Below are 72,089 nucleotides of genomic sequence, written 5' to 3'. Positions count from 1 at the left end.
CCCAACGTATAATCTATGAGGCATAATGAGTCTTTTGAATGGTTAATTTTTTCCCCAAAGTTTTTGGAAAATGTGGAAAAAAAAGAAAATGCTTTTTTTTTTACAAAAAGTTGTCCATTTATAAGATATTTCCAACACATAGCATGTACATAGCAAAAATTACACCCCAAAATATATTCTGCTACTCCTCCTGAGTATGGCGATACCACATGTGTGAGACTTTTACACAGCCTGGCCACATAGAGGCCCAACATCTAAGAAGCATCATCAGGTGTTCTAGGAATATAAATTGCACATCCAATTTCCTTACAATCTATCACATTTATGAAGGCCCTTCATATTTCTAACATAGTACGTACATACCAAGAATTACACCCTAAAATACATTCTGCTGAGTAAGGGGTAAACAAAAAATTACCTGTGGTTTTAGTAGTCCAATTGTCCACAGGAGGAGAGCCCTGATCCAGGCAGCAGGCAGGGACGTGGTCAGCGACAGTGAATGGAATTGTCCAGGCAGCAGGCAGAAATATTGTCCATCCTGGTAGTAAGCAGGAACATGGTCCAAGTAGCAGGCTATGAAATAATGGGGAAAGGGGTAGAGGCTTCTCCCGCCCAAATCTCTTTGAAGCCTCTGAGTCTCCAGACCCTAATTCGGGAATAAGAAAACTAAAAAATTAGTTTTCTTCATCCAGAAAAACTATTCTGGAGCCCCTCACATATGTGAGACCCCTTTGTTCCCACTAGCATAGCAGGGTAAAAGATCAATCCAAGAGGCAGGCAAAAAACGTGGTCAAACAGTCCATGGTCAGTTCCAGAGAAGGCAGAGGCAGGTACAGTTTAGCGTTAGGCAGAAGCGTGGTCGTATAACAGGCCAGGGTCAGTTCGGGAGAAGGCTCGGTCACAAACTTTGTACATTTTAACCCCATATCGGGCCCTTTTGCTGGGGATAAACTGATGCCAAGCCTGCCTGAGAATTTTACAAGGGACTCATTTACAGAAATATTCTGTTTCGGGGGTATATAATTGGGGAAATTTTTCAGAGAAATAATTTAGGAGTGGCCGAATTTTAATAGTTTGTCAAAAGCTGGGTCATTTCGGGGAGGGCACTGGGTGTTGTCATTGTAGTGGAGGAACCGCATAATCATTAGGTATCGTGATCTTGGCATAAGGGATGAGAAGAGTGGCATGTGGTGGACAGGTTTGGTAGACCAATAGGAGTACAATTGTTTTTTTTTTTTTGAAAGTCCCATAGAAAAAGTTAGGCCTAAAAATTTTTTGAATTCCTCTACGATTAGTTTTCTCCACTGAAAGGGACGGGCATAACTAGAGCCAGGGTTGCTTACTATGTGCTGTTGTGCGTAGAGGTTGCACTGGGCCACAATGGTCGATAGTAAGTCTTCGGTGAAAGCCAAATGAAAAAAATCAAGCATGGAAAAATCATCGGTGTTCACCTGGACACCTGGCTGGGCGGTGAAGGGGGGGGGATATTTGCTTCTCCGGAATAAGAGGGCAGCCACAGGGTGTTTTGAAGGGCATAGGGAAGGCTGGCATGGCCCCTATTCGAGGTGGACGGCACTGCTCTCGAGGTGGACGGCACTGCTCTCGAGGTGGACGGCACTGCTCTCGGGGTGGACGGCACTGCTCTCGGGGTGGACGGCACTGCTCTCGGGGTGGACGGCACTGCTCTCGAGGTGGACGGCACTGCTCTTGAGGTGGACGGCACTGCTCTTGAGGTGGACGGCACTGCTCTCGAGGTTGACAGCACTGCTCTAGAGGTGGACGGCACTGCTCTAGAGGTGGACAGCTCTGCTGTAGAGGTGGACGGCTCTGCGCTGCTGGTAGTAGGCTGCTGCTCCACGCAAGAACGCCTTCTTTTCACGGGCACATATTCCTCTTCTGATTCTGTATCAGACCCGCTGCTTGTAACTGGCTCATAGGCAGAATCCGAATCGGACTGAGAATCAGAGAGCTCTCAGCTGCTCTCATCGGTCATACTTAGAAGCTGGTAGGCCTCCTCGCTAGTAAAATATTTTTTGCCATACTGGTGGCTGGTGAGGCTGCACTGCATAGCAATGTGGTGGCACTGGTGGACACAGGTGGCACTGATGGACACAGGTGGCACTGATGGGGCACTGCAGTGGTGCAGGTGGCACTGATGGGCACAGGTGGCACTGGGCACTATAGTGGCTTTGCTTGCACTGGTGTGGCTCTGGTGGCACTGATTAGCACACAGATGGCACCGGTGGGCACAGGCGGCACTGGTGGGCACAGGCGGCACTGATGTCACTATAGTGGCTTTGGTTGCACTGGTGTGGCTCTGGTGGCACTGATTAGCACACAGATGGCACTGGTGGGCATGCAGATGGCACTGGTGGGGCACAGGCGGCACTGGTGGGGCACAGGCGGCACTGATGTGGCACAGACGCCACTGATGTGGCACAGGTGGCACTGATGTGGCACAGGTGGCATTGGTGTGGCTCTGGTGGCTCTGGTGTGGCACAGAGGTGGCACAGAGGTGACAGATGGCACTGTTGTGGCACTCGTGGGCACACAGATGGCACTGGTGGGGCACAGGTGGCACTGGTGGGGCACAGGCAGCTCTGGTGGGGCACTGATGGGCACAGGTGGCACTGGTGTGCACTGTAGTGGCACTGGTGTGGCACAGAGGTGGCACAGGTGTAGCACAGGTGTGGCACAGAGGTGACAGATGGCACTGCTGGGCACTGTGGTGGCACTGCTGGGCACTGTTGTGGCACTCTGCATCAGTGTGAGGAAAGGAGAGAGATGAACTTCTGATGACCCCATTTGATGCATTTGTTTACATTTGTGATCGCTCCGTCATTTGACGGAGCGATCATGTGGTAAAGGGCCGCTGCCATTGGCCCTTTACCGCGATCCGTGTTGCGCCGGGTCCCGTGAACCCGGCGAGCGCGGATGTTCCGGTGTGTGCGAGGGGGCGCGCAGGAACGATTCTCCGGGAGGACGTCATATGACGGCCTCCCAGAGATAACAAATCGACCTGTAGCCGTCATTTGGCTATAGGCCGGTTATTAAGTGGTTAAACGGTGTTATGCTATGGATATCATTTGCTTTTTCTTTATGCCCTGTCTGAGCCTATGAGGAAGAAGGTGTTTTCCATAGAGACCCATCACATTTCATGTGAGCAGGTTTATACCTGCACAAGCTCGGCTGACTATCTTTTTAACCACTACAGCCCCGGACCAATAAACACCTTAAGGACCAGAGGTCTTTTTCCAATTTCGCACTGCGCTGCTTTAACTGGTAATTGCGCGGTCATGCAATATTGCACCCAAACGAAATTTGCGTCCTTTTCTTCCCACAAATAGAGCTTTCTTTTGATGGTATTTGATTGCCTCTGCGATTTTTATTTTTTGCGATATAAATGGAAAAAGAGCGAAAATTTTGAAAAAAAAAGATATTTTCTTCTTTTTGTTATAAGAAAAATCTAATAAACTAAATTTTAGTCATACATTGAGGGCAAAATTTATTCAGCCACATGTCTTTAGTAAAAAAAAATTCAATAAGCGTATATTTTTTGGTTTGCGCAAAAGTTATAGCGTCTACAAACTAGAGTACATTTTCTGGAATTTACACAGCTTTTAATTTATGACTGCCTATCTCATTTCTTGAGGTGCTAAAATGGCAGGGCAGTACAAACCCCCCCCAAATGACCCCATTTTGGAAAGTAGACACCCCAAGGAAATTGCTGATGGGTATGTTGAGCCCATTGAATATTTATTTTTTTTGTCCTAAGGGATTAAATAATGACAAAAAACTTTTTTTTACAAAAAGTTGTCACTAAATGATATATTGCTCACACATGCCATGGTTATATGTGGAATTGCACCCCAAAATATATTTCGCTACTTCTCCCGAGTATGGGGATACCACATGTGTGGGACTTTTTGGGAGTCTAGTCGCGCACGGCACCCCGAAAACCGATCACCACCTTCAGGATTTCTAAGGGTGCAAATTTTTGATTTCACTCCTCACTACCTATCACAGTTTCAAAGGCCATAAAATGCCAAAATAGCACAAATCCCCCCAAAATGACCCCATTTTGGAAAGTAGACACCCCAAGCTATTTACTGAGAGGCATGTTGAGTCCATGGAATATTTTATATTTTGCCACAAGTTGCGGGAATATTACAAACTTTTTTTTTTTTTTGCACAAAGTTGTCACTAAATGATATATTGCTCACACATGCTATGGGCATAAGTCAAATTACACCCCAAAATAAATTCTGCTGCTTCTCCCGAGTACGGGGATACCACATGTGGGGGACTTTTTGGGAGCCTAGCCACGTACGGGACCCCGAAAACCAAGCACTGCCTTCCGGATTTAAATTTAAAATGCTACCAAAAAAACTGTTAGCGATCGCAGGGATCAGGCCTGACTCTGCGATCGCTGCAGTTATGTGTTTAGTGTTTTGTAAGTGACAGTGATCGATCGATACTGCACTTGGGTGGGCTGGGCAGAGGGGCAAAACGCAGGTGCCAGCAGGTATCTGGGCTGATCCCGCTAACAATGCGTTTTTTTGGAACCCTGAACTGCTGGGGACGCTAGTATAGATCTGATCAGATCAGATATTGATCTGTTCAGATTCTATACCACTACGGGAGGTTTATGCTTTGCGTGTGGGTGTTAGCGGTACTGGCACTAACCTAGCGCTGCCTGGGGCGACGCAGACCCTGACCCTAAAACCTAATTGATATCACCCGCCGGGTGATCAGGGGGTTAAACCTTTATTGGGTAATAAATGGTGGGTGCCCTGATGCTATAAAAAGCAAACTAACCAGAGTCACCCGTAACACTTATACGGTGATCAGTGGTGAAAGGTTTAACTAGGGGCAATCAGGGGGTTCAAATTTTTATTAGGTAGTATATGGGGGTCCCTGGCGCTATATAAAAACCTGATGGGGAACCTAAATAACTAACTGGCTAACCAGCGTCACCAGTGACACTTATACTGTGATTGCTGGTGAAAGGGTTAACTAGGGGCAATCAGGGGGTTAAAACCATTATTGGGTAGTATATCGGGGTACCTAGCGATATAAAAACCTGGCGGTGAACCTAAAAAAATAACTAGCTACCTAGTGACAGTAGCGACACTGATGCAGCGATCAGAAAAATGATTGCTTAGTGACACTGGCAAAAGGGGGTGAAAGGGTTAACTAGGGGCAATCAGGGGGTTAAAACCATTATTGGGTAGTATATCGGGGTACCTAGCGATATAAAAACCTGGCGGTGAACCTAAAAAAATAACTAGCTACCTAGCGACAGTAGCGACACTGATGCAGCGATCAGAAAAATGATCGCTTAGTGACACTGGCAAAAGGGGGTGAAAGGGTTAACTAGGGGCAATCAGGGGGTTAAAACCATTATTGGGTAGTATATCGGGGTACCTAGCGATATAAAAACCTGGCGGTGAACCTAAAAAAATAACTAGCTACCTAGCGACAGTAGCGACACTGATGCAGCGATCAGAAAAATTATCGCTTAGTGACACTGGCAAAAGGGGGTGAAAGGGTTAACTCTAGGGGCAATCAGGGGGTTAAATCTTTATTGGGGGGTGATAGGGGGCTACCCTGGACCTAACACTAACTGCCCTGACAGTTTTAACTGTTACAACTGACACTGAATGCATTGATCAGTAAAGAAATGATCAATGCAATCAGTGACACTGTGACTGGGGGGGGGGAGGGGGGATCGGGGGGGGGGTTGTGTGCCTGTGTGTACCTACATGTCAGTGTAGTGTTGGTGCACTTACTTTTAGTCTTCTCCTCGTAGTCCGGTCAAAAAGACCGCCCGAGGAGAATGACATCACTTCCTCCTTCCTGTGTAAACAATACACAGTGGGAGGAAGTTCGTCATTGGCCAGGAGCGATCCAGAGGGGGTGGCCAGAAACCAACGGCCATCCCCTCATCACGGGTCGCTCCTGGAGGGAACCAGACCGCCGTATCCAGCGGGAGGGGGTCCGATCGGACCCCCACCCGCTGGAAGGCAGGCACGTACATCTACGTGCTTGTGCCTGCCTGTGCCATTGTGATGACGTACAATGGCAATACGGCGGTCCTTAAGTGGTTAATTAAAGTAGTCAACATATTTCTGGTAAGAAGACAACTGTATCATTATTAGTGCATGCTCAGGGGGTACATATTTGTTGCTGTGCTGCTTTGCTAATTTCTTTTTTGTAGTGGCCATTTCGTGTTTTTTTTAAAGGTTTCACATTCACAAGGCACTTTTTGCACTGCAGCCCTCGGTGTCTTGCTGATCTGGGGATCCCTCAGGGCATGGTTGACAATGACATTGAATTTGACAACTTCTTGCAATGTATGACCTGAGAGAAGAGATGCCATGCTTTTCTTCCAATACACAGAGCAGCAACAATATAATATTAATTTATTTAATTGCAGACAAACATTTACTACCCTACCCGTACCCTCTTTTAAATACACAGTACTAGTACATTATTAGCATTGAGCATTCATGTTGGTTAAACTTGGTTCAGGTTCCTAAATGTTAATTATTATTGTGTGTGTTTTTTTGTTTGTTTTTCTCAGGAAGAGGCTAAGCTGTGTAAAGGAGTTCTTCTTCCATAAAAAGGATATCACTGTTTGCACACCCCAAATGGCCGTTGCATATACCAATAGCATACTCAACATGATTGTAAAAGATATGAGACCTCTTTCCATTGTAGACGGTCAAGGATTTCGTGAGATGATCAACACGTTTTACCCAGAATACACGCTTCCCTCCAGGTCCCATTTCACTAAGCTAATGGAGAAGAAATATGAGGAGAATTTTGAAAGATTGAAAGCGTCACTCAAAGATGTGAAATCAAAAATAGCTCTCACCACAGACGTATGAACCAGCATTGCCACAGAGGCATACTTGGGTGTCACATGCCACTTCATCAATGAAGACTGGAATCTTACATCATACAATCTGACCACTATGCCACTTGAAGATTGGCACACAGCTGAAAACATTGCTAACTGGGTGTAAAAAGCAGCTGAAAAGTTTGAGATATCCATGGCCAATGTAATTGTAGTTGTTCATGATAACGCTGCAAATGTTGTCGCTGCTCTGTGTATTTTGGAAGAAAAGAATGGAATCTCTTCTCTCAGGTGTGCTGGTCATACATTGCAGTTAGTTGTCAACCATGCCCTGAGGGACCCCCAGATCAGCAAGATCCTGAGGGCTGCAAAGTGCCTTGTGGAACATTTAAAAAAAAAGTGAGCTGGCCCCTACAAAGCTTAAAGCAAAGCAGCAACAAATGGGTACCCCTGAGCATGCACTAATAAATGATGTATCCGTAAGATGGAACAGTACTTTACACATGATCAGCCGCCTGCTTGAACAGAGGTGGCCTGTGACTGCAACTCTTTCCGATCCTGATGTCACACCACGAGGGAAGCGCTTCCTGGATTTAAAACATGATCAGTGGAGCTTACTTGAGGAAGTGGAACAAGTCCTGAAGCCATTTGAGTGTGCTACTGTTTTCTTGAGTGGAGAGTCCTATGTGACTGCTTCCGCTCTACCTCCTCTGGTAAAGGGCCTCCAGAAATCCATACAGAGCACAATTTGCGAGACAGCAGCAGTCAAAGCTTTCCAAAGTGTTGCTGCACAGGAGATGACATCAAGATGGGAGCAGGAAACTAAATTCAGAGATTATGGTGGAGAAAATATATGTCTTATTGCAGCAGCCCTGGACCCCAGATTCCGCAAACTAAAATTCCTGCCAGCAGAGGACAGTTTAAAAGTTCACCTCAAGGTCCAAGCTCTTGCTCTTGAAGTGAAAAGATGATATGAGGAAGAGCAAATGCAACATCGATGTGAGGAACAACGGTCAGCCAATGCAGACATGACATTTTCTGAGAAGAGGCAAGTGTCTCTGTTAGACACTTTGCTCAGTTCTTCAGATTCAGATGACCACCACAGTAATGGCGAGGATGACACATCCAAGATCAAGAAACCCACAGTGAAGTTGTGCGTAATGAGATACACATGTATTTCAGTGAGCAGGCTATTCCAAAGGAAGAAAATCCGCTGAAATGGTGGAGGGAAAATGAAAAGAGGTTTCCCATCTTGGCCATGCTGGCAAAGAGTTACTTGTCTGTGCCTGCAACATCAACCCCATCTGAAAGGCTTTTCTCAGTTGCTGGCAACATTGTGACTAAAAAAAGAGCAAGCCTAACATCAGAGCATGTCGATATGCTAACCTTCCTCCATTGCAATGCTAAAATATAGCATTGCAATGGAGGAAGTAACACAGGCCCTCAACCTTTTGCATTCATGACTGTGTTCTTGTTGGGCTGTATTAGTGTATTTATGTTGAGCTGGCTCATGGCTGCCTTCAGTGTATTGGCCATATTTTTGCACAGCCACAGTGTTGAGCAGTGCTTTTGGTGGGCTTGGTTCCTCCTTGCTTCCTTCCTTGAAAACTGTTACCTCCTCAGGTATGTTTTACATTACAATTACACACCACAAAAATACTGCTCAATCAACTCTACAATAACACTATGTAAGTAATAATGATTACAATTATTACATAGTGTTATTGTATGTTGACCAGCATTTTTGTGGTGTTAAACAACAACACTTTAGGTCAAGAAGCATAATGCCATATAAATTCTGCCTAACACTTTGCGAAAGATGCATTCTGAAGGCATTATGTGTGGTTGAGTAGTAAGGTTACCACACAGCACAATGCCTTCTGAATTCATCTTTTGCAAAGTGTTAGGCAGAATTTATATGGCATTTTCATGCCTCATGCCCTAAAGCGTTACATTTTATTTTTGGGAACTTGTGTTTTTGCACACACAGTGTTGAGCAGCAGTTCAGACTCAGAGCAGCAGTGCTTTTGTGGATATGGCTCTGCCTCCTTCTTGAAAACTATGTTACCTCCTCAGGTATGTTTTACATTACAATTACACACCACAAAAATACTGCTCAATCAACTCCACAATAACACTATGTAAGTAATAATGATTACAATTACATAGTGTTATTGTATGTTGACCAGCATTTTTGTGGTGTTAAACAACAACACTTTAGGTCAAGAGGCATAATGCCATATAAATTCTGCCTAACACTTTGCAAAAGATGCATTCTGAAGGCATTATGTGTGGTTGAGTAGTAAGGTTAAAAACACACAATGCCTTCTGAATGCATCTTTTGCAAAGTGTTAGGCAGAATTTATATGGCATTTTCATGCCTCATGCCCTAAAGCGTTAGCTTTTATTTTTGGGCACTTTATTTTTGTATATTATGTCTTTCATGTGTTTTGTGCACAGTGTTGAGCAGCAGTGCATTATTCGTGCCTGATGCTAAAGTGTTTACATTTTACTTTTAGCACTTTTTTATACTGTAAAAACTTTACCACATTGAAGTACTTTTTGGAAAAAATTTAATAGAAGTTGAAATATTATATTAGAAGTTGTACGTATCATTTTTTTTTTGTAAAGTTATCCAAAGGATTATTATCTAATCACAAAAAGAACACACTAGATTCATTTAAAAATAAAAAAATAATCGGATAGTCGTTGACTAATCGAAAAAATAATCAATAGATTAGTCGACAGACAAATTAATCGTTAGTTGCAGCTCTACATGAGATGGCCACTACAAAAAAGAAATTAGCAAAGCAGCACAGCAACAAATATGTACCCCCTGAGCATGCACTAATAATGATGTATCTTACTTACTAGCAGTAGCAGCATGAGCATATAATATATTAATAAATATTGACAAATTACTCCCATTGTCTCCCAAAACAAACAAAATACTAGTAAGTAGTACTTACAAAGATGGCTCGTCCGTTTGAGGCCGTAGTGCGCCAGGATGTTTTCTTCAGAGGTGCTCGTGCATCGCAGTAGTGCTGCCGTGGTTCGCCATTTCGATTTTGCAGAGGGAACAAAGGACCATTTTATCTGGCCTCTGTTTAAAGAATTCCCATACCTTTGAAAGTCGTGGTCTGGCTTTTCGTGCTGCACCGGAACTTTTTTCCCCATTCCCGGGAGCAGGGGGGGCAGGAGCAGCAGCTGCCGCCGCCGTTACCGTCATTTACCCGCGAGATGACACGTGCGTGACGCGTCAACGCCATTGACGCACGTCGACGAATTTTCTTAGTCGACGTAGTCGATTACATCGACGCATCGTGGCAGCTCTAGTAAGAACCTCAAATATTTATGGTTGATGTGTCCTCAATTGGAAGATTTATGCTCACAAACAAATTTTAAAGCCCTTTAAAAAGTAAAAAAAATCAATATCCAAATGTTTTTTTCCAGGCGTCTTCAGTCCAGTTGTATGCTGACTCCTCTTCAGCCTCTTCTTCCTTCAGGTGGATCCTGCAGAGAGCAGCATCATGTATTGTATTGATGTGATGCTTCTCTCTGAAGCATTCTCCTGTGAGTTTAGGGAAGGGGAGGAAATTTGATACCTTTGGCTCACAGGAAGCAGGTTGAATGACGGTGGACATCATTGCACACAGTGCTGCTTTTTATTATTTTTAAGAGCTCGTAGAGACTAACATTTTGTATTTAATGCCTAAGCTGAATTTTAATGCCCAAATATGCCACCCCCCCCCCCCCCCAACTGGGCAGAGTTCTAAGAAGAATTAAGTATACAACATCTTTTTTACAGGGTGGGCTTAGTTTAATTTGGAATATAACCAAAAAGTGATACTGCGCTATTCCAAAAAGCAGCTAACACGCTAAACATGAATGATTTAGCTCAAACCAAGTAAAAAACTTTGAAGTGAAGCGCTATATAAAATAAATTGAATTGATTCAACGTGTACATGAAATACTCGTGCAATTTACATTAATCTACCCCTCAAGGGTTTGTCAGGTCACCTTGAGGCCAGGTGACAGATGCACAGCGCAGGGATTAGGAGTGCACCGCAAGGTTGTGGACCCTACGGCTGACTGCTGCGGACGGGGGTCAAGGTGATAGGAAGGCAGGGCCGCCAGAACACCAAGATGGATCCCACCGGGGTTAGAGCGTAAGATTCCCTGGGGCGCGGAGTCTAAGAGCCAGCAGGTGTTCACCAGAGCCTCGAGTGGTGAGGATGGACTTGGCTGCAACTGGCTCCAGGTTGCGACCCCCAGGGTCCCCCAGCTCACACCCACAGTAGGCAACAGGAGGATAGGGATGGTGAGGGACAAAGCCAAGGTCGGGGCCACAAGCAGACAGGAAAAGTCGGGGACACGCCAAAAGGTCAGGATCACAGGCAAACAGGGATAGTCAAGGACACGCCAAAGTCGGTAATGGAAAACAATAGAAGAGCACACGGCAGGTAACAGGAAGCTAACACACAAAGGTTGATCAGCAGGGTTGGCTAGCAGTGCAAAGGTTAATATAGAGTTCTCTGATAGGAGCTAGGGTGGAGCCATGCCAGAGGATGGATTATAAAAGCAGTCAGGTGAGGGTCGGCTGGTCTCTAGAAATGAACACATGGAGACAGGTAAGCAGACGAACTCTATTGCATAACCATGACAGTACCCCCCCCCACCCTCTTACGAGGCCTCCCCCTTCCCCGCCTGGGACCAGGTTTAGAGGGGAACTTCAAATGAAACTTCCTCAACAAACGAGGTGCAAAGACCTCGGAAGCCGAAATCCATGACCCCTCCTCAGGACCAAAACCTTTCCAGTGCACAAGGTACTGGAGAATGCCTCTACAGAGTCGGGAATCCAAAATTTGGCTAACCTCGTACTCCTGATCATCCTCAGAGACCGGTGCTATGGTAGAGAGAGGACGAGAGAACTTATTGAGGACTAAAGGCTTCAGAAGGGCAACATGGAAGGAGTTAGAGATTTTGAGGCTTTTGGGAATCTGGAGCTTGAAACAAACTGGATTCAGTTTAGAAATTATGGTGTACGGACCAATGAATCTTGGGGCAAATTTGAGAGAAGGAACCCAGAGTTTGATGTTCCTGGTGGAGAGCCAGACTTTGTCTCCTGGCTGAAGAGAAGGTGGCTTACGCCTGCGACGGTCAGCAAAACTCTTGAATTTGTTGGCAGCTTTCTGGAGGGAATCATGAACGTCAGCCCACATGGAATTGAATGATTCCTGAATAGTAGCCAAAGCTGGAATGTCAGAAGAACAAGTCATAGGAAGAGGAAGCTGAGGATGTCTTCCATAAACAGTGACAAAGGGTGTTTTCTGAGAACTAACGTTGACATGATTATTGTGGGAGAACTCAGCCCACGGTAATAGTGATGCCCAATCATCATGATGGGCAGTGACCAAGGTACGGAGAAAGACCTCCAACTCCTGATTAACTCTCTCAAGTCTGGCCTGTGGATTGAGGATGATAAGAAGAGGTGAAATCCAAGGTAATGTCGAGGGATTTGCAAAAGGCTCTCCAAAAACGAGAAGTAAACTGCACACCCCTGTCCGAAATGACATGAGAAGGAACACCATGAAGGCGGAAAATCTCTCGTACAAAAATGGGAACCAAGGCAGGGGCAGAAGGGAGACCAGGAAGAGGAACAAAATGAGCCATCTTAGAGAACCGATCGATTACTACCCAAATGGCCGTATTATTCTCCGACAGTGGAAGATCAGTAATAAAATCCATGGCGATATGAGACCAGGGCTTCTTAGGAATGGGCAAGGGCATGAGAAGACCAGCAGGGGCTTGAGTGGAAGATTTAGACTGAGTACAGACGTGACAAGCCTTAACATAGTCTTTAACATCCGAGCAGAGATTAGGCCACCAGTAGTGACGACTGATGAGCAGGAAGGATCGGAGGAACCCAGCATGACCTGCCTCCTTGGAATCATGTCCCCAATGAAGGATCTTAGTTCTTAGCTCCATGGGAACAAAGGTCTTACCAGGAGGAATTTTTGATTCCAGGGTGGTAGAGTGGGCAATAATGCATGAGGTAGGAATGATTGGCTCAGGATCAGGGTTGGACTCCTCATCCAAAGTGTCAAATGACCTAGAGAGCGCATCAGCTCGACCGTTGCAGGAACCAGGTTTGTACGTAATCGTGAATTTAAAACGGGAAAAGAAGAGACTCCACCTGGCCTGTCTGGGGTTCAGACGGTTAGCATTCTGTAGGTACTGTAAATTCTTATGATCAGTAAAGATCGTTATGGAGTGAGGGGAACCTTCCAAGAGATGACGCCACTCCTCCAACGCCAATTTAATTGTGAGAAGTTCCCGATCACCAATGGCATAATTTCTCTCTGCCTGGGAATTTTTTTTGGAGAAGAACGCACATGGTTGACGTTTCTTCTCAAAGTCCTGAAGAAGCACAGCTCCCACCCCCATCGAAGAACCATCTACTTCAATAAAAAATGGGTCCTCAGGATTTGGTCTCCTCAAGAGAGGTCCAGAGACAAAGGCCTGTTTCAGATCGTGAAACGCAGAGACAGCCTCGGGAGGCCAGTCTTTGGCATTCGCACCCTTCTTGGTCAAAGCGATAATAGGCGCGGCAATGGAAGAGTAATTCCTTATGAACTGCCTATAATAATTTGTGAAGCCAAGAAAGCGCTGTGTGGCCTTGAGGCTAGCGGGAAGGGGCCAGTTGGTAATGGCTGAGACCTTTCCGGGATCCATGCGAAGACCCGCACTAGAAACGAAACATCCCAGAAACAGGACCTCGGAACATTCAAAGGAACATTTCTCGATCTTGGCATAGAGATTGTTCTCTCTAAGGCGCTGAAGTACGGTACGTACATGGTTTCTGTGAGCAGGCAGATTTTCGGAAAAGATGAGAATATCCAGATAGATGACAACAAACTGGTACAGTAGATCCCTGAATATTTCATTAACAAAGTTCTGGAACACAGCTGGAGCATTACACAAACCAAAAGGCATAACCAGGTATTCGTAATGCCCGTCCCTAGTGTTAAATGCGGTCTTCCATTCGTCACCTTCCCGTATTCGAATGAGATTGTATGCACCTCTGAGATCCAACTTAGTGAAAATGGAAGCCCCCTTCAACCTGTCAAATAGCTCAGATATTAGAGGTAAGGGGTATCGGTTTTTAATAGTCACAGCATTTAAACCTCTATAGTCGATGCAGGGTCTGAGGGTACCATCCTTTTTGGCAACGAAAAAGAACCCTGCTCCTGCAGGCGATGAGGATTTCCGGATGAAACCTCTCTCCAGATTCTCGGCGACATACTCAGACATGGCCTGGGTCTCTGGAATGGACAAAGGGTAGGTACGACCCCTGGGCAGGGTTGCTCCAGGGACAAGGTCAATAGCACAGTCAAAAGATCTGTGGGGAGGAAGCACCTTAGCAGACTTCTTGCAGAACACATCCCGGAAATCGCTGTATGCCGTGGGAAGATCAGACGATACAGATGTGGTAGCAATGGGAAGTTTCCTCTTAGGGGTCACCTTGGGAAGACAGGATGAGAAACACGAAGGACCCCAAGCCAGGATCTGCCCAGAGACCCAGTCCACATGTGGCGAGTGGAGCTGTAGCCAAGGAAGGCCCAATACAATGGGGGTAGAGGCCTTGGGTAGGATGAGGAAGGAGATCCACTCCTGGTGGAGTATCCCTACCGACATCCTAATAGGTAGCGTCTGGAAATGGATAGGGCCCCCTGGGAGCACAGTGCCATCAATTGCCGAGACTACCAGTGGAGTAGCGAGGGGAGAAAGGGTAAGCTTCATAGAAGAAGCAGTTCTCAAGTCCATAAAATTGCCGGAAGCCCCGGAGTCCAGATATGCTAGGACCGATTGGGGAGAAGTGCCTACATGGAGGAACACCGGAAGAAGACGAGAAGGTGATGTTTCTGGGTCCAATACTCCACCTTCCAAATGTATTAGACCCAAGCGTTTCCCGGACGAAGTGAGCAGGAGTCACGAAAATGACCCTTGCCCCCACAATAAAGGCACAAGCCCAGAGTTCTGCGTCTAGCACGTTCTTCGGGGGTTAGTCTGGTCCGGCCCAGCTGCATGGGTTCCTCAGAAGACAGAGGATGCTCCACAGGGCAACGGGAAAAAAGCTCAGGCTGACTAGGACCTAGGGGGTGCTGGCGTCTTTTTTCTAAGGACCTCTCCTGGAAATGAATGTCAATCTGATTGCATAAGGAAATTACATCGTCCAGACCAGCAGGGATAGCTCTTCCTGCTAATTCGTCCTTCACTCGGTCAGAGAGGCCATGTAAAAAGGTTGCGACCAGGGCCTCATTGTTCCAGCTCAATTCCACTGTAAGGATACGGAACTGAAGTGCATATTGTCCCACTGAACAAGATTCTTGGCGAAGACGTAAAAGGGCACTAGCCGCAGAAGAAACCCGAGCTGGCTCCTCGAAGATATTATGAAAGAGCTTCAAGAAGTTGGACAGGCTGGAAACCACTGGATCATTTTTCTCACACGGGAGCAGCCCAGGTTAAAGCTTCACCGAAGAGGAGGGAAATTATATAGGCTACCTTTGCCCGATCAGACAGAAAGTTTTGAGGCTGGAGCTCAAAATGAATGGTGCATTGGCTGAGGAAACCCCTGCAGGCCTTGGAGTCCCCAGAGAAACGGGACGGAGCTGGCAGTACTAATGAATGCGTGGATGCGACTGGTGCGATAGGTGCAGTCGCAGACTGTACTTGAGGCTGCAGGTTCGGGGTCCCCAAGGAAGCCTGTAGCTGCTCGAAGCGGGAAGCCAGATCTTCAAGGAATAGCATCACCTGAGTCTGATTAGATTCCTGGGTTTCAAGTCTCCGAACTATGCCCTGCAAAGGATCGACTGCAGGAAGCTGCACGTCAGCCGGGTCCATGGCTGATCAAACTGTCAGGTCACCTTGAGGCCAGGTGACAGATGCACACCGCAGGGATTAGGAGTGCACCGCAAGGTTGTGGACCCTACGGCTGACTGCTGCGGACGGGGGTCAAGGTGATAGGAAGGCAGGGCCGCTAGAACACCAAGATGGATCCCACCAGGGTTAGAGCGTAAGATTCCCTGGGGCGCGGAGTCTAAGAGCCAGCAGGTGTTCACCAGAGCCTCGAGTGGTGAGAATGGACTTGGCTGCAACTGGCTCCAGGTCATGACCCCCAGGGTCCCCCAGCTCACACCCACAGTAGGCAACAGGAGGATCGGGATGGTGAGGGACAAAGCCAAGGTCGGGGCCACAAGCACACAGGAAAAGTCTGGGACACGCCAAAAGGTCAGGATCACAGGCAAACAGGGATAGTCAAGGACACGCCAAAGTCGGTAACGGAAAACAATAGAAGAGCACAAGACAGGTAACAGGAAGCTAACACACAAAGGTTGATCAGCAGGGTTGGCTAGCAGTGCAAAGGTTAATATAGAGTTCTCTGATAGGAGCTAGGGTGGAGCCATGCCAGAGGATGGATTATAAAAGCAGTCAGGTGAGGGTCGGCTGGTCTCTAGAAATGAACACATGGAGACAGGTAAGCAGATGAACTCTATTGCATAACCATGACAGGGTTCTTATCGATGCAAGTATATATTTGTGCTTGTTAGTATTTATACTTCAGTAAGTGAATATATCATATGTGTAAATAACACAAAAAAACAAACAGTCCTTTGTGAAATCCAGAGTATCAGAGATTTTTTTTTTTGAAAAGTAGTCCAGTTATAATTCAACAGAGCCACCACCCTCGTGATGGTACCACCACCTTGATAGATGTGAGCTTAACGAATGAAGTTGACCCAAATTAACATATATTCTAAGGGTCATGCGTGCTTGTTGCTCTGGTTATGGAAAACCGACTTCACATGCCGCAGGTTGGCTACCCTCAATGTGGAAAATGCCTTCCTCCGACTCCTGAATGTACCCGCTCCTCTCCACTCAAAAGAGTCTCGGACATCAACCCGACATGCATATAGGGCAAAAGAGTATGGCCAAATAGCGTGATACCGTTTAAAAAATACATTTATTTAAAAAAGTAACAACCTTACATTTGTATGATTATTCAAGAGCTTTTCAATAAAAAAATTAGGCAGTAGTGGAGTCTCCCGACACGTTTCGTCCACTTGGACATCATCTGGGGTGTACTACCACTGCTGCCGGACTTACTTATATAGGGTGCCAAGTGTAAATCAGCCAGATTCCATCCATTCTCTTCCCCCTCTAACTCAATAACTCAACTCAACTACTTTAAAGTGGTATTAAACACCAAAGCAAACATTTATTATATTGCAGCTTACTACTTCTTATATGTGATGGCTCCATTTGTTTTCTTTAGGCATTCTTTCTTCTATTTTCACCTGGTGAAACCTGTCTTGCAAATGTAGCAGGTAGAGGGTTTGGAAAAACCATTTACTACTGACAGGGTTGTTTACAGTACAGTAATCAACTCTCATATTATATATTTATTTGAGTAAAACCTTTATCACAAAAGAAATTAAAATTGTTACGGTAAATGCTTAAAAAGTGCGAGCTGGAACTCGGCTGCAATTTGCTTGTGTATCTAAATCTTCTAGTCCATCTTACACTCCCCTCCCCCAAGATTTAGGCTGGGTTCACACATATGCGGCTGCAGTTTCAGTGTGGCAGCCCAGTGCGGTTCTGTTCACTGGTTCAGGCGCAATTCAGGTGCAAATTTTTTACCTGAAATTGCACCTGAACCGCACCAAAAATCGCACCAGACCCTTTTTAAAATTGCACCATAGCAGTTAAAACGCGTCCAGTTTGCATATATATGAGCCTTACAACGCTGCTGTCCAAAGGTGTCTCTGTTGCTCCATCATCCAGTGTAGGCACCCTAAACCAGGAGGTGTGTAACTAGCAGGATCACCAGCTGAAAACAAAGAGAAATAAACCTAAATAAAGGAAACTAATGCAGCCATCACATCAAAGGGTTGGTAAGCTGCAAGCTTTTACATTTTTGTTTTTTTAGTTTAATATTGCTTAGACTCAGATAATGTGTTTTTAGCCTAAATCATTGCCTTGTGCTCTGCCAAACCCATTTTTTTCTCTCTGCTTTATATAAATAAATGAACCAGTAGATAATCATGTAAATGGCAGTTGAAATATAACGTGATATCGCTGTCTGCGATATGAGACGTCACTACACATCTGTTCCTGAGATAATTATTCCTATGCTCAGTCATACCGAACCCTGACAATCTTGTCATCTATATACTAGAAGTAACAAGAAAATTAGGCTATTACTGAAAAAAGCCAAATGTCTATAATGAGTCAGGGCGAATAAGGGCATTATTTGCGTACAGATTAAATTTATGATAGCATATCGGGAATCAAGCTCTGTACACCGAAAGTGTCAGATTCTGAGTGACAAGGACTGCTTGCCTTTTCATTGCTCAGACTGAAGAGTAAAATCAAGTGTAAGATTGACTCAAGAAAATAGAAACAAAACCCAATTTTGGCCCACACTCTCTTGGTCTGGGACTTCATTAAATACTCTGCCCGCTTGATATCCCCCCATCCCCTCGATTGCCCCTGATTAACTGTCCTCTGTTCCCTCCTCGGATGGAGAAACCTTCAAGCTTTCAATGGTGGAGACAAAAGGGCCTCAACCAGGGTCTGTTCTCTGCTCACAGCCAGAGGAGTCTGTTCATACCAATACTTTTGGGACTCTCACAAGATCCCCGAATCGGAACGTTTTCATTATATACAAATCCGTCACTTTGTGGAGTCTCTTATGAAGCCTCATGAACACCTACTATTGTCAGCTGCTTTTCAGACCAGATGCAGAACCAACCCTACAGCTTGGGGCCTGATCTCTTTGCTATAATTCTCCATATTGAACAACACTGGACCACAAACCACTATGTTCTATGACAAATGGATAAAAGATTTTGGTTCTAAACCATAGTCAGGCGACTGGTGTAAAATGTGGGAGGCCCTGTTCAAATCCTCTCGTAATTTCCTTGCACCTGAAAACTCTTTTAAAGTTAAGTTCCCTTCAGGAAGAAGCTCAAGACCCATCTCTTCTGAAAACCCAGATGGACACTGGCGGCAAAAGCGCCCTGAGGCGATTTCGTTTGCATATGTTGCGCTATACAAGTTATTCATTTATAAGTCCCATTGGTACTTTACCCTAGCTAGCATCGTGAAACGTCTGCCATCATATCCATCTAATTGCTTCAAAGGTTGCCCATATTTAGGCGATATGAAACACATATGGTGGACCTGTCCTAACGTCCGTAGGTTATGGATTAGAGCAGGGGTCCCCAACCCCTGGGCCGTGGCCTGTTTGCAGCCGAGCCACAGAGGCTGCACTGTCTGACATGGGGCGGGGCAAGTGACAAACCGCATCTGGTGGGTGGCAGGTGAGTGACAAACTGTATCTGGTGGCAGGAGATGTGGCAAGTGACAAACTGCATCCGGTGGCCGGTAACAAACTGCATCTGGTGGCCGGGGACAAACTGCATCTGGTGGAAGATTCTGCATTATGGTGAGTTGAACTATTTAATTTTATAATACAATGTAATGACAAAAGTAATGAGCTTCAATCATCCTGACACCATTTAAACAATGGTGATTGAAGTGCCAACACCAGCCATTGGCCCAGACAAATTTCCCCCGAAAAGCTACATAAACAACCAAAGTTTTGACCGCTGGCTGCAAAATAGCGGTAAAATTGTGATGTGATTTTGCCGCATTTTACGTTTTCCTGTGGCTGTGTACATGAAGGCTTAACATGTTTGAGTGTCTTATCAATCAAAGTAGCTTTAACCACTTACCCACTGGGCACTTTTCATCTTTCAGGGGTCTCATATTTTGAATGACAATTACAGTGGTGTGAAAAAGTGTTTGCCCCCTTCCTCATTTCCTGTTCCTTTGGATGTTTGTCACACTTAAGTGTTTCGGAACATCAAACCAATTTAAACAATAGTCAAGGACAACACAAGTAAACACAAAATGCAATTTGTAAATGAAGGTGTTTATTATTAAAGGTGAAAAAAAATCCAAACCATCATGGCCCTGTGTGAAAAAGTGATTGCCCCCTAAACCTAATAACTGGTTGGGCCACCCTTAGCAGCAACAACTGCAACCAAGCGTTTGCGATAACGTGCAATGAAGCTTTTACAGCGTCCTGGAGGAATTTTGGCCCACTCATCTTTGCAGAATTGTCCTAATTCAGTTACATTAGAGGGTTTTCGAGCATGAACGGCCTTTTTAAGGTCATACCACAACATCTCAATAGGATTCAGGTCAGGACTTTGGCTAGGCCACTCCAAAGTCTTCATTTTGTTTTTCTTCAGCCATTCGGTGGTGGACTTGCTGGTGTGTTTAGGATCATTGTCCTGCTGCAGAACCCAAGTTCGTTTCAGCTTGAGTACACGAACAGATGGTCGGACATTCTCCTTCAGGATCTCTTGGTAGACAGCAGAATTCATAGTTCCTTTTATCACGGCAAGTCTTCCAGGTCCTGAAGCAGCAAAACAGCCCCAGACCATCACACTACCACCACCATATTTTACTGTTGGTATAATGTTCTTTTTCTGAAATGCAGTGTTCCTTCTACGCCAGATATACTTGGACACACACCTTCCAAAGAGTTCCACTTTTGTCTCATCGGTCCACAGAATGTTGTCCCAAAAGTCTTGGGGATCATCAAGATGTGTTGTGGAGAAATTGAGATGAGCTTTGATGTTCTTTTTGCTCAGCAGTGGTTTTCTCCTTGGAACTCTGCCATGCAGGCCATTTTTGCCCAGTCTTTTCCTGATGGTGGAGGCATGAACGCTGACCTTAACTGAGGCAAGTGAGGCCTGCAGTTCCTTGGACGTTGTTGTGGGGTCTTTTGTGACCTCTTGGATGAGTCGTCGCTGCGCTCTTGGGGTAATTTTGGGCGGCCGGCCGGCCACTCCTGGGAAGGTTCACCACTGTTCCATGTCTTCACCATTTGTGGATAATGGCTCTTACTGTGGTTCGCTGGATTCCCAAAGCTTTGGAAATGGCTTTATAACCCTTTCCAGACTGATAGATCTCAATTACTTTCTTTCTCAATTGTTCCTGAATTTCTTTGGGTCTCGGCATGGTGTGTAGCTTTTAAGGATCTTCTGGTGGACCTTACTGTGTCAAGCAGCTCCTATTTAAGTGATGCCTTGATTGTGAACAGGTGTGGCAATAATCAGGCCTGGGTGTGGCTAGAGAAATTGAACTCAGGTGTGGACAACCACAGTTATAGTATGTTTTAACAAGGGGGGCAATCACTTTTTCACACAGGGCCATGATGGTTTGGATTTTTTTTCACCTTTAATAATAAACACCTTCATTTACAAATTGCATTTTGTGTTTACTTGTGTTGTCCTTGACTATTGTTTAAATTGTTTTGATGTTCCGAAACACTTAAGTGTGACAAACATGCAAAGGAACAGGAAATGAGGAAGGGGGCAAACACTTTTTCACACCACTGTATTCAGTCATACAACACTTTACCCATATGAAATTTTTGTCCTTTTTTTCACACAAATAGAGCTTTCTGGTGGTATTTGATCACCTCTGGTTTTTTGTTTTTTTTTGTGCTATAAATGAAAAAAGACGTTTTTTGGAAAAAAAAATAATAATAATTTTTCTTCATTTCTGTTATAAAATTTAGCAAATTAGTAATTTTTCTTCATAAATTGTGGCCAAAATTTATACTGCTACATATCTTTGGTAAAAATAACCCAAATCCGTGTATAATATTTGGTCTTGGTGAAGGTTATAGAGTCTACAAACTATGGTGCCAATCACTGAAAATTGATCACATCTGATCAGGCCTTCAGTACATCAGGTGAATCTCATTTCTTGAGACACTAAGGGCTCTTTCACACGGCCGCCCCATGTGATCTCCCCCGTGGGCATCCGCTTGCTCAGCGGGGATCGCTCCGTCGATCCCTGCTAAGAAGGAAGATGACAAGTCTGTCTCTGCACGCTGTGCAGGGATGGACCTGTCAGAGCTTCACTCTCCCCTATGGGAGATCGGGTGACGACGGACGGCAGAGTTCATCATCACCTGATCCGATCCGCAGACAGATGGAAAAGTAGGTTTTTCCTCCGTCACACTTTTTTGGATCAGAGCGGGTCGGATGTCATCGGACATGTCACCGCTGACATCCGACGCTCCATAGAGGTCTATGGAGCATCCGTTCAGGTCCACCTAAAAAACTGACAGGCAGATATGAACGGATTGTTCGTTTGAAAGAGACCTAACAAGTCAGGAAACTACAAATACCCCCTAAATTACCCCTTTTTAGAAAGTATACATTCCAAGGTAAGTAGCATGGTGAGTTTTTTTAAGTTGTCATTTTTTCCCACAGTTCTTTGCAAAATGAAGATTTGTTTTTATTTTTTTATTTTTACAAAATTGTTATTATCAGGTTATTTCTCACACACAGCATATGCATACAACAAATTACACCCCAAAATACATTCTGCTACTTTTCCCGAGTATGGCGATACCACATGTGTGAGACTTTTTTTACACAGCCTGGCCACATACAGAACACCAACATTGAAGTAGCACCTTCAGGCGTTCTATGATAAAATGACACATCTCATTTCATAACCACCTATTACACTTTTGAAGACCCTGGAGCACCAGGACAATGGAATTGCCCACAAAATTACCCAATTTTGGAAAGCAAACACCCCAACGTATGAGGCATAATGAGTCTTTTGAATGGTTAATTTTTTTCCAGAAGTTTTTGGAAAATCTGGAAAAAAAAAAGAAAACACATTTTTTTTATTTTATTTTTTTACATTTACACAAAGTTGTCAATTTATAAGATATTTCTAACACATAGCATGTCTATAGCAAAAATTACACCCCAAAACACATTCTGCTACTCTTCCCGAGTATGGCGATACCACATGTGTGAGACTTTTACACAGCCTGGCCACATACAGAAGCCGAACATTGAAGTAGTACCTGCAGGCGTTCTAGGAGCATAAATTACACATTCTCATTTCATTTCATTCCTACCTATCACACTTTTGAAGGTCCTTGGGCACCAGGACAGTGGAATTACCCACAAAATGACCCCATTTTGGAAAGCAAACACCCCAACGTATATTATATGAGGCATGGGCTGCAGATAGGTACTTGGGTACTCTGATGGGCTGCAGATAGGTACTCGGATACTCTGATGGGCTGCTGACAGGTACTTAGGTACTCTGATGGCCTTGTGACTAGGGGTGCAACGGATCAAAAAAATCACGGATCAGATCGTTCCTCGGATCAGATTTACAGATCAGATCAGCAAATAATAATTTAATTTGCAAAAACCTGTGAAAATTCCACCACCATGTAGTCCCCACTGTAATATCCACAATCTCCCCGACTGTTATATCCATGTCATCTCCCCCACTGTTATATCCATATCATCTCCCCCACTGTAATATTCACATCATCTCCCCCACTGTAATGGACATCTTCCCCACTGTAATATCCACATCTCCCCCACTGTAATATCCATGTCATCTCCCCCACTTTAATATTGGCTGAGTATGGCTGGGTATTACCGTGTATTGCAGAGTATGGCTGGGCATGGCAGAATATGGCAGGGTATTGCAGAGTATTGGCAGAGTATGGAGGGATGGCTGACCATGGATGGATGTGACTGCAATTGTCACAGAGCAGCGCTGTGGGCACTACAGGTCCAGCCCACAGTGCTGCTTCCATCCGATCTCTCCCCTCCACTGTACAGATCAGAACAACACAGAGAGGAGAGAGCAACCGGCATCATGACATGACGTCAGTTTGTTTACAGATGATCGCTCCATCATTTGACGGAGCGATCACATTGTAAATGGTCGCCGGGTGTACCAAGATGGCTGCCGCTCCGGAGCTAGGTCGATACCGTGGTGGAGCACTCCGCGGATCGTGGGGTGTGCTGATCCGAGCAGGTTGACCTATTCGGATCACGGATCGGTGACGATCCGTTGCACCCCTACTGGTGACTGGTATTTTGGTACTCTGAAGGGCGGTGACAGGTACTCAGGTACTCATATGGACTGTGACAGATACTCGGGTACTCAGATGAACTGTGACAGGTACTCGGGTACCCCTATGGACTGTGACAGGTACTCATATGGATTGTGACAGGTACTCATATGGACTGTGACAGGTACTCGGGACCTCAGATGAACTGGGACAGATACTCGGGTACTCAGATGGACTGGGACAGGTACTCTGGTACTCTGATGGACTGTGACAGGTACTAGGGTACTCAGATGGAATGTAACAGGTACTAGGGTACTCAGATGGACTGTGACAGGTACTCGGGTACTGTGATGGACTGTGACAGGTACTCAGATGGACTGTGATAGGTACTCTGATGGACTGTGAGTGACCGGTACTATGATGGGTGGTGACAGGTCCTCTTTATTGGGGGGGGGGGGCAATCAGTGTGATTGATGTGTACTGTAAGTGGTAACGAGATGTTACCGCAATCTCCTCCTTACTCACGATCAGTGTGTGAGGAGGAGAACCCGGTTACATCTTGTTACCTTGGTTTGTTGACATTTAGTGATCGGCTATTAAAGGATCACAGCCGATCACTTGGGTAAACAGCCGGCCAATGGCTGTTTACCAGCGACGGTGATGAGCAGTGTTTTCGGAAACACGCCGCCACCGACATGATTGCGCGCATGTGGCGTGCACAGTGGGGTGGAACCATCTGTGATCGGCCGAGACTTCATCACGGCCGATCACGTGGTAAACACCCATGCCCAATGGCTATTCACCCCCCTCGGTGGCGAGCGGTGTCTCGCCACCGAGGAACAGGGATACGTGTGCACGATCGTGAGCATTCCCTATTTAAATGGGAGGCGGTCACATGAGCCGTGTCGCCTGGCTGTCATTTGACAGCCGGCGGTCGGCAAGCAGTTAAGGTTAAGAAAAAATACAAGATAATAATGTTCTTGTGGTAACTTGAAACTCAAAAAAATCTAATTATATGTAGATCACTAGAAAATAATTTTTAAGTAATCCTAAAATAAATCTTGATGCAATAAAAAATTATAAAAGATGAGTATAAAAAATAATTGTAAACATTATTATGGAGATCGGGCTTTTAAAAAATAGAATATTATTCATGAGATGAGGATAAATAATGAAGAAAGAAGTTTGTGAGAACTCTGTGTGAATATGAGCAGCAAAATAACTTCATTCTTTTAGCATTATAAAGAACAAAAGAATGTGCTGTATTAAAAGATCACAGAATTAGCAGCATGAGGAATGTGCTAGCTGCAATACGAACGCTAGTTTTACCACACCGAGCGCTTCCGTCTCATAGTTGCTTCAGAGCATGCATCGTTTTTGATCTGTCGGACCAGCATGCAGACAAACTGTTTTCCCGATAGAAATTGATTCCCTATGAAAGATTTAAAACATGTTCTATTTCTAGGTCTGTCAGGCATACACATGATCGTATTATCCGATGGAATGATTCATCTGACCTTTTCTGCCAGAAAGTCTGGTCGTGTGTACGCGGCATAAGAGCTCTCTGTCCCCCTGGGTTCTAACATTTTTTCATAGATAGCAGCAAGAGAAAGGAAATACACCATAATTGATTGAATCCAAAAAGGGTTTACTCAGTGAGATGATAGTAAAAGAGATCAAATAGTCAGGTCAAATTTACACTCTAAGCCCTTGTACACACGGTCGGACATTCCGACCACCAAATCCATCGGATTTTGTCCGAAACTGTTGCATACACACGGTCTGACAAAGTTGTCGGAAAATCCGATCGTTCAGAACGTGATGACGTTATTTTGTTACGACGGGACTACGTTCAGGCTAGTAGCCAATAGCTTTGATGTAGGAATTTGATCTGAGCATGCGTGGCACTTTGTCCGATCGGAATTCTCTACAAATGATCAGAGTATGTCCGATCGGAGCATTTTGACGGAAAATTTTACCAACAAGTTGGAAAACTTGGTCCGTCGGATACTCCGACGGAAACAGTCCGATGGAGACCACACACAGTCGGAATATCCAACAAAACGGTCCGATCGGACACATTCTGTCGGAATCTCCGACCATGTGTACAAGGGCTTCAATGTTATTCTCAATGAATGTTTTTGAAAGAGAAATAACTATCACATCTAAGATTCAAATATGAACACTATAATCTCTATGCTCAAAAAAATTAATACAATGCCTATGTGAATAGGCTACAGGAGAGTAGAGGAATGGCTCTTATACGTGTCAGACCCCTCTCTACTGCTCCTTCACACATAAATGCAGAACAGTAGATAAACAAGTACTACTTTAGCAAACAAAAACTGTTACAGTTCAACCTGCTCTGACAGAGAGTTCTTGGTGAACTGCAGCTCTATAAGCTTCAGCGTATCAGATCCCTGAAGTGAGGAGGGAGGTGAAAGTAGTCCTGTGTTGCTGTATGGCAATCCGGTTAATCTTAGGTGTTTAATTGCATGCGAGAAATATTGAATATTAAGGCAAAGTAACTGATCCAATAGACTGTGTATAAATAACAGACAATTCTTCCTGTGTAAAACACAACTGTAGCTGAATTCATAGTAATCACTGACTTAAAGATGTTACTCCCTGCAGAACTACAAATATCAGCAGAACAATGGGTGGCAAAGAAGTCTGTATATAGTGGCTATGGTATATTGATACAAATCCTTGAATTAAAGATAGTAATGGGTGCAAGACAGAGGTGTCTATATACAGTGTCTATTAGACTGGGCGATTGCCCGCTCACTGCACTGGAACAGAAGATAACAATGAGGATGGTGATCTCCCAGGAACTTGGCTGAAGGGATGACATCCGGCCTCCGCGACTCCACACCACGGCTCACACAGATCCGATATCTTTATAGGATGGATGGAACAGGAGCGGCCTCCAGGATGCCGCTGGACAGTGTAGGGGAACTGTCCACAGGTGTCCCTCCATATATCCGCTGGGTAACACTGCCAGAGCAGGCCATGACTCAGCTGCAGCTCACCCTCTAACAGATTCCCTGTGTGCAGATCCACGCCAGTCACAAGAGAGTGCGCCATGCCTCCAAACCTTCCTTCTTATAGTCCAGGGATATGCAATTAGTGGACCTCCAGCTGTTGCAGAACTACAAGTCCCATGAGGCATAGCAAGACTCTGACAGCCACCAGCATGACACCCAGAGGCAGAGGCATGATGGGAATTGTAGTTTTGCAACAGCTGGAGGTCCGCTAATTGCACATCCCTGTTATAGTCTCTCCCAGTCTGCTCTTCTCCATCAACCATCTCGTAGTTTTATTTTCACATAATACAGCCAGAGGGCGAATCCTATCCTTATGGACTAGATGTCCCAAGATGCTTTGCTAGGTCTTGCCTCTAATCAAAAAAGCACAGAACGATCCACACACTGAAACGCTAGGGAGAAACAGCTCCCCCTGAAACAATGCCACACAGCATCTTCTGATTGCAGAAATAAGTAAGTATCCAGCTCCTGGCTACATTTTTTTTTCCACCACATCTAGGGCACCTTCCTCCAGTTCCTTAGTATCAAGGGGGCATTCTCATATACTAAGGCTGGTTTACAGTACCACTTTCTGGAATCTTTGGAGGAACCTGCCATGGGACCACCAGACGAAGAGGTGGAAGGGGAAACAATTTTTCTAGAAGAGGGAGATGCAGAAATTTCCTTCTCCAAGGAATCTGCTTTTGCGGAATCCCAGGGTCTGGTTTTATCTCACACCCAAAAAGCCTTCTTTCTGTTCTAAGTCTCAGATGCCAGGTGAACATGACTATTCATGCCTTGGATGTGGTACTTACAAGATGTACCTGAATTTGACTGCTGCAATTTGTCTGAAATCTGATTCCCTCTTTGTGCTTCCTGAAATCCCAAGGAACGGACACACAGTTTCAGAATTTACTATTCTTTATTGGATCTGTCAGCTGATTTCTCAGGCTTACAGTCTGAAAGGCAAAGTTCCACCGATCTCAGCCACGGCTCATTCTGCCAGGAGTGTTGGTGCTTCCTGGGCCATTTAGCATCAGCCTTAGGTAGCTCAAGTTTGTATGGCTGCTACCTGTTCTTATTGTTTGAAGTTCTGCCAGGTGGACGTTCGGGCATCTGCAGACTTGACCTTTTGTCAGCGAATGTTGCAGGCTGTTATGTGAATTTCTCACCTGCTCTGGTTTGGTTGTTTAGGGCTTGTTGGCTTTTTGTGGTGTTGCCCTTCCTCATGTTGATTGCTTTGGGACATGCCTATCATAATGAATATGAAGATGCCCCAGTGTCCTGGAATTTACGATAAAGAAAATGGGATTTTTGTTTTACCTGTAAAATCCTTTTCTTTCATGACATCAGGCATTTTTATATTCATTATGATACGGTCCAACCACGGCAATACCTGCCTGGAGTTTGCATGTTCTCCCAGTTCCTGTGCAGGCTTCCTTTGGGTACTCCGGTTTCCTCCCATACGCTAAAGACATGCTGGAAGGTTAATTGACTCCTGTCTAAATTGGCTCTAGTATGTGGGATGTATGAATGTGTCTTAGAGACCTTAGATTTTAGGCTCCACGAGGGCAGGGACTGATGTAAATGTACAATATATATGTAAAGCGCTGCGTAATTGACGGCACTATATAAGTACTTGTAATAAATAAATAGGGTTATGCTGCCACCTTCAAGTGAATGGACTGTGGCAAACAGGGACAGGAAATATATGATCAGGCATAACCTCTCCTAGCTAAGCATACGTAATACAGTGCATCCGGAAAGTTTTTTCACATTTTGTTATGTTACAGCCTTATTCCAAAATAGATTAAATTCATTATTTTCCTTAAAATTCTACAAACCATACCCCATAATGACGTAAAAGAAATTTGTTTGAAATCTTTGCAAAATTATTACAAATAATAAAGGAAAAAAAATCACATGTACACTAATATTTACAGCCTTTGCTCCATATTTTGTTGAAGCACCTTTAGCACCAATTAAAGCCTGAAGACTTTTTGAGTATGATGCTACAAACTCGGCACACCTATTTTTGAGAAGTTTCTCCCATTCTTCTTTGCAGGACCTTTCAAGCTCCATCAGAATGGTGCACAGCTATTTTCAGATCTCTCCAGATATGATCGGGTTCAAGCCTGGGCTCTGCCTGGGCCATTCAAGGACATTCACAGACTTGTCCCCTAGCCACTCCTTTGTTATATTGGCTGTGTGTTTAGGATAATTGTCCTGTTGGAAGATGAACCTTTGCCCCAGTCTGAGGTCCAGAGGACTCTGGTGCAGGTTTTCATCAAGGATGTCTCTGTACATTGCTGCATTCATCTTTCCCTCAATCCTGACTAGTCTCTCGGTTCTCTCAGTTCCTGCCGCTGAAAAACATCCCCATAGCATAATGCTGCCACCACAATGCTTCACTGTAGGGATGGTATTGGCCAGGAGATGAGCGGTGCCTGGTTTCCTCCAGACATGACAGTTGCCATTCAGGCCAAAGAGTTTAGTCTTTGTTTCATCAGAACAGAGAATTTTGTTTCTCATGGACTGAGAGTCCCTGATCTCTGATATCTGTTTGGCCACTGCCCACTCTAGGAAGTATACTGGTGATTACAAACATCTTCTATTTATATGTGTTGGAGGCCACTGTGCTCATTGCAGGAATTCTCTCTGTACCCTTCCCCAGATCTGTGCCTCAATACAATCCTGTCTCGGAGGTCTACAGACAATTCCTTGGACTTCATGGCTTGGTTTGTGCTCTGACATGCACTGTTAAGAATGGGACCTTATACAGATAGCTGTGTGCCTTTCCAAAGTATGTCCAATAAATTGAATTTACCAAAGGTGGACTCCAATCAAGTTGTAGAAACATCTCAAGGATGATCAGTGGAAACAGGATGCACAATGAGCTCAATTTTATGAGTGTCATGGCAAAGGTTGTGAATACTTATATACATGTGATTTTTTTTTTTCATTTTTTTTTTTTATAAATTTGCAAAGATTTCAAACAATTTGGCTGCCGCGTGCTGTGGTTCCATTCTCTGACCCCCTGCCCACTGCAAGACTCTGCAGTAGCATAACTGGTCAGTGTAAGGAACCACAGCACAGGTTGGAGGACACAGGCATCCAACATTCCTGGAAGTGTTGAATGAGATTGTGAATATTTGGCCATGGCACCTTTTATTGGTTTAACATGTAAACATCCAATTGCACTTACTTTATTTTCATAATATTACCAAAGTATTAAACTGCCAAGTTTTCAGAACTGGGGCAGCTAGTTAACAACATTCTTTATATAACAAACAGTCCCCACCAGCCACAATTGAAATCAAGACCGGCCCACCCCTACCACTGCGACCATTCCGATCCCAGACTGTAATCCCAAATTAAATATATCCACACCTAAATCAGAGAGGTGAACCCCATCGGCCCTGTAAAACCCGGGGATCCCACCCTCCAAATCCACATGCTCATATGACAAACCGCCAATGCTGGGCATGTATTTTTCCATGGCCCTGTTGACCCTTTTCCTCATCCTTTCCATCACTTTCCTCTTAGGTGAGAACAGCCAAGAAAGGCGTGGAATTATTTCCGAAAATATGATAGTCGTATCTGGGGAAGTAATCTTGAAGGGGTGAAGATCCCTTTTCATCATAAATAACAAGTCCAAAGTCCTAATGTTCCCTAAGTCATTACCCTCTACATGAACCACCCAAATGGAGGGTGGAGGCCACACCTGAAATAACCTTGTCAAATGAAAGTATAATTGATACCACTGAAGGCCTCACAGACTCTTTAAAAACAACTTAAAGGATTCCGGATGTAAGGATGAGTTCAAAGAATAAGTACGTTGAGCCGCTCTTTTATGCACCCAGCAGACAAAGGAATGTCCCAGAATCCATACCGTTCGGTGTAAGTCTGGAAAATAAACAAACATATTAGGCCTTATATACAATCTAAAACATTTAGACCTCCATCTCCCCATTTCCTTAAATCCTCCAAGCCCCTCCTGGCTGCTTCCGAAGCTGCCCCTATCCAAAATGAATGGGAAGAGAACTTTAAGCCTTGTAAACCCAATAACCCAAGGCATTTTTGCAAGATAAAATTAGCAAAAAACTTTCCTCACAGCTCAATTGCTACCAAAATCGGGAACAACTCCAACAGCTCAACATTCTTGGTAGCATTCTGGCTTATCTGAGAATCTGGCCAAGCTGCACAACACCAGTGTGATTTCCAGATTGCTGCAAAACCCTTCGAACCCACCGCACCAGTAAATAACCGGAAATCTGGAGCAAATACAAAATCCTGCTGAAACAAGGACCGCCCATTGTAATTCTCCAAAAAGCTTGCCCAAACCCGCAAATCGTTCAGGGAGTTGGTCAACCTGATATGGGCAAACAGTGACTTCAGGCCCGAAATAGCAAGAGAAAGCCGCCGTGAAAAAATGCAACCTACTGGCGTAATCCTACATGCAAAGCTAAAATATCTAAGAGCGACTGCATTTTTAAAAGCACCTTTTTCTTCTGCAAAAGAAAAATCTATTTGTGGGAAAAAAGAACAAAAATGTTATTTGGATAAAGCACCACACGACCACGCAATTGTCAGTTAAAGTAACGCAGTATAATATAGCAAAAAATGGCCTGGTCAGGAAGGGGGTAAATCTTCTGGGGCTGAAGTGGTTGAGGGGTGAGAACAAGTACGTACGTACTAACCCTTGCATAAGCCTATTGGCATTGACTGATCTATTTTTTTAGATCATATTTAGGCAAACAGGCACAGGTTGTTCCTTTCTGTACATAGAAGGAAACCACACTGATGTATTTGAGAAAGGTCCAAATTGTTCACCAATGTGCTTGATAATGGATAATGACAGATGTCTCGCTGATCTGTAGACTGTTTTCTTTAAAAACTCAATTCACAGAGCATACAAAGACAGAAAACAACAGCTTAGCACTAAATGATTAGTTGTGTCCTTTAACGATACACTATAGCTTGGAGCGGAGGCGTATGGGGAAAACACTGGAAAGGTGTTGGAATCAGACAGGAATTATTATTATACATCTACACCGCTGTGTGTACAGCCGAACTCAGCCATGTTGATGTTTGCATGACACATGTTTAGAATGTGTAGAGGAATGTGGCAGAACCTGCATATCAAAGGAGTTACCTTCAGCCCAAATGGTGTACACAAGCTTCAAAGAGATTGATGACAAAGACGGCCCAGGGCACGTCAGGTGGGACTGGCCACAAAGCCAAATATGGCAATATTAGGGGGGCTGTCATGTGAACACTGATTGGTCCAAATCAAATGGGACTGGCAGTAGGGTGTGGTATGGCTGAAGTATGTTTGACAAAAGGGGTTGTGACCTGAGCTCTCTCTCTGTCCCTCTTCATTCCATCAGAAGACCCAGTCACGAGGATCGATAAGTATAAGGCTTAGATTGCACTGTGATTGTATGCTATGTATTATTGTAACTTCTATTAATACCTAATGCACGCTGTATTATTCCCTTGGGAAATAAATAAGATTTAATTGACCTTAGACGTGTGTTGATTTCATAGCCAAGAAGCGCTCGTTGGAAACAACCACGCGTTACACAAGCTAAGGACTGTGCCACAGGTGCTGGTTCGGAAGCACATGTTGGGGAACCACACACGTTAAGACAGTTATGGACTGTTCAAAAGGAGCCGTGTCTGAAGAAGGGTGGTATGCGCCTTTTAGGCGCAAAGCGGCATATGTTGGAATCAGACAGGAATTATTATTATACATCTACACCGCTGTGTGTACAGCCGAACTCAGCCATGTTGATGTTTGCATGACACATGTTTAGAATGTGTAGAGGAATGTGGCAGAACCTGCATATCAAAGGAGTTACCTTCAGCCCAAATGGTGTACACAAGCTTCAAAGAGATTGATGACAAAGACGGCCCAGGGCACGTCAGGTGGGACTGGCCACAAAGCCAAATATGGCAATATTAGGGGGGCTGTCATGTGAACACTGATTGGTCCAAATCAAATGGGACTGGCAGTAGGGTGTGGTATGGCTGAAGTATGTTTGACAAAAGGGGTTGTGACCTGAGCTCTCTCTCTGTCCCTCTGTATTCCATCAGGAGATCCAGTCATGAGGTGTGGCTGCGAAGGTCGGATAAGTATGGCTTAGATTGCACTGTGATTGTATGCTATGTATATTATTGTAACTTTATTGATACTTGATGCACATTTTCCTTATTTCCTTGGGAAATAAATGAGATTTAATTGACCTTAAACGCGTATTGATTTCATAGCCAAGGGTGATAGCATTGTGATAGTAACAATAACATGTGCTTGGCATATTGATTGATAGCTAAACTATAGGGACTAAACAAAGGAATACATAACTGATAATAATAAGAATAGAGTGAATTGATCAGTTACTTCATTTGGCACCCCAGAAGGCGTGTAGTACGTATTTTTACACAGAATCCACGAAAATCTAATGTATTTTTGTTTCTGAGTCCCTGTAAGTCGCGACGATCCTCAAAGACACCCAGAACTGAAAATCATCTCTAGTGTGGACAAGATTAGCGCTGGCTCGCGAATTCTGAAACCACGCTTGGATGAGCAGGAGGATTCTGGGAGATATTCCACTGGTAGAACGGACGCGTAAAACCTGGTGAGAATTGTGACTGATATACATATATATATATATATATATGTACATTATTGTTGTGTTTGCTGCAGAAACTGTAACCAGAGGGCAAATTGGCGCACTGGCGAGATAAGGGACTGATCATCCCTGGTTATGTGATATAACCGCAGATTGACAGGATAAATCATACAATTTTGAGGGAAAAGTGGAAGTATTCACGTGATTGTGAAAAAAAAAAACTTTCTGCCCCAATAGAAATTCCCTATGACCTGCTATCGGGTAGAAGGACATTGAATAAGAGTGTGTTCTCCTACAGAAATTCGTGGGTAAACGGATTTGTATTTGTATTTGTTGTTGTTGTTTTTTTTTTTGGAGTGGGACTACAGGTCAAAGCTAGCTTCTAAACAGCTTCCTCTATGTCGTTGTGTGCTTGGTATCTGATTGTTTAGTGTATTGCTAATGCACAGTGTTGGTTAGAGAGTGGCAGGAATTACCATACATCTTTGAGGAAAAAGTGGAGGAAGTATAGGTTTTTATTTCTACACACGTGAGAGTGAAATAGCTCTGGTCCAATAGAAGACCAAGGCATTGATTAAGAGTGTGCCTTGTGTCTTGTATGCTGTAGAACCACAAGTCACTGGAAATTTAAACGGTTCGTATTTTTTTTTTTTTTTTTTTTTTTTGTTGTCCACTTGTTATCTGATTTCTTTTGTCTAAGCAAGATTGCTCAACCAGTTGGTGTGGCTAGGCTAATTAGCATATCAATGGAAGCCATTGAAGGTTTCGTTAGCAAGCATGGTGGGATTAGATTTCAAGTTACTCACAAAGGTAAATTAACATATCAGTTTAATGAACTTTTAAAACAATGTGATACACATAACAGTCGCATATTTAATAAGTCAAAAAAAGGCAGGAAACAGAGAATGGCCAATGCCTTATGCATGTTAATGAGAATGAAAGAGATTGCGGAACAAAAAGAATTAGAATGGTTTGATGATAGAGAAGAAGTGATGGAACAGGTAAGGGATATATCAATCAGGATTGAAAAGGCTGATGCGGATGCTAGTAGTCGGATTAAACAATTAGTGACTGAGAAATGTGTATTGCAACAGAGATTAGATGAATTAGAACAAACGTGCAAATTAAGAGAAAGTTGCATTGCCTCTTTGAATCAAAGGGAGGCTGAGAATTTGCAGGTTATCACAAGGCTTAAGGCACAAGCAGCCATAATGGAATTATCCTCCAAGTGTGCAATAGTGGAGGTACCCTCCGCACATGCTCAGTGTATAGAAAAGCCAGAAGTGAAATATGAAGAAAACCCGTATGCTATTATCACTGCAAATGATAGTAATGTGATGGGAATCGATGTGGAAGAAGCAAATAAAGGTGGGATAACTGCACTTGAAATTGACTCAGGAGTTGACACTTCGGATGACTCCTCAGACAACGAAAGTATAAAGTCTGTGCAGTCCAATCGCAGTAATATTATCCAGCAATGTGGGTTTCCAGCGCCATATGCTAAAAAAATGGCCTATGCAGGGAAACCAGAACTAAAATGTTTTTTGTGTAAAAGGGGGGGTCACATTTCAAAATATTGTCGGGCGGCGAATAATGATATCGAAAGGAAATTATACCCGAAAACGACCCCAAGGCTTCGTGTGTGTTATTCAGCCAGGTGGGGTAGCCATCCACAGCACGGAACCAATGGTAATCAAACCCATTTCCCGTGTAAAACGCAAATGCGGGGTCTAGAAACTAAAAAACAATATGTAGGACAGTTGTGTAGAGTCAAAATGGAGATAGACGCATGGTTACTCAAATATAGCACTGGGGGAAACAATGTTAGCAGAACTTAGTGAGCTGCAAGCATGGTAAGAATATTCTGGTCAATGTTTCCCGGCTATGAAAAAGGTTTGATGTAAGTTTCAAGTTCAGAATATGATAGAGGACCTGGATATAGATATACATTTTTTTGGTTTGTACTTTTAGGGATAAACCCCTGAATTGGTATCGTGGTTTTTCTTTTGTGTGGTTAAAAGATGTTTCTGTTATGAGTTTTTTTAATCTTGTGTTTATTTACTCTTCTCTTATTGTCAGTCTTTGTAAACTTTTCCTGAATATCCAATACTGCTGATTAACATAAGAATTGTGTGTAATCACTTGTGTGTTCCTTTTTCCAGAGACCAGGAAGGAGTTAAACTGGTTCGTATACAGACATTTGCATTTGTTTGCAGGTCTCTCAAAGTAACAACAGTGGTAAAATATAGCAGAACAGGGGTTAGGTTATTGTAAATGCATAATCGATTATCACATGGTACCATGAGCTCATTAGTTAGTAATTGTTTGCAAACAATGAAAAATAATAGTACTAAAAAGAGTTACAAATGAAGCTAAAATGTTGTGATGATACATATGCTTTGTTTTGTTTTTGTTTTCCCCATTAACTAATTGTATTTCAGATTGGAATAAGCACTCTTTGCAGGAGAAAAATCCATGGATGTTGTCAACTAAAAGTTGAGTGTTTGTCATTGTTGTATGATGGTTGTCTTGTCGTATGATGGTTGTCTTGTCATGTTGTTTGTGTGATCATGGCCGGATTTTTTAAGTTTTTTACATTTTTTTTTTAATTTATTTTTTTTGATTTTATTTTTATTTTTTTTATTTTTTTTTTTTCTTCTAAATTTTTTTTTTGTTGATATTGGTTTAGTCCTCTATGTTAGTTATATTTTTATTCAGGTGGAAAAGTAGTAGGTCTAATCCACCTGAAAGGGGGGGAATTGACAATGCCCTCAGTTAGAACCAGTCACCTGAAAAGGGGTAGTGCATACATCGTAAAGATACAGATAGATGCATTGTTTTTTTTAGTTTGTAAAATTTGAAGTTTTTGAGAAGCAACACTGACGTTCAGTTTTAAACGTTTTTTGATCATACCATGGGGATCCATTTTACAGTGGGTGTAGCCTAAAGAGGTCATGGTTGTTTGGATAGTTTGGTCAGAGTTGCAGAAGCCAGGAATACTGAGGTCCTGGGCTCCAAGGAGGGAACTATAAGTAAACATGATAAGCGAGCAGATATTGTGGATAAGAAGTTGATACTGCTCTTGTTTTTCACTTCCAGAATCCAAGTGGAGCGAGAATTGGAGAGGCTTCTGGAAGATGGATGACAGATGATCATCTGGTTGGCAGTTTGTCTGTGCCACACCATACCACAAATTTGTTCTGATAAACATCAGGAGAGGAAAAAAGGAAAAACTTGAAAGATTCAGATTATGCTTGTTTTTTTTGGTATGGACAATTTGGTGCTAATGCGGAATCTGAAAGACTGTGCCTAGCAAGAGAACTTGTGAAATATTTTTGCTGAAGTCTCTCCTGATGAATGCAAACATGTTATTTATACATGTGCAATGGGTTGGAGGTTGGGGAAGAGTTATGACACATCCAATCCGTCAAAACATGAAAATGTAAAATATGTGGTTTTTTGTTGGAAGGAGGAATTGAAAGAAGAAAGGTTTTAATGTATTACATGTATTGGTGTAACGGAGTGAATATGGTGCAGGTACCCAGGAGGCATACTGGCGCTTATGCATAATAAGGTAGCTGTGGATCAGACTAAAGGGTGCCAGGTGACACATCAATGGGGTGAAAACATCCTCGTAGGGGTGGTGTCTCAATCCAAGCGATCCTAGAGAGAAGCTTTCGGTTACTGGACATGTGGGACACCAGAACTAGACATGGGGAAGATAGGCCCGGTTGGTGTCTCACCTGAGAGGTTGAAACCCTGCACAGATAATGCCAGTAAATACACACAGGAGCATGCTCCGTTAAAATAAAGGGAACAAACGCTGGCTACCAGGGTACAGTAGGACTTCACCACATGGTGCTGCAACATCTCATGGTGGTTGACAAAAACCTATCACCCTATATGTGCTGAGTATACACTGAATCAGGTGCGGTTATTGTACCAGTGACTTACTCCCAGAGATGAGAATGAAGTCCATGCAGGATGCTTATTTCTGAGGAGTAACCCGAAAGAGGAGGGATGTATTCAGCACTATATTGGGGGGGAACAATAGCTGGGATGGGTGTTGTTAATGGAGGGGACATCAGCCTCCTGAGGAACAAACTCACAGCCATAGCTTCAGAGAAGGAGCGTGACTTTGTTACCCCGGGAGATTGGTGGTATCCTTGATAACATTCAATGAAATCACAGAAACACTCAGGTTAGAGTGGCTCCGGATTTTGTCAACCATGTTGAGAGGTTGGTAGGGAAGACAGAAACCTGTCATTGTCTCTGGCGCGCACTCTGTGGCAGGTGGAAATATCAGCCAACATCAAGCTGATTATACCGTCTCTGTATGAGGGGCAGTGGCCTGATGAGTTAGCGTCACCGCTCAGTAAGATTTTGCCAAAACACGTTGCTTACACTAATCCAAAATAGTGGTCGAATGCCTGTATGGGTGGTACTAAGTTGGATTGTGAAATGTGTTATGCTGTATGTTCTCATATACAGAAGTGCAGACTTGGTCTGTATATTTGGTGGCATCAATGGGCTTACTGACTGGGGACTCTATCTTGTTGCATTTGAGGCTATATCACACATGTGATCAGAGAAGATAAACGCTGGAGGCAGGTTGATATTTCCCTTTGTCGGAAGCATGACCATGATGTCCTTTGTAGGCTAGATCAATACATGGGGATGAACGAGTAATGTTGGGAAGTTATTTCTCTCTGTATTCTGGATGGAGAGGTCATTGCTGGGAAGAAGGCACCCAGGTATTATTTAGGACATAGGCGAGTTTTGTTTCTTTGTCCTAAAGAATACCGGTGTAGTGTTAGTCATGGGACTCGAGGGTTCCTTGAACCTAACCGTAGGTAGAGGTGCATGGTACACAATGGGCATGATCTCTGAAATCCAGGTACAGGGGTGGAATTGTGTGGGTTTGGTAATTGTTGTAAACTTATATGTGTAGTTAAGCGATATTTATCTAGAAGGGTCTCCCATTTGTCTATGCAAGTTGAGGGACGATTTGACAGTGAGCTCTCTGTGTACAAATTGGAGACGTTGCTGCCAAGTCAGAGCCCTGCAATGCCGCTGCGAGCAAGCCTGCCTAATCCCGACCCGTATTTACAGTAAAAGGTTATAGGAGGTTGGGAGCGGGGTGCGTAATACATATATAAGTATATATTATGGTAATAAGTTGATTTATGTTTGTGGTAGAGTATGACCTATGGGTATTGTAGGCTAGTAATATGGGCAAGAAGGCCCTCCTCAAGACTCTGGGTCTGAAAGCTGGGTGATATGTTGCTCTGAATGGGTGCTGGTGAATGGTGAATGAATGGGCACCCCTTGCCTGTACTGCCGTCCTGAAGATACCCAAGATACAGAATGGTGACATGGAAGCTGTCGCTGAAGAATGGTGGAAATGTGTCACTCAGTGGCAAAGCGGCACGTGTTGGGAAACATCACGTGGTAAAACAATTATGGACTGCTCCATAGGACCTGTTTCTGCACACGTTGAAAACACAGCGTGGTAAGACACTTGTGTACTGTTCCATAAGAGATGTCTCTGGAGCGCTCGTTGGAAACAACCACGCGTTACACAAGCTAAGGACTGTGCCACAGGTGCTGGTTCGGAAGCACATGTTGGGGAACCACACACGTTAAGACAGTTATGGACTGTTCAAAAGGAGCCGTGTCTGAAGAAGGGTGGTATGCGCCTTTTAGGCGCAAAGCGGCATATGTTGGAATCAGACAGGAATTATTATTATACATCTACACCGCTGTGTGTACAGCCGAACTCAGCCATGTTGATGTTTGCATGACACATGTTTAGAATGTGTAGAGGAATGTGGCAGAACCTGCATATCAAAGGAGTTACCTTCAGCCCAAATGGTGTACACAAGCTTCAAAGAGATTGATGACAAAGACGGCCCAGGGCACGTCAGGTGGGACTGGCCACAAAGCCAAATATGGCAATATTAGGGGGGCTGTCATGTGAACACTGATTGGTCCAAATCAAATGGGACTGGCAGTAGGGTGTGGTATGGCTGAAGTATGTTTGACAAAAGGGGTTGTGACCTGAGCTCTCTCTCTGTCCCTCTTCATTCCATCAGAAGACCCAGTCACGAGGATCGATAAGTATAAGGCTTAGATTGCACTGTGATTGTATGCTATGTATTATTGTAACTTCTATTAATACCTAATGCACGCTGTATTATTCCCTTGGGAAATAAATAAGATTTAATTGACCTTAGACCGTGTATTGATTTCATAGCCAAGGGTGGTAGTAATTCTGATATTACCAATAACATGTGCTTAGCATATTGATTGATAGCTAAACTATAGGGACTAAACAAAGGAATACGTAACTGATAATAACAGCACTAGACTAAATTGATCAGTTACATCAAAAGGACAGAGTCATCCAGAGTGACGAAGGATGCACTAGGTAATTACTCTAAAATCAATCGCCCTTCCTCCCATCTCAGCATTAGTTGTGATATAAAATGGGATTTCATGTCAAAATTAGCACATCACCCATACAGAGTGCAATTAGCATGAAATGAGCTGAGGCTGTGCAGAACTAATGGTTGTATCAGGAAAGCAGCTACGCCATACAAACACTGACTAATAGCCCCTGTTCGCAGTTTGGGAAAAAATGAAACCTACTGAAAGCACAGAGACCATCAATGTGCTGGACACATTAAATTAATGTTTGTGACAAAAAAGGAATCCTCCACAATTACCGATGCTTCTTTCCATTAATGCACAACTCTGCCCTAAAATGATAGTTAATTTAACCACTTCACCCCCGGACCAATAAACAGCCTAAGGACCAGAGGTCTTTTTACAATTTCGCACTGCACTGCTTTAACTGGTAATTGCGCGGTCATGCAATGTTGTACCCAAACGAAATTTGCGCCCTTTTCTTCCCACAAATAGAGCTTTCTTTTGATGGTATTGGATTGCCTCTGCGATTTTTATTTTTTGTGATATAAATGGAAAAAGACCGAAAATTTTGAGAAAAAATGATATTTTCTACTTTTTGTTATAAGAAAAATCGAATAAACTAAATTTTAGTCAAACATTTAGGGCAAAATTTATTCAGCCACATGTCTTTAGTAAAAAAATGTTTTATTAGGTAGTATATGGGGGTCCCTGGCGCTATATAAAAACCTGACGGGGAACCTAAATAACTAACTGGCTAACCAGCGTCACCAGTGACACTTATACTGTGATCGCTGGTGAAAGGGTTAACTAGGGGCAATCAGGGGGTTAAAACCATTATTGGGTAGTATATGGGGGTACCTAACGCTATAAAAACCTGGCGGTGAACCTAAAAAAATAACTAGCTACCTAACGACACTAGTGACACTAATGCAGCGATCAGAAAAACGATCGCTTAGTGACACTGGCAAAAGGGGTGAAAGGGTTAACTAGGGGCAATCAGGCGGTTAAAACCATTATTGGGTAGTATATCAGGGTACCTAGCGCTATAAAAACCTGGCGGTGAACCTAAAAAAATAACTAGCTACCTAGCGGCACTAGTGACACTAATGCAGCGATCAGAAAAACGATCGCTTAGTGACACTGGCAAAAGGGGGTGAAAGGGTTAACTAGGGGCAATCAGGGGGTTAAAACCATTATTGGGTAGTATATCGGGGTACCTAGCGCTATAAAAACCTGGCGGTGAACCTAAAAAAAAAACTAGCTACCTAGCTACACTAATGCAGCGATCAGAAAAATGATCGCTTAGTGACACTGGCAAAAGGGGGTGAAAGGGTTAACTAGGGGCAATCAGGGGGTTAAAACCATTATTGGGTAGTATATCGGGGTACCTAGCGCTATAAAAACCTGGCGGTGAACCTAAAAAAATAACTAGCTACTTAGCCACACTAGCAACACTAATGCAGCGATCAGAAAAATGATTGCGTGACACTGGCAAAAGGGGGGTGAAAGGGTTAACTCTAGGGGCAATCAGGGGGTTAAACCTTTATTGGGGGGTGATAGGGGGCTACCCTGGACCTAACACTAACTGCCCTGACAGTTTTTACTTTTACAACTGACACTGAATGCAGTGATCAGTAAATAAATGATCACTGCAATCAGTGACACTGTGACTGGGGGGGGAGGGGGGGCGGTGGGTGATCGGGGGGGGATCGGGGGGGTTTGTGTGCCTGTGTGTACCTACATGTCAGTGTAGTGTTGGTGCACACTTACTTTCTGTCTTCTCCTCATAGTCCGGTCAAAAAGACCGCCCCGAGGAGAATGACATCACTTCCTCCTTCCTGTGTATACAATACACAGTGGGAGGAAGCTTCCCATTGGCCAGGAGCGATCGAGAGGGGGTGGCCAGAAACCAACGGCCATCCCCTCATCACGGATCGCTCCTGCAGCGAACCGGACCGCCGTATCCAGCGGGAGGGGGTCCGATCGGACCCCCCACCCGCTGGACGGCAGGCACGTACATGTACGTGCTTGTGCCTGCCTGTGCCATTGCGATGACGTACAATGGCAATACGGCGGTCCTTAAGTGGTTAAGCTGGTGTAATCAAATTCTGGCTTCCTCTGTTGATCATCTAAAAGGAAGCCACATAAAGCAGTTGGGGCATTAAGCCTTCAGCTGGGTTTGTTAAAATGGCTACCGGTCTTCTGGCAGTGCCCAATTCTGAATGCTGCAGAGAAAGGCACCCCAAAAGATGTCAGTTCTGTTTCCTGCAGCATACCTTCAGGGGGAAGGAAGAAAGCTATATTTTGGCCTTATACTGCAACCTACAGATTTCCAGCTGTATGCCCACAAGCCAACTTTCTGGTGAAAGTGGCTGTACAGTCACCCAATCACTTTCTGTGCCACCTGAAACTGTGCCCTCTGCACAGCTCCCACCATGTTCCCCCAGGCTCCGCTGTCCCATCTGCAGGCCCAGGATCTGCATTTGCTGATCTCCTCTAGCTTTGGCTGTTCTAAAAAGACCCCTGATGACCTATAAAAAGGACCTGTCACAAAGAGTTTGTACCACATAGGGGACTTTTTGTCCCCCATGTGACATAAATAAAGTTTTAGTATAAAAAAGGGTCAAAAACGAAAGCTACACCATGCACTTAGAACCCCGCCCCACAAAAATAATTTGATCCTGCTTTACTTCCACATGTGCACCTGCCGCTTGCTTGCCACCCCCCCCCCCTTTTTCCTGCATGCTCAAAGAAGGGTCTTGTATAAATTGGGGGGGGGGGCCACACCATTTTTTATTTATTTTGGCGTCCTCTTAAAATCTATACCAGACCTAAAGGTCTGGCATGGATATGGGGGGGACCCCATGTTGTTTAAAAAAAAAAAATTGGCATGGGGTTCCCCTTAAAACCCATACAAGACCCGAAAGGTCCTGGTATGGATTGAGGGGGGACCCCCACGCCGTTTTTTTATTTTTATTGCCAGCAATGTTTTTTTATACCCCGCTGACAGCTGATCAGTCAACTGTTGTTAAGGCTTAAATGGTTTCTTGGCCCCCTCCTTAACAACCAACTATTGCTAAAGACAGTGGTGGCTGCCGGCTCTGAACATTTGCATCTGAACCATATCTGAATTCTCAGCTGAACCGCTAAACGACTGCTTTGGAAATTCACAGTGAAAATGGAGGGGAAATTCGCACTGGACATGTGTGAACCTAGCCTTAGTGGAATCTTTGGTGTGTGGAGAGAGACTACTGGAAATGCAGGCCACAGTCATGTTACTGGGCCTGAAAACAAGTGGAAATTAGGACACAAACTACAATAAATACTTGACAGAAGATCTAACCCTAAAACAATTTGAAGTGGAGTTTCACTTGACTTTCAATTTGGGCATTGATACGATATGGTCAATATGCGCTACAGACAATATACACCGCCATACATGGTCAGTACACATTTCCTTCTGACGCACAGTATGTGACTTATATTTATATCCCTCCAGAGATGCCTTTTTTAACTACATTGTTATAGGCAACACTATTAATTCGGCTTATTACGTAATTAGTTATTCAAGTCATTGTCTGGGAGTGTCTGTTTGTATCACAGAAATAGCTAGATAAGTGTTGCATGTCCCCACCGCATTGTGACGGTCAGATTGGCTTAATGTAGTGCTGAAGAAGAAGAGGGTCCAGGTGGACTGAAGTGGGAGCTCTAGTTGTTCAGCTTGCTGTAGCCTGAGCCACAGGTGGCCATAAAGAGACACTTCAAAACCCTTCAATACCAGAAGCATCTTGAACAAAAATACTACTTTTATGCCAATTTTCCGTAATCCACCTTCTGTGCTTCCCAAAATCACTGTGTTGTAAGATCTAAAGCGAAGCTCTAGGCAAACATCAAAATGCTCAGGTGACATACAAATAGTGAGGGGGGAAAAGTATTGATCCCCTGCTGATTTTGTACGTTTACCCACTGACAAAGGCATGATCAGTGTATCATTTTAATGGTGAGTTTATTTTAACAGTGAGAGAGACAGAAAAACAAAAAAAAAATCCAGAAAAACGCATTTCTAAAAAGTTATAAATTGATTTGCATTTTAATGAGTGAAATAAGTATTTGATCCCTTATCAATCAGCAAGATTTCTGGCTCCCAGGTGTCTTCTCTACAGGTAACAAGCTGAGATTAGGAGCACTCTCTTAAAGGGAGTGCTACTAATCTCAGCTTGTTACCTGTAAAAAAAGATACCTGTCCACAGAAGCAATCAATCAATCAGATTCCGATCTCTCCACTATGGCCAGGGCCAAAGAGCTGTCCAAGGATGTCAGGGACAAGATTGTAGACCTACACAAGGCTGGAATGGGCTACAAGTCCATTGCCAAACAGCTTGGTGAGAGGGTGACAACAGTTGGTACGATTATTTGAAAATGGAAGAAACACAGAATAATAGTCTCCCTTATTCTGGAGCTCCACGCAAGATCTCACCTCGTGGAGTTTCAATGATTATGAGAACGGTGAGGAATCAGCCCAGAACTACACGGGAGAATCTTGTTAATGATCTCAAGGCAGCTAAGACCATAGTCACCAAGAAAACAATTGGTAACACTATGCTGTGAAGGACTAAAATCCTGCAGTGCCCATAAGGCCCACCTGCTCCAGAAAGTAGGTGCACTGAAGTTTGCTAATGAACATTTGAATGATTCAGAAAAGAACTGGGTGAAAGTGTTGTGGTCAGATGAGACCAAAATCAAGATCTTTCATATCAACTCAACTCACGGTGTTTGGAGGAGGAGGAATGCTGCCTATGACCCCAAGAACACCATCCCCAACGTCAAACATGGAGGTGGAAACATTATGTTTTGGGGGTGTTTTTGTGCTAAGGGGACAGGACAACTTCACAGCATCAAAGGGGCGATGGGGCCACATACTGTCAAATCTTGAGTCAGAACCTCCTTACCTCAGCTAGGGCATTGAAAATTGAAGCACATTAAGCTCCTGGAGTGGCCTAGCCACTCTCCAGACCTTAATCCCATAGAAAATATGTGGAGGAAGCTGGAGATTCGAGTTACAAAACGTCAGCCTCGAAACCTTAATGACTTGGGGGAGTGGGACAAAATCTCTCCTGAGATGTGTGCAAACCGGTGGCCAACTACAAGAAACGTCTGACCTCTGTGATTGCCAACAAGGGTTTTGCTACCAAGTACTAAGTCATGTTTTGCGAAGGAGTCAAATACTTATTTCACTCATTAAAATGCAAATCAATGGAGTTTTTGTTGTTATTCTGTCTCTCACTGTTAAAATAAATATACTAATAAAATTATAGATTGATCATTTCTTTGTCAGTGGGCAAACGTACAAAATTATCAGGGGATCAAATACTTTTACCCTCACTGTATGTAGGAGCTGTTCTCCCTGCCAAAGGATTTGTATTTCCAACCATCCAGTCCTGAGATTTACACAGCTCTATTACACAGCACAGTCGTGTGTGGCTGGACAGGACTTAGCAACTCTTAACCTGCCTGGCAGTGATCCCGAGTCTGGCTCGGGCTGGGATTTCAGTACCACGAGCAGTAACCCCGAGCCAAACTCGGGATCGCATCGCTGGATACAGGGAGGACACAGGGAGAAGTTACTTACCTTGTCCCCTGGATCCAGCGATGTCCTCCGAACTGTGTGATCGAGCTGTCCTCCGCTCGATTCACACAGTGCCCGAGTGCCGCCGAGCTCCATTCCCTGCAACGTTACGGCGCATGGGAGCGGAGATCGGCGCCAAATTCAAAAAAGTCAAAACACACAAAACACACACAGTACTGTAATCTTACAGATTACAGTACTGTATAAAACAATTACACACCCCCTTTGTCCCTAGTGGTCTGTGCAGTGCCCTGCATGCACTTTTATATTATAAATACAGTTTTTTCTGCCTGGAATTTGAAGATTGCCCATAGCAACCAAAAAGTGTCCCTTTATGCCAAAAGTGATTTTAGACCAACTAGAAAACAGCGATAATAAATTATAATCACTTGCAAAATTGAGCGATAGCGATTTGTGGGGAAATTCATCATCAAAAAATAAATCTAATGACAGTGACAATTCTGCAAATGAGCAAATTTCAGTGTTTTTGGATTTGATTACATTATTGAATAATTTTTATTATTATTTATTATATTATATACTTTATCATACTGGTTTGAACAGATTTAAGAGAGTTATTCCTAAGAATTACAGGACTACAATATAAAAAGCCAAATTTCCATGCAAAATAATGGTACCGCTTTCAGCACCTAAAATCAGGACTAATCATACCGCCAGGGAGGTTAAATGTGGTGGCCGCATTTCTTCCCCCATTATTTATAGTTTGTGATATGAATGGCTAGTAACACACTTACTATTTTAGGATGTCTCCACTCTAGATGGAGGAGCAACTCAGACACCTTTTGGACAGCAGTATTATAAATAATATAAATAAAACCAAACTCCCTTTTAACCACTTCAAGGGCAATTTTCAGCTTTTTGTCTTGTCGCAATTTGAATGAGAATTGTGCAGTCATGTAACTCTGTACCCAAACTACATTTTATTCACACAACTAGAGCTTTCTTTTGGTGTTATTATAATCACCACTGGGTTTTTTTAATTTTTTGCTAAGTAAATGAAAAATTAAAAAAAAATAAAATAAAAGTTTTTCTTCGTTTGTTATAACATTTTGCAAAAAAAATAATCGTTGTTCATAAATTTAGCCCAAATTCATAAATTTTGTCAAAATGTATTCTGTTACATTTTTTGGTGAAAATAACCCAAATCAGTGTATATTATTTAGTCTATAGGAAAGTTTTATAGAGGCCACAAACTATGTATATCTAAAAATGTATATAATTTCTTGAGGCCCTAAAATTCAAGTGCGACGGAACCATCCAGCACCAAGCGTGGGTGCTTCCGTCAAGATATAGCTTCCTCCAGACTGGAACCAGGAACCAGATATTATAGCGGACAATCCAAGACTAGGCAACAATAGCTTAGATGCAAACTAGAACTCTCTTTATTAAAAACTCACACAGAATTTATTTACCACACAATGTCGAATAATACTGATCCACATCTAACAACTAATAGCTGACAGTGATCTAATTAACCCGTAATCTAATCAACATGAACACATACCAACCCACAATAGTTCCATGACAAGGTAATGTGGACACAATATTAATCTAATCTCCAAGATGAGTATACAGAAACTATAGGTGACTCAATTAACAATGGGAATGCACACCTAGGAGGCACACAATGGAAGAGACCCTATTACAATAAACACATTATAACAGAAGACCCTTTTTTTATTTTAATTTTTTTATTTTATTTTTACATGCTATCACCAGTGCAGTACAACGGGGATGATCAGGGACACTGACTGCTTACGAAATAAAAAAAATATGTTATATTTTTTTTCTTTTATTCAATTTTTTGTCACAATTTTTTTTAACACAATGTTACCATAGTAACATTGCACTACTCTGGGGAAGTGATCAGGATTTTATTTTTATATTTTTCACATTATGTTTGCTTATAGCAGTGAATTACATTGCTATAAGCAAGCATTTTACTGAATAAAACTGAATCATTCAGTTTGTTTTGTTGTGATTAACTGTGATTGGTCAAAGCTAATCACATGGTACATATGGGCTGTGAATGGCCCTCCCTGTACCGTGTGATCAAGTTGATCAATCACAGCTAGCAACACAGTGGATAGCATGAAAGGAAGCCATCCATTGTGTACAACTGTCATGTGACCCGCTGTGATTTGTCACAGTGGTCACATGGTACCGGCAGCAAGTTGGTACACCGATCAGTCATGACCCGTGGATATGACCGTTGACAAATTGCGTCGCTGGTGACAAAATTCTTGCCGCTCAGGTCCATGCTCCCCCTGAGAAACCTTGTGACCGCTGCTTTGTCCCAGAGAGTCTCTGTACTGCTGTGCTCCAGACTTACCATTCTCCCAAGGCTGCTGGCCACCCTGGGAAGAATCATCTCTTTTGGGCCATTTCCCAACAATTCTGGTGGCCTAGTCTATGTGCTGATGTAATCGCCTTCGTAGCTGCCTGTTCCTTGTGTGCTCAGAGTAAGACTCCACTACACCTTCCAGTGGGTTTCCTACAACCCATACCCAATGGAGAGAGGCCCTGGACCCACCTGTCTGTGGATTTCATTATGGAGTTACCAAGCTCCCAGGACAACACAGTTATCCTTTTGGTGGTTAACCAGTTCTCAAAAATGTCTTATTATATTCCACTTAAGAAGTTGCCCACTTCTAAGGAACTGGCTTCCATTTTTGCTCGGGAGATCTTTCGCTTAAATGGGCTACCCAAGGTGATTGTCTCAGACAGGGGTAGCCAGTTTGTGTCCCAGTTCTGGTGAGCCCTTTGTGCACAGTTGGGAATTCAGCTTGCTTTCTCCTTTGCATATCACCCGAAGTCTAATGGGGCTGCAGAACGAGCCAATCAGTCCTTAGAGCAGTTCCTATGTTGTTAAATTTCTGACCATCTTAACAACTGGTCAGACCTCTTAGCGTGGGCGGAGTTTGCTCACAATAGTGCCTTGAATTCTGCTTCCCAATTGTTCCCGTTTATGGCGAACTGTGGTTTCCATTCTTCCATGTTGCCTGACTCATTTGTTCTGCAGAGTATTGCTGAATTAGAGGTGCATATCCGTGGTCTTCATTCCACAGTCCAGGAGGCTTTACGACATGCTAATGATAGGTACAGACTCCATTCTGACTGTAGACACCTGCCTGCGCCTTCCTACCAGGCTGGGGACAGGGTCTGGCTGTCATCTCACAATCTCTGACTTTGTGTTCCCTCTCTGAAGTTTGCACATTGGTTTATTGGGCTTTTCCGTATTCTCCACAAGATTAACTCAGTGGCTTACGCGTTAGACCTTCCTTCTAATATATGTGTATCTAAAATGTTTTTCATGTCTCCTTATTAAAACCTTTGGTCTGCAACCATACCAGCTTGATGCCACGTTCTCACCCTATACAGGTTGAGAACTATGAGGATTATAAAGTACAGTCCATTGTTGACACCTGTAGGTTCCATGGGCGCATACAGTACCTGGTGCATTGGAAAGGGTACGGTACGGAGGAACGCTCTTGGGTCTACATGCCCCTGTCCTCCTCCATGATTTCCATAGACGTTTTCCCCTCAAGCCTTGTGGTCCTCTGAGGGGGAGGGTTCATTGAGGAGGGGGTACTGTCAGGGCTGGGCTCAGCCCTTCCTTCTCTGAGCTGGCCACTCAGCTGTAGGCTAATTGCCAGCTCCTATCTCTCCACAGTGACTCACCTGTTGATGATATCCTGCTTGTCAGTCTTGCTTACTTAAGCCATCCAGCCCAGATGAGCTCTGCCTTTGCCTTGGTCAACATCATAGAGACTTTCTTCTGCGCACCTGTTAAAGACTTGCTTGGCTGACTGCCAGAAACCATGAACCAGACCGAGACAGAATTACAGTAAAATCACACTAGTTTATTAATAAAAATAAAAAGGTAAATAGCGTAAACGTAGTCAAAACATAGCCAGAGTCCAGTAACCGGATCGGGTAGTCAGCCAAGCCAGAGTTCAGTAACCAGATTGGGTAATCAGCCAAGCCAGAGTTCAGTAACCAGATCGGGTAATCAGCCAGACCAGAAGTCAGGGACCAGGAACAGCAAGCAGGATAAGGAGCCAGAAGGGATGTCAGCAAAGCCAGTATTAAAACAGGAACGCAGGAGATGATTTCTTGTGATGTGACCAAGGCGAAGGCAGAGATCAAGTGAGCTGGACGGCTTTAAGTAGGCATGAATGACGAGCAGAATCAGCAGCTGGGTAACTGGAAAGGGAGTTGGCAATTAGCTGACAGCTGAGAAGGAAGGGCTGAGCCCAGTTCTGACACTGACATTTCTTCTGGCTCCAGATCCTGCTTGCTGTTCCACTACGCTGATTTCTGGCTTATCTGACTGTCCATTATGGTTACCAAACTTTGGCTAAGTTTTGACTACGTGTGTTCTATTTACTTTTATTATTAAACAAGTGTGATTTAACTGTACTTCTGGCTTGGTTTGATTCATGGTTTCTGACACTCTGGTAATTCCCCCTGCTCGCTGGAACTTTGGAGAAGCTTCCAGAAGTACAGGGTGCAGTTTAGGAGGAGCTGCATTGTGTATTGATGAGGGCCCCAGCCACTCCCCAGCGAGATGGGCTGGTAGTGGTCAGGTACTTCATAAATACTCATCGGTCAGGCTAGCAAGGGGATTTGGGTTGAAGATGGGGAAGGAGTGTTGAGGCGGCTCTCTTTGTCCCTTGAGGGTGCCCCCTAGTCTGGGGGGGGTGACCTCAGGCCTGGAAAGTCAGTACACCCAGTAGTTCTCCTGAGAAGTCAGCTGGTAAGTGTCAGTCTGGAAGGACTGCGGAGGAGTAGCCAAGAGGGCTAGTGAAAGGGGCAGCTGCAGCCAGGTGGACTGGCAGTGCCTGAAGAGGTGATCCTGAGATCAGTAGCCACAGGTATGTAAGCCGGACACTGACTTTTTGCTACACACTAAAGTGGGGCCTTGGGTGCTGCCTGTAAAGAGCTTCTGCTTCTAAATCTGAGTGCCTTTGTCGAATCCAAAAAACAGTGTGCCACTTGGAGTTCTGCAAGCAAGCTAGTGCTAGATAAAGAGTGTATAGAGACTGTGTATAGGAAAGTTGTCTGACGTGGGCGCAAGTAGGTCTGCGAGTTGTCTGCGAGTGCACGTATTTCAGCGAGTGCACGTAGGTCTGCAACTGCACGTAGGTCTGCAAGTGCATGTAGGTCTGCGAGTACACATAGGTCTGCGAGTGGTCTGTGAATGCACGTAGGTCTGCGAGTGCATGTAGTTCTGCGAGTAGTCTGCGAATGCACGTAGGTCTGCGAGTGCACATAGGTCTGCGAGTACACATAGGTCTGCGAATGATCTGCGAGTGCACGTAGTTCTGTAACTGCACGTAGGTCTGCTCCTGCATGTAGGTCTGCGAGTGCATGTAGTTCTGCGAGTGCACGTAGTTATGCTAGTGCACGTAGGTCTGTGAGTACACATAGGTCTGCGAGTGGTCTGTGAGTGCACGTTGGTCTGCGAGTGCACATAGTTCTGCTCGTGCACGTAGGTCTGCGAGTGGTCTGTGAGTGGTCTGCGAGTGCACGTACTTCTGCAAGTGCACGTAGTTCTGCTAGTGCACGTAGGTCTGCAAGTACACATAGGTCTGCGAGTGGTCTGTGAGTGTGCTTAGGTCTGCGAATGGTCTGCGAGTGCGCGTAGGTCTGCGAGTACACATAGGTCGGCGAGTGGTCTGTGAGTGCGCTTAGGTCTGCGAATGATCTGCGAGTGCACATAGTTCTGCGAGTGCACTTAGGTCTGCGAATGGTCTGCGAATGCACGTAGGACTGTGAGTGCACGTAGTTCTGCGAGTGGTCTGCAAGTGCACGTAGTTCTGCTAGTGCACATAGGTCTGCGAGTGATCTGCGAGTGCACGTAGGCCTGCGAGTGGTCTGCGAGTATCTGTGTATTGTCTTGTTGAGTATTAGTGTGAGGAAGCTAGGTGTTAGGTCATTTGGACAGGGTATAATCCCCAATCATTAAATTTAATAGGTATGATGCCTAGCGGGTGTGGAGAGGCGACTCGGTGTACATCTTGCGGTATATATGCGTTCCTTGATCATCCAATCGAGGGTGAATACAGCTGTGCAAAATGTATGCGGATTGTTTCCCTGGAAGCCCAGGTTCTGAATCTGGAGAAGCAACTGTCAGCAGAAGTCCCTCCATACTAAAGGAGAGCCAGGAACATACATGGCAGGTGCCAGCAGGGGCCAGCACAGAGGCGGGTGGAGAAAAACAGGTGCAGGCACTAGCAAAGAGTAGATGGGTGACAGTCAGGAAGGGTAGAGGGGGAAGTGCCAGGGAGGCCGATCCAGGGCTGGAGCATCCCAATAAGTACGCTCCATTGAGTGACATTGGTGAAACCAGTCCGGGACCACACTGCTGGAGCTGAAAGACTCTCCTAGCTGCCAGGGGAAGTACTCCTCCAGTAAGAGTGGGGGGGGGGGAGGGAAGGGAAAGACAGATTCTGGTGGTAGGGGACTCAATTCTTAGAAGCACAGAGAGGCCAATCTGTAACAAAGACCTGAAGCGCTGAACAGTGTGTTGTCTACCGGCGCTCGGGTTCGACACATCACGGATCTGGTGGACAGATTACTGTGAGGGGCTGGGGAAGAACCAGCTGTCATGGTGCACGTTGGCACCAATGACAAAGTCAGAGGCAGATGGAGCGTCCTAAAGAATGATTTTAGGGACTTAGGAGCTAAATTGAGGAAAGGACCTCCAAGGTAATATTCTCAGGAATACTACTGGTACATCGAACCACACCTGAAAAGCAGAGGAAGATTAGGGAAGTAAACAAGTGGCTGAAGAGCTGGTGTAGTAAGGAGGGGTTTGAGTTCCTGGAGGACTGGGCTGACTTCTCAGTTGATAACTGGTACTATAGAAGGGACGGACTGCACTTAAATGAGGAGGTGCAGATCAGCTGAGAATGAAGATGGCCAAAAAGTTAGAGGGGTTTTTAAACTAGGCGATGGGCGGGAGGGCCCAGAGGTAGTGATAGTCAGCACGGAACATATTCCAGAGGGTAGTATTGAGGGCATTAGTGTTAGGTTGACCAAAGCACATAAACCCAAGGTAAGTATAGTAGCAAGTCCTAGTTGCAATCTCAGAACACCCAATAAGAGGATATGTGACCAGTCTAAGCTACGTGGCATGTTCACCAATGCCAGGAGCCTGGCAGACAAGATGAGTTAACTAGAGATACTGTTGTACGAGGAGCATTTGGATTTTGTGGGAATTTCAGAGACCTGGTTCAACAGCTCTCATGATTGGCTGCCAAACATTCAGCGGTATACACTTTATCACAAGGTTAGAGAGGGTAAAAAAGGGGGAGGGGCATGCCTATCTATCAAGAATAATGTACAGGTGAATGTGAGAGATGACATCACTAAGGGAGCTAGGGAGGAGGTGGAATCCTTATGGGTAGAGCTCCAAAGAGATGACACTAAGGGGAAAATAATACTAAGAGTATGCTATGGGGGCGGAAGGGAAGACAGATCTCCTATCAAAATTTGGATTAGCAGCAAGGGTGGGAAGTGTTATCATAATGGGGGAATTTAATTATCCAGACATAGACTGGGCGGAGGGAACTGTGCAATCATCTAAGGCTCGCCAGGTCCTAAACGTTTTGCAGGACAATCTTGTGGGTCAGATGGTAGATGCACCAACTAGAAATAAAGCGTTACTGGATCTACTGATTACCAACAATACAGACCTGATCACTGATTTGGAAATACGGGACGCACAAATAGGAAATATATAAGGGGAATACAAAGACATTGAATTTCAAAAGAGCCTACTTCCCTAAACTACGAGCTTTGCTAGAAGGCATAAATTGGGATAAAGTCTTAGGAACAAAGAACACGGAGGAGAGATGGGTTTGCTTTAAGAGCATATTAAATAAGTGCATTAGCCAATGCGTCCCATTGGGTAATACGTTTAAAAGAGCAAATAAAAGTCCTGGGTGACTTAACTCCAATGAAAAAATCCATATAAAAGCAAAGGAGAAGGCCTTCAAAAAATATAAGGTTGAGGGATCATCATCGACATTCAGACTTTATAAAGAATGCAACAAGAAATGTAAGGGTGCAATAAGGATGGCTAAGATAGAACATGACACATAGCGGAAGAGAGCAAAAAAAAAATCTTAAGAAGTTCTTTAAAGGGGTTGTAAAGGTTCATTTTTTATTTTCTAAATAGGTTCCTTTAAGCTAGTGCATTGTTGGTTCACTTACCTTTTCCTTCGATTTCCCTTCTAAATGTTTTTTTCCTTTGTTTTCTTTGTCTGAATTTCTCACTTCCTGTTCTTCCTCAGTAAGCTGTTCAGTAAGCTGTTCTGGCTGACTAAACACCGCTGGTGGTGTGAAGTTTACTGAGGAGAAGCAGGAAGTGAGAAATTGAGACAAAGAAAAAAAACATTTAGAAAGGGAAATCGAAGGAAAAGGTAAGTGAACCAACAATGCACTAGCTTAAAGGAACCTATTTAGAAAATAAAAAATAAAGCTTTACAAACCCTTTAAGTATGTAAACAGTAAAAAAAGGGAGGATAATCCATATTGGCCCCATAAAGAATGAGGAAGGACATCTGGTTACAAAGGATGGGGAGATGGCGAAGGTATTGAATTTATTCTTCTCTTCAGTCTTCACAAGGAAATGGGGGGGCTTCAGTAACCAAAACTGCAGTGTTTTTCCTCATGACACATCACAGGAAGCACCTACAGTGCCTTGCGAAAGTATTCGGCCCCCTAGAACTTTTCAACCTTTTGCCACATTTCAGGCTTCAAACATAAAGATATAAAATTTTAATTTTTTGTGAAGAATCACCAACAAGTGGGACACAGTTGTGAAGTGGAACGAAATCTATTGGATAATTTTAAACTTTTTTAGCAAATAAAAAACTGAAAAGTGGTGCGTGCAAAATTATTCGGCCCCTTTACTTTCAGTGCAGCAAACTCACTCCAGAAGTTCAGCGAGGATCTCTGAATGATCCAATGTTGTCCTAAATGACTGATGGTGATAAATAGAATCCACCTGTGTGTAATCAAGTCTCTGTATAAATGCACCTGCTCTGTGATAGTCTCAGGGTTCTGTTGAAAGCGCAGAGAGCATCATGAAGACCAAGGAACACACCAGGCAGGTCCGTAATATTGTTGTGGAGAAGTTTAAAGCCGGATTAAGATAAAAAAAGATTTCCCAAGCTTTAAACATCCCAAGGAGCACTGTGCAAGCGATCATTTTGAAATGGAAGGAGTATCAGACCACTGCAAATCTACCAAGACCTGGCCGTCCCTCTAAACTTTCAGCTCAGACAAGGAGAAGACTGATCAGAGATGCAGCCAAGAGGCCCATGATCACTCTGGATGAACTGCAGAGAACTACAGCTGAGGTGGGAGAGTCTGTCCATAGGACAACAATCAGTCGTACACTGCACAAATCTGGCCTTTATGGAAGAGTGGCAAGAAGAAAGCCATTTCTCAAAGATATCCATAAAAAGTCTTGTCTAAAGTTTGCCACAAGCCACCTGGAAGAAGGTGCTCTGGTCAGAGGAAACCAAAATCAAACTTTTTGCCCACAATGCAAAACGATATGTTTGGCGTAAAAGCAACACAGCTCATCACCCTCAACACACCATCCCCACTGTCAAACATGGTGGTGGCAGCATCATGGTTTGGGCCTGCTTTTCTTCAGCAGGGACAGGGAAGATGGTTAAAATTGAGGGGAAGATGGATGCAGCCAAATACAGGACCATTCTGGATGAAAACCTGTTGGAGTCTGCAAAAGACCTGAAACTGGGACAGAGATTTATCTTCCAACAAGACAATGATCCCAAACATACAGCAAAATCTACAAAGGAATGGTTCACAAATAAATGTATCCGTGTGTTAGAATGGCCAAGTCAAAGTCCAGACCTGAATACAATCGAGAATCTGTGGAAAGAGCTGAAAACTGCTGTTCACAAACGCTCTCCATCCAACCTCACTGAGCTTGAGCTGTTTTGCAAGGAAGAATAGAGATAAAGGAAAAGGTCTGGTGTCCCCAGTGACACACTTCCATCCCTGTAATATATAACAAACAACAAAGGATTCGCCCTGGGACTTTAAATGAAGTGGGTACTGTTTCCGCCAGTAAACATAACAGTAGTAACTATAATATATGGTTTATTCAAGTACAATTGTTTACATGGATAAATAACATCAACGGTTGCCAATATAAAATATATAAACAAGGAGTATTGGTACATAAATGTAGAAGTAGTACATGGTACACGGGCATCATACTACCCGACTAGTTTCGTGAGATCCAGCTCGCTCTTCAGGGGTGGATGTGTGTAACAATGTACCTAGGATGAACAAAAATATATATGTTTGGCAATATAGCACAGTATTAGTTATAACAGCGCAGGGTAGGATGGGTTGTAGGCCCCCCCATACTTACCACTGAGCTTGGCCATGGCTCCAGGTGTGCGGCCTCGAGACGGCAGCAGCGTATGCCTCCCCTGGGAGCTGAGGGGGCAGGATCAAATGGGACCCCATCCAGGGCCAAACGGAGAGCAGGCATGGCAAAGGTGTAGTGATGTATCCCTAGGGTCCTCATTGGTCAATAAAAAGTATAGGCTGTGAACATAAGTATGTTTGTCAGGCATCTGAAGTAGTAGAGTAAAATCAATAGATATTGGTATAAAGATATGTATGCATGAATGAAAGGCCTGAGCCAAAAGTTGTAGGACCATGAAGATGGTTAGAAACCTAGGACAACAGAGGGGTACTACCAGGTGACAAAGTGGACAAAGAGAGGGGGGAAAGAGGTGAACTACAATTGTGTGGGTAGTGATGTATCCCTAGGAACCTCATTAGTCCATAAAGCGTATAAGCTATAAACAAATATGTTTATCAGGCATCTAAAGTAGTAAAGTAAAATCAATAAGTATAGGCATAAAGATATGTATGATACATCACTACACCTTTGCCATGCCTGCTCTCCGTTTGGCCCTGGATGGGGTCCCATTTGATCCTGCCCCCTCAGCTCCCAGGGGAGGCATACGCTGCTGCCGTCTCGAGGCCGCACACCTGGAGCCATGGCCAAGCTCAGTGGTAAGTATGGGGGGGCCTACAACCCCTCCTACCCTGCGCTGTTATAACTAATACTGTGCTATATTGCCAAACATATATATTTTTGTTCATCCTAGGTACATTGTTACACACATCCACCCCTGAAGAGCGAGCTGGATCTCACGAAACTAGTCGGGTAGTATGATGCCCGTGTACCATGTACTACTTCTACATTTATGTACCAATACTCCTTGTTTATATATTTTATATTGGCAACCGTTGATGTTATTTATCCATGTAAACAATTGTACTTGAATAAACCATATATTATAGTTACTACTGTTATGTTTACTGGCGGAAACAGTACCCACTTCATTTAAAGTCCCAGGGCGAATCCTTTGTTGTTTGCAAGGAAGAATGGTCAAGAATTTCAGTCTCTTGATGTGCAAAACTGATAGAGACATACCCCAAGCGACTTGCAGCTGTAATCGCAGCAAAAGGTGGCTCTACAAAGTATTAACGCAAGGGGGCCGAATAATTTTGCACGCCCCACTTTTCATTTTTTTATTAGTTAAAAAAGTTTCAAAAATCCAATAGATTTCGTTCCACTTCACAATTGTGTCCCACTAGTTGGTGATTCTTCACAAAAAATAAAAATTTTATATCTTTATGTTTGAAGCCTGAAATGTGGCAAAAGGTTGAAAAGTTCAAGGGGGCCGAATACTTTCGCAAGGCACTGTACATGGTTAAAGTGGATGTAAACCCGATTTTTTTTTCTTTTTTGATGTCATAATGTAGATTATAATATTTCCTATCATTTGAGCCCAGTCTTGCCACAAAGAGTTATTCCATCTCTGAGCAATCATCTTTTATTGTTCAGTCAGGTAAATCTTGACAAACAGAGAAAAACTTTGTCAAATCCTCCCCCTTGCTGTGAGTGACAGGTGATGTCAGGGTTTCTCCCGCACAGAACGGGCAGATGTGCGTGCGCGCGTGCGTGTCCCGCTGGGCAAGCCAGGCATCGGCGCGTGTGTGTGCTAGCGCTGTTTTGCGCCAGTGGCCTTATATAAAGGAGGCTGCTGCATCTGCCCAGTGCTGTTTGTCTGCAGCTCTGTGTCCGAATTATCTGCTATCTGCCTGCTGTTTTGAATATCTGATCCATCTGACCTCGCTGACCTCTCCTGCCCTGACCCCGGTCTGCTTGACCTTGCTTAGGATTGTTTCTCTGCTGCCGAACCCCTGCCTGCCTGCACTTCGCTTCTGCTTGCTGTACTTACCTGTCTGCATTATCCGTTGTGACCCGGCCTTCTTGACTATTCTTCTGTCGTTCAAGTGTGCTGTACTCGGTCCTCGCTGCCACTGCCCTGTGTCTGCTGATCGCTGCCTGCTTATCTACCATCTACCCTGCAGTTCCAGTATCCAGGAGGAACCAGCTGCTGCTTCCAGTCAGACACTCCTACCCCGCTGCGCTCACGGGACCACTGTCTCCATTCCGGTGGTCCCTGAACCAGAGCTGTAAGAGAAGTCTTCTTCCATCAAGTCAGGCTCACCACCAGGTACCTAACAGATCAAACAGCCATGACTGAGCCTGCGGGAGAAGCTTCTGCCATGAAGGAGATCTGCACCCACTTAGCGGCCCTTACACAGGCTGTGAAGTCGCTCCAAGAGGAATATACCTGACTGGAGGAGCAAGTTCAGCATCTTTCCGGTACCAATCCTTCTATTTCAGTATCACCTCCACTTCCTACTCAGCCTGCTTCCCAGCCTTTAGTGGTGATGCTCCCTCCTGAACCAAGAGTACCTGTTCCAGAAAGGTTCTTGGGAGACCGATCCAAGTTCCGGGCCTTTTGCAACACCTGTCAGCTATACTTCGCCCTCCAACCCAGGACTTTTTCACTTGAAGCTACCAAGGTGGGGTATGTGACATCGCTGCTACAGGGAGAACCCCAGACGTTGGCCCACCGGCTCCTGGAGGGTGATAGTGCTATTACACATTCCCTTTCATCATTTTTTGAGGCCGAATCTGCTCTGTCTGCTCTCCAGCAAGGCCGCCGTGCGGCTGAGGACTATGTTACTGACTTTAGACGCTGGAGCGCAGACAATCAATGGAATGACTCTGCTTTAAGACATCAGTTCCACATGGGCCTCTCTGAGGGACTTAAAGACGAACTGGCCCGTGTCGGTATTCCAGACTCCTTGGAAGAGCTGATTGCCTTGGCTATACAGATAGACCGACGACTTCGGGAACGTCGTTCCGAGTGCTCATCTCAGCTCCATCGCCCGAATTGGATGACTGCAATGGTACCAATTCCCGCCTATCGTCCTCAACCTGCTCCTCAAGGGGACTCTGCCAGTCCTGCTCCTGACGCTCCTGAGCCGATGCAGCTGGGATTGATGCGTCCCACCTTGTCTCCAGAGGAACGTGCACGTCGTCGCCAGTTGAACTTGTGTCTCTACTGTGGGGGGGTCCGGACATTATGTTAATAACTGCCCTGTTAAGACACGTAAGTGCCTCTCTTCTGTGTCACCCGTTCCTGTATCCCTGCCAGCCAGCACAACCCACCTTGCTCTCCCTCTCTCTTTACAGTTCCAGGGAAAGATGGTCTCTACCAGCGCCATCGTTGATTCTGGGGCCTGCAGTTGCTTTGTCGATCCCACCTTTGCCAGTCTGCAAGCCTTGTCCCTTCAGAAGAAGACCCACGGACTGTCTGTGTTCTTGGCTGATGGATCCCGCATCAAGTCGGGACAAGTGACTCAAGAGACGCTACCTTTGATGGCTAATACCCCTTCCCAGCACAAGGAGCTCCTAACTCTTGATGTGATCTCTTCCCCTCTATTTCCTGTGATCCTGGGCATTCCCTGGCTTCAGGCCCATAATCCCTGCATCAACTGGGCCACGGCAGAGATCAAGTTCCGGTCCAGCTACTGCCAAGATCACTGTTTTCATGAGAACTCTGTTATGCCCTCTACCCTTCTTGCCCTAGACTCTGATCAGGACTTATGCCAGCTGGTGCCTGAACCATACCATGAATTTTTGGATGTCTTCAGCAAATAAGGAGCAGACACACTTCCGCCTAACCGTCCCTATGACTGCCCCATTGAACTTCTTCCAGGAGCTGAGATTCCGTTTGGGCATATCTCTCCCTTGTTTGAGAAGGAACAGGAGGCTTTAAAGGTCTATATTACAGAGAACTTGGAGAAGGGGTTCATTCGCCATTCCACCTCCCCAGCAGAATATTTGCATGGGTTATCATGAGCTTAACAAGATCACGGTCAAGAACCGTTACCCTCTTCCTCTGATGCTGGAGCTCTTCCAGAAACTAAGATCAGCCACGATTTTCTCTGGACTTAAGGGGGGCTTGCAACCTGGTTCTCATTTTGGCTGGGGACGAGTGGAAGACAGCATTCAGGACCTGTTTCGGGCACTACGAGTACCTAGTTATGACCTTTGGCCTCTGTAATGCCCCTGCCACTTTCCAGCACCTCATTAATGATATGTTTAGAGACTTCCTGGACATTTTTGTGATCGTCTACTTGGACGATATTTTGATTTTTTTAGGGTCCCTCGAACAGCATCGGGGTCACGTTGCCAGGGTGTTACTCCGGCTCCGTCAACATGAGCTGTATGCTAAGGCTGAGAAGTGTTGCTTTGAGCAGCAGAACATCCAATTCCTCGGGCTCGAGATCTTCCCGGCTGGCATCAAGATTTATCCTCAAAAAGTTTCCGCTGTCCTGGACTGGCCTGCACCCATGGATAAGAAGGGGGTACAACAATTTGTGGGCTTTGCGAATTTTTACAGGAAGTTCATCAAGGGATTTTCCGCTATAATTGCCCCCATCACCCAGTTGACAAAACTGTGTACACTTCCGCTGGGGTCGGGAGCCCAGGAGGCCTTTGAAAGGCTCAAAAGACTGTTTACCTCTGCCCCCATCCTAAGTCACCCAGATCCTTCCCTGCCATATATTCTTGAAGTGGACGCTTCCGAAGTAGCTGTGGGGGCAGTTGTGTCCCAGAGGCAAGGCGACAACGATTTGATGCACCCCGTAGGGTTCTTCTCCCGAAAACTTTCCCCTGCCGAGAAAAACTACGATGTTGGCGACCGTGAGTTACTCGCAATCAAATCTGCATTGGAGGAATGGAGGTACTTTGTTGGAAGGTGCAGTTCATCCAGTGCTGATCTACACCGACCACAAGAACCTCGAATACCTGAGGACTGCCAAGCGTTTGAAGCCCAGACAGGCCCGTTGGGCCCTGTTTTTCTCACGATTCTGTTTCCACATTACTTACCGCCCCGGATCTAAAAATGTGAAACCAGACGCGCTTTCTCGTATATGTACGATTGCCCCAAAGACCCTGCTGCTCCGGACACCATCCTACCTGCGAGTACTTTCCTGCTTGTACAACCAGACTTGCTGGCACAGATCAGGGAGGCATCAGTTAATTCACCTACACCACCTGAGGCCACACTGACTCCCAGAGGAGGTCTTCTATGGAAGGAGAGCCAAGTTTTTGTGCCTGAAAGCATCCGGATCAGAGTTCTAGCTCTCCTCCACGATCACCCGTTAGCAGGACACTTTGGGCCCCGTAAGACCTTGGAATTGATGCAGCGTACCTTCTGGTGGCCCAGCCTGAAGGAATTCTGCAAGAAGTATGTCGACTCCTGTCCTGTGTGCATCCAGAGAAAGGCAACAAGGAATTGGGCCTGGGGACTACTGAAGCCTCTTCCTGCACCTGATCAGCCTTGGAGGATGATCACGATGGACTTTATTGTCGAGCTTCCATGTTCCGAAGGTTACACTGCCATTTTTGTGGTCGTAGATAGACTGACTAAGATGGCCAATTTCTTGCCCTTGAAAGGGACTCCATCGGCTCCAGAGACGGCCCGTATCTTCATAAGGGAGATATTCAGACTGCTTGGAGTTCCTGCTAACATCGTGTCTGACAGGGGGGTCCAATTCACATCTTGGTTCTGGAAGGCCCTGTGTGAGAGTTTGAAGATTGAGCTGGCTCTGTCATCTGCCTACCACCCCCAGACCAATGGACAGACTGAACGTACCAACCAGACCCTGGAGCAGTACATTAGATGTTTCACGTCCTTTGTCCAGGATGATTGGGTGTCTCTGCTGCCCCTTGCGGAGTTTGCTTACAACAACGCCAGTCACTCAGCCACAGGACAGTCTCCGTTTTTTGCTAATTACGGGTTCCACTTAACCTTTCTTCCTGACTTTCTTCCAGAATCACCAGTTCCAGCAGTCCAGGACACAGTGAGCTTCCTCAGTCATAACAACCGGGTTTTACAAGAGGCGGTATCCAAGGCCCAAGCAGACAGCAAGAAAGCCTTCGATCGTAAGAGAAGAGGGGAGTTGAACCTGCAGGTCGGAGAGCCTTCGATCGTAAGAGAAGAGGGGAGTTGAACCTGCAGGTCGGAGATCAGGTATGGCTTTCTACAAACAATCTTAAGTTAGCCTGTCCTTCTAAGAAACTTGCGCCCACATTTTTGGGACCCTTCCCTGTAAAGAGAAGGATTAATGAGGTGTTGTATGAGTTGGTCTTACCTGATTCAATAAAGATCCACCCGGTCTTTCATGTTTCCTTGCTGAAACCATCTGTGCCCGACCCCTTCCCAGGTAGAAGTTCCAGACCACCTGAACCCGTTTTATTCGATGGTAGCGAAGAATATGAGGTGGAGGCTATCCTCGATTGTAGAAGGAGGCAAGGGCAGAGACAATTTTTGGTGGAAGGGTTACGGTCCAGAAAGTAATTCGTGGGAACCCGATGGCAATCTGCATGCCAACAGACTAGTCCGGGCTTTTTCTCCGCTCATCCGGAGAAGAGGCACCTTTTGGGCACCCGGAGGTTGCCCCTTGTGGGGGGGGGCAATGTCAGGGTTTCTCCCGCACAGAACGGGCAGATGTGCGTGCACGCACGTCCCGCTGGGCAAGCCAGGCATATCTGATTCGGCTTCTGTCTGACCTTGCTTAGGATTGTTTCTCTGCTGCCGAACCCCTGCCTGCCTGCACTTCACTTTTGCTTGCTGTACTTACCTGTCTGCATTATCCGTTGTGACCCGGCCTGCCTGCCTGACTATTCTGTCGTTCAAGTGTGCTGTACTTGGTCCTCGCTGCCGCTGCCCTGTGTCTGCTGATCGCTGCCTGCTTATCTACCATCTACCCTGCAGTTCCAGTATCCAGGAGGAACCAGCTGCTGCTTCCAGTCAGACACTCCTACCCCGCTGCGCTCACGGGACCACTGTCTCCATTCCGGTGGTCCCTGAACCAGAGCTGTAAGAGAGGTCTTCTTCCATCAAGTCAGGCTCACCATCAGGTACCTAACAGGTGATTTACATATCTCGTGCACTAGCCTAAGAGACATGCATTATTTTTGTTCTCCTTTCTTCTGCTGCCCTGCCAGAATTGGATGTTCCCCACCTGAGCATGATTTGGCATGCTGATGTCATGTGGTTACTTTCCTGTCTTTTCACTGGATGTTAGAGATCATAGCAGAAGTTCAGTGTAAGAAATACACAGGAGAATATGCATATTGACAAGGGGAGTGTAGAGGTGGGCGCGGAGTCTACTGACATTACCGCTCCACCTACCAAGCTCCAGACAACAGACCCACCCACAGAATATGCAGTTTTTCGGGTCTCATAGCAGACAGAGGGGAGACATTTGACAGGTAGAGATACATGCAGGAGGCATGTATATCCTTCTAGATATGGCAGTAGTTTAGAAAGGATGACATTGGGTTTACATCCACTTTAACAGAGGACAGAATTAAAATTGGACTTGGGAAACTTAACATGAATAAATCACCGGGACCAGATGGCTTTCACCTGAGGGTACTTAGGGAACTCAGTCAAGTAATTGCCAGACCATTGTTCCTAATTTTTACTGACAGTCTACTGACTGGAATGGTACCAGCTGATTGGAGAAAAGCTAATGTAGCACCAATATTTAAAAAGGGCCCAAAATGCATCCCTGGGAATTACAGACCAGTTAGCCTAACATCAATAGTATGTAAACTCTTGGAGGGGATGATAAGGGGCTATATACAAGATTCTAGTAAGGAGAACAGTATCATTAGCAGTAATCGGCATGGATTCATGAAGAATCTTTCTTGCCAAACCAATCTATTAACCTTCTATGAGGAGGTGAGTTGCCCTCTAGATAAAGAAAGGCCCGTGGATGTGGTTTATCTGGATTTTGCAAAAACATTTGACACAGTTCCCCATAAACGTTTACTTACAATATAAGGTCCGTTGGCATGGACCATAGGGTGCGTACATGGATTGAAAACTGGCTACAAGGGTGAGTTCAGAGGGTGGTGATAAATGGGGAGTACTTGGAATGGTCAAGGGTGCGTAGTGGGGTCCCTCAGGGTTCTGTGCTGGGACCAATCCTATTTAATTTGTTCATAAACAACCTGGAGGATGGGGTAAACAGTTCAATCTCTGTATTTGTGGATGATACTAAGCTAAGCAGGGCAATAACTTCTCCGCAGGATGTGGAAACCTTGCAAAAAGATCTGAACAAAATAATGGGGTGGGCAACTACATGGCAAATGAGGTTCAATGTAGAAAAATTTTAAGTAATGCATTTGGGTGGCAAAAATATGAAGGCAATCTATACACTGGGGGGAGAAACTCTGGGGAAATCTAGGATGGAAAAGGACCTGGGGGTCCTAGTGGATCATAGGCTCAGCAATGGCATGCAATGCCAAGCTGCTGCTAACAAAGCAAACAGAATATTGGCATGCACTAAAAAGGGGATCAACTCCAGAGATTAAACGACAATTCTCCTGCTCTACAAGACTGGTCCAGCCGCACCTAGAGTATGCTGTCCAGTTCTGGGCATCGGTGCTCAGAAAGGATGCACTGGAAATGGAGCGCGTACAAAGAAGGGCAACAAAGCTAATAAAGGGTCTGGAGGATATTAGTTATGAAGAAAGGTTACGAGCACTGAACTTATTCTCTATGTAGAAGAGACGCTTAAGAGGGGATATGATTTCAATATACAAATACCATACTGGTGACCCCACAATAGGGATAAAACTTTTTCGCAGAAGGGAGTTTAACAAGACTCGTGGCCACTCATTAAAATTAGAAGAAAAGAGGTTTAACATTAAACTACGTAGAGGGTTCTTTACTGTACGAGCAGCAAGGATGTGGAATTCCCTTCCACAGGCAGTGGTCTCAGCGGGAGCATCAAAAGTTTCAAGAAACTATTAGATAAGCACTTGACAATGGGCGCGTGGGCGGGGGTGGTAGATGGCCAAATAACATTGTAAGGGAGAGTGGGAGGAGCTGCAGTGCAGAGGGCTGGAAATTAGGAGGAGCAGGAGTGCAGTAGGCTGGAGGGGTCGAGTTCTGAGCCAGCCGAGAGCCAGGAGAAACAGGTTTTCTGGGGGAAACCGATGTTGGCACAACACAGGTCTTTGGGAGGCAGAGCCAAGGGACTCTACTGAACTGGGGAGACTTGATGTAAGGAGGGACTCCACTGCCTGGGGACACCTGATGTTAGGAATCACTTCCCTGGGAATGCCTGATGTAAGGAGGGACTCTGCTGGGGAAGCCTGATGTAAGGAGGCACTCCACTGGGGGCACCTGGTGTAAGGAGGCACTCCACTGGGGAAGCCCGATGTAAATAGGCACTCCACTGGGGACGGATGATGGCATCTGGTGGCAGGCGACGTGACAAGTGACAAGCTCATGGCTCCCAATGATTCTGTATTATGGTGAGTTGAACTATTTCATTTTATATTACGATGTAATAATAGAAATAATGCGCTTCAATCATCCTGACACCATAACAACCATCGTGCCGGGATGATTGAGCGATAACACTAGGTGTTTTGAGTATCTTTATCTGCTGATTGTTAAACTTTCTGGAATACGCATATTTCTATTGTGGTGTAGGATCTGAGCCTGCTGACCATCCATCCCTCTTTCTTTCTTTCCTTCGCTCTCCTTCCCTCCCTATCTCTTTCTTTCTTTCTCCCTCCATCCCTCGTTCATCTCGGACTCAAACCACACCCCCTTGAGCCACGCCCTTTAAGCCACGTCCACTATTTAGTTTAAACCACAACCGTTTTCCGCTGTAGGGCGCAGTGAAATGCATTTTCCTTTTTCTTCTATACCATGCCTTAAAACAAATGCCCCGCCCCTAATTATAACAAGACAAAAAAGTGTTCCTATAAATTTTTTTGCAATGTTGACAACTATGGTATATCTTTTTCAGTGGAGTCCGTATGCACCTGGCTGCCCCTAGAGCTGATGCCTGCTGGGCAGAAATTGAACAGGCACAGATATGACATCTGTTCCATTCAACTCCAATAAGCAGGGAACCTGCTTACAGATCCCCTGCTGACCAAAGCAGACTCTGCTCCATGTGAAAGGAAAAAAGCCCCCAAAAAAATGGCTAAAACTGAGAATATATATGGGTATAATGCCACTTCAGTTTGCATTTATAGGTCTTTGCTCTCCTCTAGCCTATGAATGGACACTCTGCCACTCTACTCTATCCTTCTATTCTGTAAGATACAGAGCACTTTCCCTATTGTTAGTCGCATAGAAAAGGCACAGAGGAACCTGTAAAAAAAAAAAATGTCAGAGAAATATTTATGGATGAGTCACAGATTCAGTCGTATCCATCCTGCATGGTAATAGCATCACTTATTTTCTGCCTTGTAACTTTCATTGTGTCATTTAACTAATGGCCCCTGAGAAGAAGTCCTTATTTCAGGCGGCACGTGAACCCGTTTAGCAATCACAAACCTGTCCTGTGGAACAATGCGACAGGCAATCATTTGCACGTTGCGTCATTTATCAGGAAGCACTAGAACAAACGTATCATCTCTGCGCTTGTAAATTACAAGTACATTTACTATTCTGCGTTGTATATGATCTTTAGCGTCTACACAAATGGGGACAGTGATCAATAAGTTACCCTTTAATGTGATGAAGTGATCACAAAAGATCAAAACAAATAACAGTGATTCATTTACAGTATCTGTCGTCATGAGTTTTTAGGCATATGTTACGTTTATATATTATTAATGCTTTAGTGCCATCCCTAGTAGTTTCTGATTTTTTAAAAAACAGACAATCACCTGTCCAGGGATCCAGTGCTGTCCTCACCCAAACTGGTTTCTTCACCAGTCTTCGGGTCCCGGTGCCAGCATGTAAACTGGGCAGCCCCCCATTGCACATGCCCATCCCACCTAGGTGACCTAAGTGGAAGTGGGGGTGAGTACCTATCAAAACCAGATACCCACTCCTCACAAAAAATTGAAGAGGAGGAGGAGCAGAACCTTCCCTTTTGGGTGAAGTTCCACTTTATAACTGCTGGATTTTTATTTATTTTTTCCTACCTGCAAGGCAAAGTCATAATGTGCCATTATGTGAAGCCTTCCACTGATGCAGTGTCATCGCTGGAGACAGCTTCGCTCTTCACCTATCTTGCTTCCAGGTTCGCGAACTCTGGCTCTGTGACTGGCCGGAGCCACAATGATGTCACTTCTGTGCATGCGCATGGAGCTGCCGGTCATGGCACAGGGCCCTGAAGGAACGGCATGGGTTGCTGTTCCTTCAGAGTGCATGTGCCAGTGATGTTACTGGCTGCATGTACAGTAAATATCTCCTAAACGGCACACATTTAGGAGATATTTACACTACCTATAGGCTTACTTATTACTGCCTTATTATAGGCTTACCTATAGGTAAAATTCAAAGATGGAAGTTTACTTCCTCTTTAGCCACTTGTCGACCAGCTCACATACATTTACTGCGGCAGGTGCTCTCCTGCGTAAACCGATGTCAGTCTGTGCAAGGAGGATAGCGGGTGGGAGTGAGTCCCATGGACTCAATGCCCGCCAGCGACCCACAATGGCTTTGTACAGAGGCAGAATGGGAAACTGCCAAAGTAAACAAGGCGATTCCCCATTTTTACTGACAGTCTACTGACTGGAATGGTACCAGCTGATTGGCGAAAAGATAATTAACACGACCAAGTGTCATATCGCAAAAAATTACTTGGTCATTAAGGGGGCAAATCCTTCCAGGGCTGAAGTAGTTAAAGTCATGCACAACCAAAATATTTATTAAAATTTTTGAATGGCGATGGGAAGGGTTAAAACTCTGTGTGTGTATCAATAAGGGCTTCCTTCACTTCCTCTCCTTGAAACAAAACAGGAAGTGATAAGAAATGTCTCAAATGAGGGAAACGCTACTCTTAAACAGTCGCTAGAACAAAAATGTTTACTTAAAAGATTTACCCTCCCTTCCTTTTTCTGATTACCAGGACAAATAGAAAGGGTCCTTTTCAAGTCTAACCAAAATCGAAGATTGACTTAATTACTTATATTGTCATGGGGCGGGGCCATCCAATTACGTCATTTGGAGGCCACACCCGTTGTGACATCATCACACCATCATGCCCCCGTTTGATGATGTCACATGAGCGTGGCCTCCAAATTACATCATCGGGTGGCCCCGCCCATGCCAATATAAGTCATTGCACACAGCGGACCCAGCATTACACTGGGATTAGGGGATCTACTTGTTAAAGGGGGCTTCCAGCTTCCGATAAACCCCCACCCGCAGACCCCGACAACCAATGGCAAGGGTTGTTGGAAAGAGGCACAAAGCCCCCCTGCCCCAAAGCACCAACCCCCATGTTGACGGCATGTGGCCTGGTTTTACATATATGCGGGGTTCCCCTTCAGGATTCTCAGCGCACAAGTCGCACCGCAAGTTTGATCATCTTGATCTGACTTCTGGTGCAACTTCTATTCAAATCAATGGGCTCCCATAGGGAACCATTGATTTTGAATAGGGGCAGAGAAATGCCGGACTAGGCATAACGCTGTGTATACAGCGTTAAGCCTTATTAAAGTTGTTAAATTGTGAAAATTGTTAAATTGTTAAATTTAACTCCTTTTACAGGCGTCTGGAGTTTTTACAGCTCTAGTGCTGGAACCTCAGAACACGCTGGTCCTGGGTTTTTTTGGAGCTTAAAAATGCCATTGCCTGTTGCAGCTCAAAAACATCAGTGGTGGTGTGTATGAGGCCATTGAATAACATGGTGTGGCGTTTTTAAGATACAAGAAAAAAGCTCAAAAACTCTGCTGTAAAAACGTATGTGTTTATGAGGCCTGAAGGTGAAATGAGGCTGTCAATCATAATCAAAGTCATTCATCACTGCTGTCTGTAGATGCCAGCATGTGACCCATGATCCCTTTGTTTACCGTTTACGCTCAGTTCATGTGGGGTGTAAGTGTGAGTTTCTCCACCCCCATGACTAAGCTCCAGGGGGGTGGAGCGAAATGTGCTGGGGGCGGCGTGGCCTGGTAGGAGTCCAGGCTGAGGTTGCCGCTCTGTCCACCTCTATAGGATTTAATGGATGTATTGCATTAGAGATCATCCCTTTTCTTTCTTGTAGATGTCAGCAGCCAGGGGGCATAGTTTGAGATGGAAATGCTGACTTTTCACAAAGTCAACCTCTCCATATCAGCATCGATGTTTACTGTGCTTAGGCTGTAAATGTTGAGGAAAGGAGGAATATGCTTTAAACAGCTGACTATAAAGGAACCACTTTTTTTTTTACATGCTTTGGTAATTGGAAGGTTATAGTGGGTACTTGTCTTAGCACAGAGCAACTTCTCTCTATCTGCATGAGTCACATCTGACACTTTTCATGACACCAAGAGGTAAAAAGGTGATGAAGGAGCTTCAGCACACAGTCTGTGATTGACAGCGCCAGTTCAGGGGAGTGTGTCCCTTCTCTTCAGTCAGCTCTCACTGAGCTCTGCAGAGTGTAACTCTTGAGCTCCCCTTTCTTGAAGCTCAGACAAGCTTTATAAATTCTGGATTTTGAGCAGATGTAGAGAAGAGAAGACCTCAGATAAACAGGTACAACTTGTATAGGAGGATTTGTCCGTGTAGCACCTGAGGCCAGAAACTTCACTGGGTATATGTAAGGGCTTACAACCACTTTAAAGAGGAAGTAAACTCTCCCACTCTGATGCTTCTCTTCATTTAGTCCATTATAATAAGTAATTATCAGACTATAGCCACTGTAATCCAGCCCAAATCGCATATTACTTACTGTTTAAAGAAACTTTAAAAAACTTGTTTCCAGGGGTTAGGCAGCACCATCTTAAGTATTGTTTTCTGAGTCCACAGTGGAGTGTATTTCCGCCCTTACATTAAGCACTTCCTGTACTGTTTACCAAGCCTCCTTCTCAATCCAACGTTTCTATGGCAACCCTGATTCCCTGTTCATAGCTGACTTGTTTTATTTCATAGTATTTACTCGTGCCTATGTCTAATGTTTCCCTTTGTCAGTCTTATCAGCTTCAGCTGATAAGCCTGCAGTGATGGCCAAGTTTACACTGCATGTGATGCCACATGGTCACACAGTGTGTAGGAGGAAGCTCTGAATGATTCTGAAGTCTCCTGGGAGTTCAGTGTTGTGTGCCGTAGGAAAAGGGCCATCTTTAAGGCAGAGCAAAAGGGGCAGCTGCCCTGGGCCCTGTCATTGTTGTGGGGCCCATAGCAGCTGCCTCATACTTGCCAATTATCCCAGTTTAAATTCCCTTGTCCCTTGAAGTTTTAGTCCTGTGTCGTGTCCTGATATCTCAGTGTGAAGTGATGGTACTAATGCTGCCCAGCTCTGCCCTATTGTTGTGTAGAGATGACTCACCTGCAGATCCTGTGTTTACATGTAAATAACCAGAATTCATATGTAAATAACTGTGGCTGGCAGCATTGATATGTAAATAAATGCAGCATTCATATGTATATCATGCTCCCCTGCGGTGAGGAGATGATGTGCTGTAACCTCTAGCAACTAATCAGTGAGCTGTAATGTGTGCTGTAACCTCTAGCAACGAGTCAGTATGCAGTAATTATATGCTTTAAGTGCTGGCAACCAATCACAATTTATACCTGATCTCATACAGTAAACTGATTTTAAGTCTAGCTGCTATTTATTGTATGTCTGAGAGCAGTTGGAGAGTGAAACTGCATGGGGGGGGGGGGGGGGGGGACAAGAACATTTTTGCCCAGTGTTCAATCAATATTAAAGACGGCCCTGAGTAGGAAGTCCTGATAACAGATAGATAAGACATAGAGAGTGTTCCGTAAATCAGGGGAGATCTGGGCATGCTCAGTGACTTCATTCTAAAGAACAAAAAAGATTACAAAAATACTAAGCAAGTAAGAAGATATCTACAAGCAGTGTTCATTAGGGTTTTTTATGCTGAATTACATGGGACAAAGTTGTGGGGGAGGGTTTACAACCACTTTAAGTATGAAATAGAGTTTGATTAGACTAGAGCAGGGATATGCAATTAGCGGACCTCCATCTGTTGCAGAACTACAAATCCCATGAGGCATAGCAAGACTGACAGTCACAACCATGACACCCAGAGGCAGAGGCATGATGGGACTTGTAGTTTTTCAACACCTGGAGGTCCGCTAATTGCAGATCCCTGGACTAGAGAAACACTCTACATACCTTATACATTGCAGACAGTCTGTGGAGACACTTCTGTTGCAGTAAAGAATCATCAGGAGCAGCTGAACTTTCCAGTATATGGCTAATGAGTGGTTTAAAGATTTTATTACGAAGGAAAATAATGACTGTTTCACATGTCCTGCATAGGAAGGAGAATCAATTAACACTGCTTACAAGTTTTCTAAATAAATAATACATAAACATTTTTATATGTCTCCTAGAACAAGTTTTTTTTTCTTCTTTAATGATGATGATAATGTCGTGATTCAGACTTTTCATAGTCACATAGATACTGAAAAGATTAATTAATATAGCATATTTGTCTGTTATTTCTTTTTCTTTGTACTCTGGGAAAATGACGACTATTAAAATGCCATTGTTACATGGATAGGCATCAGTACACTATGATGGCTGCCTATTACAATAGCCCTCCCGTCTTCTATAAAATGGTGGCCACATCTGTTTCTATTTGGTTTCTATGGCAATGATTATGTAAATGAGTATATAAGGCGTCTTGCATGCACTGGCCCCTCATCCCCTGATGTAATCATGTGATGCAACACGCTGGGAGGAGCCGATGACATCACGACATGAGCCTGAAGTGTATAGTCCGCCATTTTGTTTTTCCTTTGTGTAATGCCTATAAACTGCTGTGCACCAGGATATGTGCACATTTTAAGTTGAGTATACAGTGCTGTAAAAAGTATTTCTTTTTCCTGGTATATTTTTTTGCTTAATTGTCACACTGAAATGATTCTGGTCATCAAACAAATTTTAATATTACACAAAGATAAAATACAAAATGCAGTTTTTAAATGAAGATTTAAAGGGAAAAAAAAGCTCTCCAAACCTGCCTGACCCTGTGTGAAAAAGTGATTGCCCCCTCCCCTTGCTAAATCATGAATGCACTGTGATTAACCACATTTTTTGGAAATTAAATGTC

The sequence above is a fragment of the Lithobates pipiens genome, unplaced genomic scaffold (assembly GCF_037356315.1).
Source record: "Lithobates pipiens isolate NorthernLeopardFrog02 unplaced genomic scaffold, aLitPip1_a1.2 Scaffold_22, whole genome shotgun sequence".
Classification (NCBI taxonomy): domain Eukaryota; kingdom Metazoa; phylum Chordata; class Amphibia; order Anura; family Ranidae; genus Lithobates; species Lithobates pipiens.
Note: the sequence above shows the minus strand (reverse complement) of the source record.